This window comes from Taudactylus pleione, unplaced genomic scaffold, assembly GCF_031769625.1.
Source record: "Taudactylus pleione unplaced genomic scaffold, aTauple2 ptg000223l, whole genome shotgun sequence".
Lineage (NCBI taxonomy): Eukaryota > Metazoa > Chordata > Amphibia > Anura > Myobatrachidae > Taudactylus > Taudactylus pleione.
This window is the reverse complement of record NW_028284625.1, coordinates 1,277,729-1,349,817: the sequence shown is the minus strand read 5'-3', so window position 1 is coordinate 1,349,817 and position 72,089 is coordinate 1,277,729.

The following is a 72,089-nucleotide window of genomic DNA, read 5'->3' as shown; positions in this document are numbered from 1 at the left end:
CCAGCCCCAGGCTTTACACTGCCAGTCCTGGTTATACATATACAGGGGACAAACAACATAGGGGTCCCCTGTAATTAGTACAACCAGCTCTGAGCCCATCCTGGTTCATGAAATACAGGGGAAAAACTGAGTAGAGTTCCCCTGTAAATTTCAGAACCCAGCACTGGACCCTATCTAGTAGGTAGGTACCAAAGCTTCAATCATCTCAACCTGGTGTGTGCCAACCTATCAGGGATTCCATAGTCTTCTCCTGGTATATATAAGCCAGCCAAGAGGGCAGGGCAATGATGTAATGAGTCATGATTGGCTTGTGGTGGCCATCTTTGAATTCAATTGTGAGACCATTACTTGGCTGAAAGGCAGGAGACTCACCTCTCTGAGCCAATAAGTGCTCAGCAGCAGGATTTCTATAGTGAAATCCCACGGCTGAGCTATCATTTGGGTAGTACTATCCTTAGAGAACAGTACTAATTTTGCGGGTCTCGGTATATGCATCTTTTTGTTTTGTCAAGACTGTGGATGCATTCTTGGAATGAAGAGGACACAATCTATGAATAGGAGAAAGTGAGTATGGAATTTTTATGTACAGGTACTCTATGGATGCCTACATGGACAAAGGGACATTATTGCTTCAGGGATACATAGGTGAGTATGTGGGATAGTCTGTGTGCATGTTTGCTTTAATAAAGTTTTACTGTCATTGCTGTATGTGTCTTGTGTTTATTTTAGTATTTATTTTGCTGTGGATGTACAGGTACCAGTTGGCCCGTTATGCCCCACATGCTGGTACTTGTGGTTCTCCAAGCACCAGCATGCAGGGGAGGCTTGCTGGGACCTGTAGTTCCACAGCAAAAGACAATATATTTACTGTCATCAAATGCACCACACTATACACAATCAACCCGGCACCCACCGGACAGGGCCTGGGGTGCCATAGAGAGTGGGACCCCTTTATTGGGGGGTCCCGCAGTGATCCCTGACCTGGGCTGATTAGTGGTCAGGGGTGATGCTTTGGCTTGGGGACCCAGTGAAAGGGCTCCCCTGGCTGTGACATTACCCCCTCCCCACCAGAAAGGGTCCAGTGCTGGATATTGTAAATACAGAGGAACCCTATGCATTTTTGTCCCCTGTATTTCCAGAACCAGGACTGGCTCAGAGCCCAGTGCTGATTGTTCTAAATACAGGGGACCCCTACATCATTTGTCCACTGTGTCACGGCTTGGCGTGCACCTGGACCCGGAGTGGAGTCGGATGGTGAGTGAGGATCTCTTTGCTGATACTTGAAAGCAGCCGGTCTTAGGGGGGTATGACTGATAAAGGAATGGTACATATGAAGGGGTGAGACAAAACTTGGAGACGCTGGTGGTACTCAGAGAACCAGGGTAGGCTGGGCAAATAGCGGGTAGATGGTGTCAGGAGACAGGTAGTAACAGGAGCAGAACCGCACCAAGGTTGAGAGGTGAAACTGCAAGAACACACTGGAGCGGCACTTTAAGGAGCAAGGGAGCACAGAGAACTAGCTCACAGCATACTCTGTGGTAGACATTGCACTGGCAACTATGGAGCCTCTTGACAGCCCTTTAGTACCCTCAGGTAGTGCAGGATTGGCTGCTAGCCTCCATAGCCCAGGCTGTTACCTGATTGGCCCAAAATCAACATGTGACCCAAATCCAAGATGGCCACACCCAGTGGTCACTGCGCGGACGCGCTGTCAGTCTCAACCCCTCTCACCTGCCTCCAGATGGAAGCCCTTAGTGTGCGGAGGCTCACAGTACACAGCGCTGCTCTCCAGGACCCTGCACCCCTGCCACAGATGCTGCGCCAGAGCGCCTGGAGCAGTAAGGACTGCGATCTCGGCAGCCTGTCAGCCCTGATCGTGACACCCTTTGGATCTCCAAAGCCCGTGCTGGTTGTACTTTTGAAAGAAGGGGCCATGCCATTTTTTTTTTTTTAAAGAGGTTTTAATTTTTTGTAAACACAGAAGCACAGACGGATCTCACTGATCCTGTCCATGCTTCTATGTTTGTTTATTTATACACAGATGCAAACATCACAAATCTTCTGAGCCTGCATCTGTCTGCCACTAATGCTCTCTAAGCTTCAGTGGACACCATTTTAAATTTATTTAACTAAATTAATTCGTTTTTGATTTTTAAAAAATTGTTTTCGAAAATGTGTTAAAAAATATTGTTAAATTGAATATATCATGTTGTGTGATTATTACAGGTTAGCTTAGTATAGCTTAGAAGTAAGGATCTAGTAGCAATACACACAGCAAAAGAAATAAAACACATCTTAAACACACAACTAGTGTTTATGTGATTTAAAAAAATACAAATAATTTAAAAACTAAATGGAGATCGATCTATCTATCTATCTATCTATCTATCTATCTATCTATCTATCTGTCTATCTATCTATCTATCTATCTATCTATCTATCTATCTATCTATCTATCTATCTACAGTATCTATATATTTATTTTTTTCTAGTTGTACACATTGCACACAGATTGATAACAAAAATAAATGTGCCTTTGTACAACTAGTCTTTCCTTGTAGGACATTAGGAGTAAATTGGCCAGACAAAGGGACAATTTGCATTAATTATATGTGCACATAACAGCAAGAATATCAAATGTTGTGATAAAACTGGTTTAGGTCCTTAGCTATGCAGAATGTGCCATAAGTTGTAATCGCGCCGGGTTGCAATTGTATCTGCAATCCTGTTTGCAACTGCGTATTGGTGGGTGTGTTTAATTCCTTTCACAGTTATGCGATTGATCACAATTTTGTATGATCATTGTAGCATCTGCAATCCGTGCTGAATCGGGTCAAATAGAGGAGACTTGTCTTAATTTCTCCATTTTAATCAATGCATCATAAAACATTCCATAAAAGTTTGTGGGCTTGATGCTAAGTTGAATGCAATGTTTTTACACATGCTTGGAAAAAAATGAATCTATTCGCCCATACAGATACAGAGTTGTACACATCTTGCAATGTGCTTGCCCCTATCCATACACTTGATTTGGTACTAGTCATCATCTGTGAACACTTGCACCACCCTATACTAGGTGCAAAAGATATGCCTGAAAACATGTATTTATGCAAATGTACAGTTCACAGTTGATCAAACATGCCCTCACTGTACTTTGCTTACATTAGAACAGCCCATCACAGACAACTTATGCTTCTTCACTCACAAGTGTATGTGTCTCTGCATCACCATTATTTGCATATGCTTGGCTCTAGAGCAGGGATTGGGAACCTTAGGCACGGGAGCCGTATAAGGCCCCTGGAATCATTTGGTCTGGCCCTCTGAGCTTTTTTCTGCTAGCCTCATCTGGGTAACAGGGTGCCTAGAGTGGCACCCTGCAGCCAGAATCTATGCAGCAGTGCCACCTGGAGCATCCTTAGGATGCTTCATACAGTCACACCGCAAACATTACAGCTCCCTGAGGATGCTCCGGACATTGCTGTAATCACCAACAATTGTGGCCCCGCCCCCTGTAACATCACATGGAGGGGCCCGCGAATAAGGTTATATATATCAAAATGGCCTTTGGCAGAAATAAAGGTTCCCCACCCCTGCTCTAGAGCATGTGCAGTTGCTACATAATATGCTCTGACAAGAGATACACTTTCAACTTAACATTATAACCGGTGTGTTTAATATGCATATAATGATTCAATGAAAATGGTGAAAAAGAGTTTAGTACAGCTGGGATAATAGCATTAAGTATTGGTAACTGACCAAAAAAAACATTAAAGAGAGATCAAGTTCTAAAGGAAACTAGGTATGAGGACCACCTTAAACAGGTAAGCTTTCCTAGAAGCTGAAGGATATGTTTGGGACTTTGTGAAGAAAGTATAGTCTGACATTTTAATGACACTAACACAGTTACACTTTTCATTCTCAGTAACAGTATAAGATCATTTAATATATCAATACATATTTCAGGGGCCTTTTCTGTTTCATAATTTTATGTGCATGGGAAAGGGTGACATTTGGAGGGAGTTTGTTGGATATGTTTTCCTTAATAACTGGTGTATATTGCTTTGGCCTAAAAAAATAAAATAAAAATAATTACAAATTTCAATTGTTGTAACTTTTTATAATTCATACATTGGAAGACTTGAAAATAGCCATGATTGTGTGTCACTTAATGTATTACATTATGCATGATGACTTTCAAGCTGTGAAATATCACACACATGCATGTTACTTAAAATTGAAAATATTTTTTAAACAAAACATTTTGTACTTACAATATATAAGGCTGATCATTTCCCCAATATGTTCTCCTATAACTCAATGTGCACTTTGCAATATTCCTCTATTTTTATAAGGTTACCACTGCGAAGTGTCTCTATCCTTGGGCTGTATTCTGGGATATTTGTTCACAATAATTAATCATTCCTGTTCCTAAATTAATGTTTAACTATTAACATGTTCTAAACATTAATTAGCATCACAGCATAATAATTATAAAGCATACTCTCTTTATAATGCCATATATACCTCCACCATATTTGTATTGTGGAGATTTTTATACTACAGAATACAGATCCATTACTCTGTGCTTTTGAAAACAGAGTCTAATTAGTAAGAGTGTCACACCAGTGTATGGTAAAGCGGCCTCTGGCATCACTAATAATTTAACTAGCTGCCAAGTTTCAAAGTCTTAAGGTGCATACACACACAACGATTTTTTTAACGATTATCGTTAACGATATCGTTTAACGATAATCGTTTGTAAAAATCGTTCACATTATGATGTTCGTTCTTGCGCGTTCATGTTTGTAGTTTGTAGTTTGCAGTTCAGTCAGACTTGTCAACTCAACGATTTTCAGTAAGGGAATATGCAAAAATCGTTTGTAGTTCTAAAAAATCGTTCATTACATTTAAATGAACATAGTAAATGAACAACTTTAGTAAATGATTTTAGTTCATTTTTTCAAGGGAGAAAATCGTTTACTAAAATCGTTCATTAACTCAATCGTTGTGTGTGTATGCAGCTTTAGCTTCAATACTTATCAGATTGTAATGTAATTGCATTGGTTACCTGTTGCAGTGCGATGATGTTGCAAGGAATGGGGCCACAACCCTCTCACTATTGTCAGAACAGAATAAAAAAGTACCCAACAGAAACCAGTACTTTTTTTGTAGTAAGTCTATTAGTAGAAAACAAATCTCTGACTGGCTATAATGATTTACAGCAAATTTCTTCTCTGCACCTGTTTTCTTAAATGTCTCCTATTACTTATTCATTCACAATATTCTGATATTATTTCTAAAAATTATATTTTTTTTCATTAAAATCTAATAGTACATCAATTAATTTAAACAAAAACTTGTCCTGGATTCTACTCTTTTGAAAGTAACACTAGTACAGTTCATATGTATTTTATTTTTCATATGACCAGTCTTAAAGCTTTTGAAAGTATGATTCATAAGATGGCATTGAACAAATAAAAAATAAGATTGCTTCGCTCTGCACACCACTGATATCCTCATAAACCAATTTCCCTAGACTATATACTTCAAGAGGCTAGATTTATACCATCAGGAAATCCTACAATCCATACATTATTGATCTGCAATTTATTTTTCCGGCCATCTGCCCAGTGTTCAGAGTTTTGATTAAAAACCTGTAGATATGATCATGGTCAACTGTCAGAACATATAAATCAGTGCCATAAAAATAAAACACATGTGGTGTCTTGTGCTCATCCACTTTCTATAACTATAATGTGCTTTATATATACTGTAAAGATTCCATTACTGGAGCACAATATGAACTTGCGTATGCTATAAAATACTTATAAGAAATTATGTTTGATTTAAACACACAAAAATGGTAACTCCACTCCCATCCACAATATAAAACTATAAAACTGATGCAGCTTGTTACTTTAATTTTTTTAGCTCATTCATCAATTAAACACATTTTGTAATTAACAAAATCTAATTAAAAATGTTTAAATAAAATTCTTTATTTTCCTATGTGCACCAATTTACACACCTAGCACATTTTATTCTGCATGTCCACTTTCTTGTCTATCGAAACACCCCTGTAAAATTATTACCACATTAGTTTTAAGCAAGTAGTTCTAAAAATGTATAAAGTATAAAAACAGAAAATGCCCCCTTTATATATTGTGTATATAATACAATACTGTATATAAAGTGTAAATCTAACTATGTGACACCTATTTACTATTAATAAAAAGCTTAAAAGATTACAAGAATGTTCAGTAGTCTTCAGTTAGATCAAATAATAATTATTCTTTATTATAGTATATTGCACATATATGATGTCACACATTTAGGTTTTAGCCCCAGTTACTGGGTCCAGCATTGTGACATCACTGCCCTCCATGACATCCCTGAGACCAGCTTTCAGGCTCGGACTGGGCTTCCGGGGATTCAGGGGAATTCCTGGTGGGCCCAGATGGTTACTAGCCATGCCCTCTATTGCGGGGGGCATGGCCTTGCACATGTTACCGATGCCTATTTTCAGCATGTAGCAGCTGCTTGCCGGACATTCACTGACCTGGCAGCAACTGTGTGTGACAGGCAGCAGATGGCAGGGTCCATCTGCACCACTGACAGAGGAGGATGGAGTCCAGGGTCATGCTCCTGCAGTACAGAGGGGAAGTCATGGAGGCCAATGTGTGTGTTTTTTTTTCCAATAGTGGCATTGTATGTGTTTTTTTGCCATGGGTGACTAATGGTGTACCTTGGCAATTTTAAAATCGTGTTCGGTGTGCCACAAGTTGGAAAAGGTTGAAAATCACTGGTGTATGTAAATACATTTCTCTGTTCATTTGACCACAGATTCTAATAACAAGTGAGTCCCTAACCCTCAATCTCCACCTGTCAGAGACATTATCCCACTTTAAAAGCTGCCAATATGTAGACATGATGCTGTAAAAAGTATTTGTGTAAACCAAAACTTTCTAATTTGTTTTCCATGGAAAAAAATGACATCTCTGAGAAGACACGGTCTGATTTAGAAGTTGAGGCAGAAACACACACAGTGGCTAATGCTGGTACATACTGTGCAACTTTATGCAAATGTAGCTAAATACTCTGACTTTATGCAATGCTGCTACATACTCTTTCCCACTATCAGCATCCATGCAAGTAGTAATTCTGATTGGTGTGTCCTTAGACACTAGTACAATATGCAATATTTGTATGCTTATTGCAGGACCATCCACTAGGGCAGTGATAATAACCATATACATATTTGGGGCCACCTTGGGAGGCCCTCTTACCTTTATGACACACATGGGGATACTGTGATAAAGATGGTGCTACATCCTGCTAGTTTGATGGGGATCAATGATAATTGTGAAACTGGCCTTATTTGAAAGAAACACATACTTTATTTATAAACTATATGTTGGCACTCCTTTATTGACTGACCTCTCTTCTCTGGTCAGATGATGATATACCCCTTCCAGCAACTGGCCACACCCCTTAGTGGGCCTCTATGATTGCATTCCCTGGTAGGCCCTTCATGCCCCAGTCTGACACTGCCTGCATTGGCTCTACTGCCACATGCCTATCATTTACCCTCCTGTCAGGGGGTTGAGTTTGGGTATGGACACATTGAATTAGTCCACATGACAACAATCTGCCAACTGGACCCCAGCAGCTGTCCTCACTAACACTGGATAATTCAGTGTAGGAGTGTCTACTCACTCTCCATAAAAAGACCATGTCACTAATGTTACCTTGAAGCACCCTCAAGGCTCTGTATAGCTTTCAGTTCTATCTGATTCATTAGCTGCGGGAAAATTTATGAAAGCTGAGTTGGCTAAAGAATTGTCCAATCCATTAATAGCTCCTTCCAATTCCCATCTACCCCCCAGCAATCAATGGTAGTCATATCTCAGAGGGTACTATAGTGAACAGACTCTTCTTGTGACATTCATGGTGGGTGTCCTCAATTCTAAGACTTTGTCCTTTTAAATATTCCTAAAGCCTCAAATCTAATTAGTCTTTGGTTTACATGGATCTAAAATCACATCCCACATACCAACTGAATAATCTATCCATTGGGATCAACCTGTTTGGGAGAGTGCCTTCACTGCATCCTTCCACATTGTTCCATCATGGCTTCTGAGGCCTTAGTCAATCCTCCTCTTCCTTACAGAGCGTTCCAGAATGTGTCCAATAAATATGTTGCAGAAACGTTACCACCTCATAGGGACTGGAATTGTCCCATAGACATTATTCCAGGGAAAAAAATACCCAAAGAAATGTTTATCCTCTCTCAGTACCTGATACACAATCAATTACTGAGCATATTAAGGATAACCTGAAAAGAGATTTCATCTGCCCATCTTCACCTGCTAATGCAGGGTTCTGTTTTGTGAAAAAAAGAGGATATTGCATCTTTGTATTGACTATTGGAGTCTCAGTGACATTACGATCAAAAATAGATCTTATACATCGTATACTGTATCTGAACTATTCAACAGCATAAAGGGAGCTACCATATTCACCAAGTTAGATTTCAGAGGGGCCTACAATCTGATCAGTATTCATGAAGGTGATGTGTGGAAAATGGCTTTCAATGCCTGTGATGAGCATTATGAATATTTAGTGATGCCACTTGTTCTTAGCAATGTCCAAACTGCATTGCAGAACTTTATCAAGATTTTTGAACACCTGCATCAATGTCATAGTCTATTTGGATGACATACTCATCTTCTCTGCTGATATCCAGACTCACCATCATCATGTCAAGTAGGTTCTTCAATGGCTCATAAGGGAACAAACTGGAAGTGTGTGTCTTTTAGGTGGATTACATCCCTTTTCTTAGGAACAAAGGCAATCCAACAAAACTTAAGCTTCTCCAATTATTATCATAAATCTACCTGGATGTATTCTATGGAAGCTACAACAATCATTGCCCTTACAAGGTAAGGGGCCAATCCAGTAAAATGGTCAAAAGAAGCCCAAAGCACCTTCCAGTATCTGAAACATGATTTTATTTCAACCACTATTCTCAATCAGCCAGACATTACCATTCTGTTCTTTCCATAGACACCTCCTCATTCAGTGTAGGAGCAGTACTCTCTTAAAAAGCACCAGATGGGCAGTTAATCCATGTGGATTCAAAGAATTGCTAACTATGAAACTGGCACTTGAAGAGTAGAGGCATTTGCTGGAAGTGGCACATTTTCCAGTGACCATTTACACATCTATACACATTTTTCTATCTTAAATCAGCAGAATGCATAAACCTGCACTAAGCTCAATAGTAATTATTCTTCTCATGATTTGACAACCAACTTACATTCTGTCTTCTAAGGATCAAAAAGTTGATGCTGTATCTCATTCTATGATGAAACAAGAGAATTTCACATAATTTAAGAATCATCCCATCACCAATACTTTATGTATTGCTTCTACCTTCCTGGTCAACACCCCACCTCAAGGGAAAGCATTAATTCCTGGGAATATGCACAAAAGTTACTTCAGTGAGCTAACTGTTCTAGATTTGCTGGGCACGCAAAAGTTCAGAAGACACAAGTATTTATTCTCCAGAATTAATGGTGGCCCATGCTACTTCAAGATATAAAACACATTATTCCAGCCTGATCTAATTTTGCTCAGCACAAAAGCTAAAGACAAGCTCCAGCAGGTCCACTTCTGCCTATGCCTGATGCTGCTGGCAATGTAGTGAATGCTGGTACCCTGGCAGGTATGGTCTCCAGGGTTCCAGCATTAACTCCATTGCCAGCAACATCAATTCCAGCTTCTGAGTCAGCTTTCAGAGCCTTTGCATAAAAATTTGCAACAAGTACGAGCTTCACTTGTCAAAGAATCTCAAAACCATAGGATAAACTACAGGCAGATAGAAATATGATGAGCCATTCCTACTCTGCGACTAGGAGACAAATTTTAGCTGTCTACTCATAACCTATGACTCAGTATACTATCTATAAAGTTATCACCTTGCTTCATTGAGCCATTCAGTATCATTAAAGTCATAAAAAATGTATACAGTTGCCTTCATATATCCTGGTACCCAAATCAACCCATGGTTCTAAACTGTTTTTTTTCTCCAATTAAAGATTCTACAAAGGTCCAGACCCAACACAGAAAGAAATATGAAGTCAAGGACATCTTAGACTCTTGTTTTAGACATGGTCTTCTCCAGTATCTGGTCGATTATAAGGGATACAGTCCAGAAAAGTGACCTTGGATTAATGCCTCCAATGTTCAAGCTGCAGGGATAGTTCAAAAATTCCACTGAAAGTTTCCAACTAAACCTCACCCTAAGTGTTTGGTAACCACCCATAAGAGGGTGTTGCTGTCACATATCAGGGTTTTAGTCCTAGTTACTGGGTCCAGAAATGTCACATCACTGCCCTCTGTGCCAACCCTGGTGCTTATGGCATGCTTGAGAACTGCACTTGTGCCAGTACCACTGAATATCTGGTGGCTATCCTCCTGTAGCTTCCCGCTGTGGTGGAGCATGGGCATGTTCATCTTGGATTTGTCCATACAACTACAATCTGCCAACCAGATTAAAGGAGCTGCACTCACCTGACTTGCTTAGCCAATAGACTCTTGGAATGCCATATTTAAACCATCTATTTTGTCCAGCTTATTTCAAGAACAACTTTATTCTTCCTGATAAGTATTCTGGCTCCTGGTTGCAGTAGCTTTCAGCTATGTTCCAGTTTCTGCATTTGTCTCAGCTTACAGTGTCCTGTGCTTACAAAGTGCATATGCATCTTATTTAGTTTCCAGTTTCCTGTGCTGACAAAGTGCATTGGCATCTGACAACTACCAGTATAGTATTTTGTGCTTACAAAGTACATCTTCATATTACTTTATTTCCAGTGTCTCCCATTTAAAAAGTGCATCTGCATCTATCTCAGCTTCAAGTGTCCTGCATTCTAGTGCCTGCTGTCTCTAACACCAGATACATGTGTTTAAGTGCTTCCTGCATCTATTTAGTCTGCATTAATCCCAAACATCGACCAACAGGCAGTTCACTGCGGTCATCTAATGCCTGTTTCTGCTTCCTACAGTTCTGAGTACAGCAGAGACTATAACTGCTGTGCTTCTGGGAGTCTATAAAGTATTTTCCTAAAGACTATTTTAGATCTCTTCATTCATAAGGTCCCATACATAGTCTTCTCATAGTGGACTGATGAGTAGGAGCTTTCTCAAGGCTTCAAGCTTCCTCTACACTCTCACAAATAATGCTAATCACAAGGATCCAGATCCGAATCTACAAAACCCTCATGATGTGACATATGATAGTCTTGTAAAATTTCTATTGTGGACTAAATAACAGTACAGGTTGAGTCTCCCATATCTAAAATGCTTGGGACCAGGGGTATTTTGGATATTGGAACATTCCGTATTTTGGAATATTTGCATAATATAATGAAATATCTTTGGAAAGGGACCCAAATCTAAGCACAGAATGCTTTTATGTTCTATATACACCTTATACACAATGCCTGAAGGTAATTGTATACAATATTTTTTATAATTTGTGCTTTAAATGAGGTTTATGTACATTGAAACATCAAAAAGCAAAGGTTTCACTATCTTAGTCATACTAAAAAAAATCTGGAATTCGGAATATTCGATATTTCGGAATATTTGGATATGGGAGACTCAACCTGTATAACAATATTTAATGTGTTGGTATATGTTCTAGAGTACATGATCCCTATTTTGCAGACATACAAATCCATTACTTTAGAATCAGTATCAGAAGATGAAATTACACAGTAACTTTTCATAAAAGGCAATATAATGGCAGATAATAACATGCACAATAAGAGTAAAACAACTTGATTTTTTTCTGTTATCTGAAATTATAATTAATTATTTTTACATTTTAAGACTGGTGAACATTATTATAACTTAAACTCATATGTGTTCCCTAGTTAGTATTATACTTTATATATTGTATAGAGGAAATGCTGGTGACATTTTGTATTTTTAAAATTTTTGGTTTACACAGAGCAAGTTGGTAGCTCTTTCCATTGTCCTCATAGTCTATAACAGCAGCATCTCCTACCCTTTTAAATGAGAGGTGTTGCCACTGCCAGAGCTCTGACCTGCAGTGCAGGTTGGAAGAAACACTGTAGTACTGGGGCGTGCAGCTGGGTCCTGAGACATGTGCAATGGATCTGACAGGCATTGGGACCAGCGCATGTGCACAATCGGTAGTGGCACCACGCATGCAAAAATCACTGGCTTCTAGGGATTGGATCAGCTGCAGCCTCTAGAAGCCGGGTAGGGCTGTCCGATAGACAGAGGAGTAGCTTCCTGCCAGGAGCAAACACTCTGCTCACAGTACTGTATGTCTAAAATGTCCTATTTTTGAAAAAGTCTCATGCAATTCAGCTGCATCAGTGGCTTGATGGGATGATTGGAATAACACATAGATCACCACCTGTATTCAGAGTTGCTTGCAAGTGTATATCCTTACTGCTTGTGAAAGTAGCTATAACAACTATAAACATATCATTGCATGAAGTTTGATAATTTACATAATCAAAAAGCGTCAATCTTGCTTTAACTTTAAAAAAAATATTGTGGATCCAATATACCTAGTGAATTCAGGCCCATGCTGAATGGCCTAATGCTGACACAATGCCATAGGTTTGCATGCTATAGTACCATAAGTCCTGTTATGCATAGCATTATACTGGTTTTAGCATTGTCAGAAAAACTCATGCTTTTTTCCCAACAATTTTGCGGGGCTAGTGCTGAAGCTGTTGTACACAATTTGTGATCAGTGATTTATTGGACAGATGTTGGCCGGATCTCTCCTTGTGTGAAATTAGTATTTTTAGGTGGTAAATGACTGGTATAGTTGTGGTCTATAGCAAGAAATCTATCTCATGGGAGTGTCATGTAGCCAGAGTTCTTTGCTATTCCGACGTATATATATAGCCTATTTTTAATGTATCTCTTGTACCCAGCATGACAGATTTTATGCAGGTAGGGTGTTCAAATATGACTGCTTGATACAGATATCTGTAAAGTGCATACTACTGTAAGATATTTAATATATTTGAATCAGTTGTTTTTACATCATCATTATTTTGTATGGATATCCAATATTTAATAAAAATATTATTTATATAAATTAGGTACACTGCAGGTCTGTATAAACAGGTTAAATGCAGTTATGTATTAATATAGAAAAAAAATATAGATAAGTGTCTAAATAAATTTCCCATAAACACTTTTATCTCACTGCATTGGTATTGTGTTTGTATACAGTCTGAGGCATACATATTGTGACATTGACAGAATTTTTATATTTTGGCCTCTATTCACCACCACAATGGCTTTGAAATTAAACAAACAAGATGTGCTTTAACTGCAGACTTTCAGATTTAATTTGAGGGTAATTACATCCAAATCAGGTGAATGGTGTAGGAATTATAATGGTTTCTATATGTGCCTCCCACTTTTTAAGGGGCCAAAAGTAATGGGACAAACTAAACAATCCTAAATCTAACTTTCACTTTTTAATGCTTTGTTGAAAATCCTTTGCAGGCAATTACAGCCTGAAGTCTGGAACGCATAGACATCACCAGACACTGGGTTTCATCCCTGGTGATGCTCTGCCAGGCCTCTATTGCAAATGTCTTCAGTTCCTGCTTGTTCTTGGGGCATTTTCCCTTCAGTTTTGTCTTCATCAAGTGAAATGCATGCTCAGTCGGATTCAGGTCAGGGGATTGACTTGGCCATTGCATAACATTCCACTTTTTAGCCTTAAAAAACTCTTTGGTTGCTTTTGCAGTATGCTTCGGGTCATTGTCCATCTGCACTGTGAAGCGCCGTCCAATGAGTTCTGAAGCATTTGGCTGAATATGAGCATATAATATTGCCTGAAACACTTCAGAATTCATGCTGCTGCTTTTGTCAGCAGTCACATCATCAATAAATACAAGGGAACCAGTTCCATCAGCAGCCATACATGCCCAAGCCATGACACTACCACCACCATGCTTCACTGATGAGGTGGTATGTTTTGGATCATGAGCAGTTCCTTTCCTTCTCCATACTCTTCTCTTCCCATCACTCAAGTTGGTCTTTGTCTCATCTGTCCATAGGATGCTGTTCTAGAACTGTAATGGCTTTTTTAGATGTTGTTTGGCAAACTCTAATCTGGTCTTCCTGTTTTTGAGGCTCACCAATGCTTTACATCTTGTGGTGAACCCCCTATATTCACTCTTGTGAAGTCTCCTCTTGATTGTTGACTTTGACACATATACACCTACCTCCTGGAGAGTGTTCTTGATTTGGCCAACAGTTGTGAAGGGGTTTTTCTTAACCAGGGAAATAATTCTTCTGTCATCCGCCACAGTTGTTTTCCGTGGTCTTCCGGGTCTTTTGGTGTTGCTGAGCTCTCCGGTGCGTTCTTTCTTTTTAAGAATGTTCCAAACAGTTGATTCGGCCACACCTAATGTTTTTGCTATCTCTCTAATGGGTTTTTTTTTATTTTTCAGCCTAATGATGGCTTGCTTCACTGATAGTGACAGCTCTTTTGATCTCATATTGAGAGTCGACAGCAACTGATTCCAAATGCAAATGTCACACCTAGAATCAACTTCAGACCTTTTACCTGCTTAATTGATAATGAAATAATGAGGGAATAGCCCACACCTGTCCATGAAATAGCATTTGAGTTGATAGTCCCATTACTTTTGGCCCCGTAAAAAGTGGGAGGCACATATAGAAACCGTTGTAATTCCTACGCCGTTCACCTGATTTGGAAGTAATTACTCTCAAATTAAATCTGAAAGTTTGCAGTTAAAGCACATCTTGTTTGTTTCATTTCAAAGCCATTGTGGTGGTGAATAGAGGCCAAAATATGAAAATTCTGTCAGTGTCCCAATATTTATGCACCTGACTGTATATGTACTCTATGTATCTACTTTTTAATAATGCAAATAAATGATTGAAATAGAAAGTCACAATACTTTACTAACTATATTTAACACATTAAAAATCAATTCTGAATAGCACACCCATTTTTTATACTTAAGGCATTAAGATATCAATGTATTCATATGCACATAAATAGCTTTCAAATATTAAAATGTTAATATCAATCTTAATGCATGCAAAAGCAGCCCACTATGATCATTTAATTGATGATTTATTTATTATTTGCTAGGATGGGTAAGATTTAGGACTTGAATTTGTTAATTCTCTGAAAAACACCATTTATAATTTCAAATTCACTTACCCTTTTGATTTGAACACTATTGATTTTTTGGATATCACCTTTTGAATCCTGTGTGATAAAATCAATTCATCAAGTAATGTGAAAAATGTTAATGTGAATAATTAACTTAATTTCAAAGGTAGACATTATCATCCATGGCAACTGTGGTAATGATGAATATTTTCAAAAACAATTATGTAATTTTAGAGCTAGGGGAAATTCACAATCAATACTGAAATATGCAGAGTTCCTTTTGTGGGGACAGATCTTTTGGAAAAAGAAGAACAATTCAAATAAGAAAACTATAAAGGCTCTCATTTCTATGGTTCTCTTTATGTAAACCTTCATTAACATATCACACTGAAAGAGATTAGTCATAGACAATTTTTGTATTTTAAAACAGGATTCTGTATAATCTCAAGTGATTGGTACAAAAACATCACTTGGTTGCCATCTAAACCTGTAGGTTATTATAATTGTAATCATCCTATTTGTTTATTAGATAAATGTCTTCAAAATAAAATCAGAAATAAAATCTAACAACATAAGAATAACTTTTAAGATAATTTTATACAGTCTATGTTCTTGAATGTCATTATTCTTAGCACTACTCAGTCAGAAGTAATATTCTCAATAAATTTCAAAAGCATGGTGTATTAAATCATTTTTTTTAGATTCATGGTGAAAACCATGAAGGTCTTTTAATTATATGATTAGAAATTAATCTGAAAAATATAGAGGAGAAAACAGATACAAAATACTTTTCCTGAAAGAATCTGCTTGGATATTTAAACTAGAAACCAAGGGCTACAACTTAAAAAAGGTTGGTTTTGTGCATTTGTGCAATTTTCAGTTAGTTTTGCAAACCTACCATTTACTAAAGGCAAAAGCAATTGAAAACTGACCAAAAGACTGACTATAGAGTACTTAGAACATCACACCAAATATCAGTTATTTCACATAGACAAGTATACAAACTGCAGACTATGCATCAGTTTTTAAACCAACCAAAAACCAATGGCCACCCAAATAATAGACTACACCTTATCATTATGCCTATAAAAAGGTACAGAACCATGTGATGCACTATGACTGAAGGAATTATGGCCTTTCAAGGTTACCCTATACTCACCTCACCTGATATGCAATTCATCACCACCTGACGGAGAATAGTCAGGAGGCAGAAACAAAGGACCAACAGCAGCTTCATAAAGTACCACAGAGCCTACGCAGGCCTAGTTTCATTCATGGGTGGTTAAATCTTAATGCAGCGTCTGATGGTAATGTCATTCAGATTTCCACCTCAACTGTCCCAGCTTAATGAACCTGTATTTTTCTAGTAAAACTATGTAGTATACCTAAGTATGACAGGAAAGGCTCTGCCTCACCTGCCTCACCTGACAACACATCACTGCTTTCTATAGACTTGCAGGCATAAGAGCTATAGAATGCACACACCTAGGGCTGAGACCACCTAAAGATAGGCACCATGCCTTTTTTATGAATGTGCAGTCAGTTTGTGATGCAAAACAAAAATTATGAGTGTTGTAACTGGCTTTCCTGGTTTGTGCCACAATGTTTATATCCTCAGAAATCCATCCCTCTATGCAGAGGTTGAGGTGGAACAAATGGAATGGCTGCTGGGTAAGTGAAGCCTATTTTTTTTTGTTAACTTGTAATGTCTAAGCAATATATGGTTATTATTTTTTTATTTTTTTTTACACAAGTGATTCTGGCTATGGCTGTTGCTCTTGGATTCTGACAATGTTGTTGCTTCCACAAACCCTTGCTGATTGCAAGAATAATGAGACACAAACAGTCTATCCACTAAAACAGTGATAGATCACACATTTAGGCTATTATAAACTAGGTTCAGTTTTCTGGATAGATTTAGTGGAATTTTGTTATATAGTCCAAATAAAGTGTCTGATATTGTGCTCTGCTGCTTTGAATTGCATAATCTGGCATTGCATCAACCTCCACCACCAGATTTTGCAATAAACAGTGAGCAGGTGGTGGTCTTGTTACCATCAAGTGACTTTGTGACCATAGACACTGAAATCTAAATGTAATACAGTGCAAGCCAATGCCATTGTGGGAATACAATTTAAAAAAAAACCCAGCAAGCATGTTCAAGGCAAAACTAAGCTGTTTTGCCTTTAAAATTCATGCTGTTTTAAAAAAAATGGGAATACTCAAATGTATTCTAACAGAGGCCCCGGTTTGCACTCTATTATGTTTTGCCCTGTTTAGGCAAACAATTATTACCAACTTTTTCAAATGTAAGCATACCTTTCTTTTGTTGTCTATAATAACAAAGTTAACTGCAAAGTAATGTTACCTAATATTTGGTAAGTGTTTGCTGGGTGTCTGTACGGGCAATTGCCTTTGACATTTTTCAATAAATATAAACCTTGGTCAAAATAGGATTTACTTTACCTGTACAATCCAACTGTGTGACACAAATCCCAAAATCTGTATACCACAATTGTTGCACCTTTACAACATACATATTTTGTTTATTGTATTAACAATTTTATAATATAACCAAGAAAGAAAGATAAAATCTTGTGAAGTGTAATTATGCTGAAATATTCATTACAAATCAACAAATAATTGCCTGTTATCTTTTTCTTTTAAGAACTGTGGTGAGGAAGGGTCATCTGGGGTTGTGCCCGTTGGACCACCACATGGATGCAAGCTCTGCATGAGTGGAGTTGATGGTGTTGGCCTGTGTAGTAGGGTGGTACTTAATGAAAGATACTCTCCTTTCAGATAACTGGGCCAAAAATTGTGCTCCTAAGAAGGCAATACAAATAGCATTTGCATGGGTCTCCTGCAATGTGTGCATGTCACCTATTTGGACTTATTGCATTCTTCTATATTGTGCCATTTGATATTATTCTAATCTAATTAGGGCAGCTGTTTGTGCCTCTATGGCGGCTGTCAGGATCTGGTAGTTTGAACTCAAATTTGCAAACAGCTGATTTATTCAACATAATTGTCTGCTCAGCTGTGTATTTTGCTTTGGATTGAACCTGTGTTCTTTCAAATGCTGCACTGCCCTCCTGGATCCCCCACAAGAGCAGCTCTAGCAGGTGTTGATGGTGCGGTTGGGGTGACATCTTCAGATTGGTCTTTAATATCTTGCTGTGGTGGGGAGGCAGCCACTACATAGAGTGTCACCATCTCTTGTCCATTGGCTGCATCATCTGAAGTAGCAGCATGTACAGTATGGGACCATCTTCCAACATTGTCAATACATAGGTATTCATTTGTGTGAATGCAATGTGTTGGGATGCAAAGTCTAAGGCATTCCTGAGTACTGAAAAAAATAACTTTCAAGTTACATGTCAGATTAGGAGCATGATTTTTGAACCAAAAACGACTGATATATTATTTATAAAGTGGGCAAAAGTAGATCTTACTGATGATGCAATGCATGTGGCTTGTTACAGTACATTGTGTATGGGGTTATTTGAGTATTAAGTAAATACAAACAAAATATATTTTATTAATATTATCTTTTTTAAAGCTATCTTGATACTTTCCTGAGGACTGAGATGGACCAGAACACCTTGCTTTAACTCTGCCTCTTACTGTACTGTTGCTGGTGGAGTTGGCCTAGAGGCCAAAATAAACCCCCTGATGGACCTTGAACAAAACCACAATATTTTTGAAATGCAGAATATGGATTGTTTTTCTTTTTGAAGCATATTCTAATATATATATATATATATATATATATATATATATATATATATATTGTGACACAGTTAGGTTAGGGGGTCCCTCTCCTGGGTAGAGGACTCCTTCCTTACACACACACACAGCAGCAGGGAAGCAGCACACCAGTCTGGATGCAAGTACAAGCTGGTCGGTGCCAGTCTTTATTGTACAATGTCAGAAACATAAAGAAAACATAAATATAAATCCTAGCCCTGTCGGGCAATAACTTCACAGGTAGTTCCCTCACTACCAGAACCTGGCAGGGCCTAATGCCCTCGCCAGCAACAAAAGCACAGCACAACACTCACAGTTAGGTATCCAAGTGTCTCTGAGCAAACTCCCTGCCTGCTCACCCAGGTGAGACAATCAGCCCTAAATACACTAGGCTTATATTGGCCACTCTCAGGTGGAAAACTAACAAGCCTGTTACCAGGCTGCGAGAACCAAAACCTGGAGTGGCCATGGGTGGAGCCCTCCCTCTCCTCTCACCCACAACCCCCAGGTCCCAAACCAGCTTTTCAAAAAAACGAAACTCAAGCCTGCTACACTGCAGACTTTCTACTGGGGGTTTAAAACACAAAATACAGGAATCTGGGACAAATGTACCTGCCACAGACCACTTTACCAGTGATCCTATCACATATCCCCCCCTTTGTTTCGACCTGCGGGGCGGAACAACTGAAGCCCCCAAACAATGAACGCGTGACAACGCGTCAGCATTGGCCAGCTGGCTTCCTGGCGTGTGTTCCACTGAAAATTTAAAAGTTTGTAATGCCAAGAACCATCTTGTAATTATCGCATTACTGTCCTTATTTTCAGACATCCACTTCAGAGGGGCATGGTCAGTGATCAATTTGAACTTTCTTCCGACCAAGTAGTAGCTGAGAGCCTCTAATGCCCACTTTATGGCCAACGCCTCCTTCTCCACTGTGGCATAGTTTCTTTCATGTACATTCAACTTTCTGCTAAGATAGAAAATAGGGTGTTCCACACCCTCCTTGTTCTGGGACAGGACCGCTCCTATACCTACTTCTGATGCATCGGTTTGTACTATGAATTCCCTTTCAAAATTAGGAGTCATCAGGACTGGTTGGGAACACAACGCTACTTTCAACTCCTGAAAAGCTTTCTCTGCCTCAGGACTCCATTCTACCATGACTTTTTGTTTGCATTTGGTCAGGTCAGTCAGTGGGACTGCCATGGTGGCAAAGTTGGGTATAAATCTCCTGTAGTACCCCGTAATTCCCAAGAAGGCTCTCACCTGCTTCTTATTCAGAGGCCGTGGCCGGTTTTGTATGACATCAACTTTATTGAGCTGAGGCTTTATCAGGCCTCTGCTAATGGTGTATCTCAGATATTTTACTTCCTCCATGCCTAGACAACACTTTTTTGGGTTGGCTGTCAAACCTGCCTTATAGATGGAGTCCAACACTGCTTGTACCCTGGGTAAGTCAGACTGGCAATCAGGACTATGAACAACCACGTCATCCAGATAAGCAGCTGCATACCATCTATGGTGCCTTAGAATCCTGTCCATCATTCTTTGGAAGGTAGCAGTTGCCCCATGTAACCCGAAGGGCAACATCTTGTACTGAAACAAGCCCTCTGGCGCTGAAAAGGCTGTCTTTTGTTTGGCGCTCTCGGTTAACGGTACTTGCCAATACCCTTTGGTTAGGTCAAGAGTGGTTAAATACCTTGCCGTCCCTAGTCTCTCAATCAGTTCATCCACTCTTAGCATCGGGTAGGCATCGAATTTTGAAACACTGTTCAACTTTCGGAAGTCATTGCAGAAACGCACACTCCCGTCGGGCTTTGGAATCAACACAATGGGACTTGACCATTCACTATGTGATTCTTCAATAACCCCTAATTCTAGCATATTTTTAATTTCTTTCGACACCGATTCTCTTTGTGCTTCTGGTAACCTATAGGGCTTTAGATTAACTTTAACCCCTGGGTCAGTGATGATGTCATGTTTAATGACCGAGGTTTTCCCAGGTACATCAGAGAACAGCACCCTATTTCTAATCAGAAACTCCTTGACCTCTTGTTGTTGAATTGCCGACAGGGTTTTTGCCACTGTTACTTTGGGAACTAAGGGCCCTGGACTTACTGGAGGGTCTCGGACGGCCGACAGTACCGTTCTATCTTTCCAGGGCTTTAACAGATTTATATGGTATATCTGTTCCGGCTTTCTTTTCCCCGGCTGGTAAACTTTGTAATTGACCTGCCCCACTCTTTCTAAGATTTCAAAGGGCCCTTGCCATTTAGCCAAAAGTTTATTTTCCACAGTGGGAACCAATACTAACACTCTGTCCCCAGGAGCAAAGCTGCATAACCGAGCATTGCAGTTGTATACCCTCTGATGTGCCTGTTGAGCCTGTTCCAGGTGCTCTCTCACTATCGGCACTACTGCAGCAATTCTCTCCTGCATTTGGGAAACATACTCAATCACCGTTTTGTAAGGACTAGACTCCCCTCCCATGTCTCTTTGGCAATGTCTAGTCGTTTACAGGGCAAGAACCTTCCCTGCCTTACAGGCCTGTCTCCAGGTTCTACACCCTCAGTCTTAGGTACATTCCACCGCCCAGCACCCTTCTCCCCTGGAACAGTCTTAGCAGTGTCTCTGTGAGTTCGCCGGTGTGCCATCGGGGCTTGGTGGGGCATACTCATCAGCTCCTCAGCCGCCACGTACCTCTCCACCATCTCGACCAACTGGTCTGCGGACTTAGGGTCTGCATGGCTCACCCTCTTGCGCAGAGTCACAGGTAATGATCGCAGGTACCGGTCCATCATGACCCTTTCCATGATCTGTGGTCCCATCAGCGTCTCGGGCTGTAGCCATTTTGAGGACAGATGGACGAGGTCATGCATCTGTGAACATGGAGGCTTGTCCATATGGAACTCCCAGTGGTGGACCCGTTGGGCACGAACAAAGGTGGTGACTCCCAAGCGAGTTAGGATCTCCTGTTTTAGTTTTTTATAGTCCTTGGCATCAGCCAGGCATAAGTCGAAATATGCTTTTTGTGGCTCCCCAGACAAAAAAGGTGCCACCAGACTTGCCCACTGCTCCTTGGGCCAACTCTCCCTTTCAGCCGTTCTTTAAAATGCGGCGAGATAGGCCTCCACATCATCGCCCGAAGTCATCTTTTGGAGGAAGTGACTGGCGCGTACGGAGTGAGTGGTGGTGGGAGGACCAGTAGTAACAACTCTGGGCTGGGCGACCAGGTGCTGTACCACCTCTCTTATGGCCTGGATGTTTTCCGCTAAGGCCTGGCGGGTTTCCTCGATGGCGACCTGTTGTTGCCTCTGGGCTGTCTCCAAGGCCAACAGTTGCACCCTGGTGGATTTCTGCTGAGCCCTGGTAGATTCCTGCTGAGCTGCTGTAGCTTCCTGCTGAGCCCTGGTAGATTCGTAGCTTGTAGCAAGGCCTTCACAATTTCCTCCATTTTGTCCTGGGGTGTAGGTTGGAAGCTGAACCTTGCCTCTCTGAGCATTGGCTGATGCCTCCTCTATGGGACTCCAAGGACACAGTGTTATTTCCACACTCACAAATTGGGTGTCTGTCCCTTTAATTTTTAAATGGAAATTTTTCCTCTTGCTGCAACTTCAGTGTGTGTGGGTGCCCGCATTCTCCACCATATTGTGACACAGTTAGGTTAGGGGGTCCCTCTCCTGGGTAGAGGACTCCTTCCTTACACACACACACAGCAGCAGGGAAGCAGCACACCAGTTTGGATGCAAGTTCAAGCTGGTCGGCGCCAGTCTTTATAGTACAATGTCAGAAACATAAAGAAAACATAAATATAAATCCTAACCCTGTCGGGACACCAACTTCACAGGTAGTTCCCTCACTACCAGAACCTGGCAGGGCCTAATGCCCTCGCCAGCAACAAAAGCACAGCACAACACTCACAGTTAGGTATCCAAGTGTCTCTGAGCAAACTCCCTGCCTGCTCTCCCAGGTGAGACAATCAGCCCTAAACACACTAGGCTTATATTGGCCACTCTCAGGTGGAAAACTAACAAGCCTGTTACCAGGCTGTGAGAACCAAAACCTGGAGTGGTCATGGGTGGAGCCCTCCCTCTCCTCTCACCCACAACCCCCAGGTCCCAAACCGGCTTTTCAAAAAACCGAAACTCAAGCCTGCTACACTGCAGTCTTTCTCCTGGGGGTTTAAAACACAAAAGACAGGAATCTGGGACAAATGTACCTGCCACAGACCACTTTACCAGTGATCCTATCACAATATATATATATATATATATATATTTATCTACCACGTCATCATTGACTGCTAATGTAACCTTACCACTACTAATGCAAACTGAATGCAAACTGAATATTAAGATTAGAATGTTGGAAAATACTTAAAAAACAAAGGTGTGCAGATCAATACACATGTACTACGTAAGTAAAGAGTAAACTAATGACATTTAGGCATAACACATGTTTATAGCAAGGATGTGCTTGGGACCATTTTTGCTGGATTTGGATTTGGCTCTGATTTGTCGTCTGGCTTTGGATTTTGTTACAAAAATTGACAAAAAAAGCTAAAATTACATCATTTGGTCTTTTTTTGTTCCTAGAGTATTATTAACCTCAATAACATTAATATCCAGTCAATTGAGACCACCTCACAGTAGTGATCCATATACATTGCCCCCAGTAGTAGTCCCACCTATACAGTACCCCCAGTAGTAGGCCACCTATGCTGCATTTCCCACATAAGTAGTCCCCGTTATGCTGCATTGCCTCCAGTAGTAGTCCCCATTATGTTGCATTGCCCCCAGTAGTAGTCCTCCCTATGCTGCAATGGCTCTAGTAGTAGTCCCACTTATCCTGCATTGCCCCCTGTAGTAGTCCCCCCTATGCTGCATTGTCCACTTAGTAGTCCTTCTTATGCTGCATTGCCCCCTTAGTAGTCCCCATTATGCTGCATTACCCCCAGTAGCTGCCCCCTACACACACACTCAAAGAAAAAAAACTTAGCAGAATCCCTGCTCCTGCCGCGACCACTGCCAACCGCTCCTGACATCTGCAGTGGGGGGAGCCAGAAAGGCGGAGCTCATGCGAGGATCCGACATCAGGAGGATGATGTTAGGATCCTCGCGAGGATCTGAGTCAGACAATGAACACCCGAACTGCTTTTGGTTGGACTCGGATCCCCGATATTCTGAGCGGTTTGGATTCCACAGAATCCAAACCACTTATCCCTAAGTTATAGTGGTGTATCTTGACATTTAGCAAGAAACTCAACTGTCTGTGGTGGAGGTGGGGCCATTGGTGTTATGGAAATTCATGGTTAATATAATCTCTTCCAGAAGAATCCTACTCACAGGCTCCTCATAATCCATGTTTTCAACCTCCATGTAGATACCACATCCAGTTTGGAGTGTGGCCCTGTGCTCCTCTGCCATCTTTGTCTTCACTTTGCTCTTGATGTTGGAAAAACCCTTGCCACACTGACTCCTGTTCCTTTTAAAATGGCCAACCACATTAACTGCCTTTACTGCTGATGCTCGCAACTACTTCTTATGTCTGGTTGAGGTGTATGAGGCCTGCATGTCAAAAGTACATCAAAACTTGCTACTTTTGTGTTAACCAGGACAACATTTTCCTAATAACTAAATCTGACATTAATGCCAGACTTAGGCCCGTATTCAATTAGCCGCAAAATGTCGGAATCTGCAAAAAAGTATTGCATTCAAAATAAGTATGTTAGATAGACTAGCATTAATATGTTCAGGTATGGTAGATTACCAGTTTTTGCAGTATTGGTGTTGTCTGCATGTAGCAATTTTATATAAATGGAAATGGATCTTTCCATATTTTAGATATTTCTTTGTATGACCCCTCCTACCTTAAGTGGATAAGAGGTATAAATATGTGTACATTGAGAGTGTCCATACACACCCTGAGGAAGGACTGCTATAGTCTGAAACACGTTGGTGATACAAGGGACCCCCAACCACTGTGGACTTACCTTTTTTCCATCTACTTCCATCTGATGGCTGGACAAAGCCAAGCTTCATTTCGGGTGAGGTTGGAACTTTGTTGCTGGATATATAGGTGGTTGGTGGTATACCCATATGAGAAAAGAACTTTTCCTGTATTATTGTCTTGTTTGGAAATACACTTTTGACTTTTTTATCATTTTATGAATAAATCCTTTTTGGAAATCCATCTACTTCAGTGATAATTTCTCCTGGGCATTGGTTTTGGAATTATACTATATATATATATATATATATATATATATATATATATATATATATATATATATATATATATATATATATATAAATATATATATTTAGATATATATAGATATATATAGATATATATATATACGATTCTACATAAAAGAAAACTTTTGGGGAATGCTGACATCTGTTCCCAGGTGAGTTAAAACAAAGAAGGGGACGACAAATGTTTTATAATTACATAAAATAGATTTATGAAAGATACCTTTTTGTGTATGCATCTCACTGCTTTGGGGTGAGTTGCCCGTATTCTATGACCATCCACTGTTGAAGATATTCCATTTTTATTGTGTATAATACTCTCCACTGTATTTCTATTTTTTCCCTGTTGAGGATACCATATCTTCGAACACCGATGGAAGGGGGACACACATATCTTGGGTTGTGGACAGCGCTACTCTTGGACCGCCCATATTTTTGTTTGTAATATTTGGGGATTTGGTGCTCCTGGGTGTGTACTGAGCTGCAATCCTGAGGCACAGGTGGTTTGATTCATTGTTCTTTAATTTACTCAGTTACAGTATCTCTGTATTCAATTGCAAACACTGCGTACACGACAACAAAATGCAATGTAATAGGAGAAAAAGATTTGCCTCTGAATAGGTGGAGAAAAAAGTGCAATTGGCTATTTTGGGGTGCAAAGGTGGGGAAACCACTCACCACCCTTGGGACAGCACCCCAAAGATAACTGCATAAAAAAACTAAAAAAAAGTGAGGAACACCTCAAAAAACCACTTATAAAATGGGAGCAAAAAAGTGCAAAATGAGGGTACAAACATAAAAAATAGCAAAATAGACTTTTGGGGAGTCTGCAAGTATAGGTGAGGTGTTTTTTTGATTGCAGGTTCTTGCTTCAGGTGCGTTTTTTAAATTTTTTAAAACTTCACTTTAGCAACTTTAAATTATGCTAGCACCCATTTTCAAGTACCCCAAATTTGACAGGACTACTTATTTATGCCATTATTCACCACTTGTGCAAATATGCTAATTAGAGGCAATTGTGTAAACTTAAGTACCACAGTTTCATTAGGGCTAATTGGGCACTATTACATTGATACCCAATGTTTCCACATCGTTTTGGGGTGGTTCAGGCTGATATCCCAGATTCAGACACAACTTTTCACCTGTTCTGACTCTGCATGTCTCTATTTTCACGACTTTTGGAATTTAATAGGGGGATTTGCGGGTATGCGCACAAAAAGTGTCCGTAGCTAAACTATGTGATGTAGGCGAAAACTCCAGCAGGTAAAACTTTGTCACATATGCAAAATTAATGAATACGGGTCTTAGTTTTGCCTGACTCAATCTATTCCTCTAAGTCAGAATCCTGCTCTTCCTCCTGAGCTGGCTCCTCTACCTCACCCTTCCCATCCTCCACACTTCTCCAAGTGTAATTTTCTCCCCTCCATCTAAACAAATTACAAAGAACACAAACACAGGCAAGACAAACTATTACTGAAAATAAAACCTACACTAACAATGCACTTCTCACAAGCACACCACAGACACACACAAATAAGTGCTAACAAAACTGAAAAAATTATTAGTTCACCTGCAATTTTAATCCTATAAAAATTGGATGTGATTTTAATCATGTGTAAAGATAATATACATTTATCTTAGTTTCTCAGACTGAGGAGAAATTGTACCAACTTAGATAAATATGATGAACAATGCTCGGTTTAAATATATAGATTTTGGGAAAGAGGGTATCCTCTAAATATTATTGAGTCTTCTATGAAAAACGCTTGAGATATGAAAAGCACCAACTTAATCCAGTATAAAGTTATGCCGAAGAGGAAAGCTACTATATATAAGGATTGTCGATTTATTAAACAACATCATAGTTCTGATAAACAACTATCTAAGATCTTAAGGAATAACTGGCATATACTTAAGTTGTATCCAGTTTTAACTGAGCATTTGCCCAAACGTCTTCATATTGTTTATAAAAGAGAAAATAATATGAAATCGTTCCTGTCTAAAAGTCAACTGACAGCGATGCCCCCTGCTAGTTCTGTCTCTACCACTTTTTTAGAGATCAAATGGTGTTATCCTTGTGCAAGTTGCAAAGTGTGTCCATATGTAGAAAAAGGATTTCAATTCACTGACATTGCTTTAGGTCAGCAAGCTAGATACTGTATATAAAAGGTTTATTATTGCAACTCAACATTTGTGGTCTGTATGTTAATGTGTCCTTGTGGACTCAAATATACAGGAAAAACTAAAAAGAACTTGAAGAATAGAATTTTGGAATACCTACGAAATATAAAGATTGGTGTTTCCAATCATAGCATCCCTAAACACTTTAAACAGTTTCAGTAATCCAGCAAGACTCAAGTTTAAATGGATAAAAAGTGTCCCTCATAATAAGAGATGGAGTGATAGGGACAAAACTTTATTGAAGAGAGAAACCATTTGGATCATTACTCTCAATACTTTGGCTACTGTGGGGCTAAATGAGAGTTATGAGAGCACACCATTTATTGAATGATGTTATTTTAGGTAGTGGTTCTATAGATACTCTCACTTATATTGGTTTGCTACACATGATATTCTAGGTTTAATGGGTAGATCTTATGATTGTTTGGTTCTAGTATATTCTATGTATGTGCAAGTTGTGTTGAAGGATGCAATTTATGTGTATGCACTGGTGATTAGGTACCATATGTAACACTTGCGGATCCTTTTATGCTAAAAGATCTTTTAGACTCTATATTGTTGCATTATTTCATTTTATATGATATGCAATAAAAGCAGATCTAAGTTTCTGCTAATCTAAGGTGTCTAGGTAGATCTGTGTCTGTAAAAACTAGAGATGAGCAGGTCCGTACCCACCCGAACTTCCAGATCCGAGGTGATAACTGAGCTAGGCTCGAGTTTTCCGGCGTGACAGGGATCCAAAAATGAAGAAAAATGCGTCATCCTCCCACTATTGGATTCTCGCAGGTTTTGGATTATATAAAGGTCCCGGTGATTGGTGCCATTTTCACTCCGGCTGTGGAGAGAGAAGCTAGCAGACACATTCAGTCACTCTCAGTCACTCAGTGTGTATGTCCAGTCGGGATCTTGGCCTGAAGGTGGCTGCTGTGTTGTCCATAAAGGGGCTTAGGCTGCAGTATATAAAAGGGGGCTTCCTTCAGTGGGAGCTGCAGCTGCTGTGTCACTTCTCCTGTCAATTAACTGTGGCTGCTGCTGTGTTGTTGTCCTGTCCATCAAGCTAGGACTGCAGTCCATAAAGGGATGCTGTGTTGTCCATGTGGGGGGGGTGCTCTGTCAATTAGGGGAGCTCTTCCCCAGTGTAAAAAAAATAAAAGTATTTTTTTTTGGTGTGTGAACTATTATTGTTCGGTGACACTTCTGCAGTTTATCGTTCACGTATTCGTGACTCTGCAGGTGGTCTATCCACACTCAGCAGGGGTGCTTTATTGTCGATAAGGACTGCAGTATATAAACTTATAAAGGGGGGTTCCTTAAGTAGGTGCTGCAGCGGCTTTGTCACTTGTCCTGTCAATTAATTGTGGCTGCTGCTGTATTGTTGTCCTGTCCATCAGGCTAGGGCTGCAGTCCATAAAGGGGTGCTGTGTTGTCCAGGGGGGGTGCTTTGTCAATTAGTTTTTTTACCATTTTTTGTGTGTGAGAATTAGCAACTTAGCTGCGCTATTATTGTTTGGTGATACTTCTTCAGTTTATTATCCACATATTTGTGACTCTGCAGATGGTCTATCCGTACTTGGGAGGGGTGGTTTGTTGTCCATTAAAAAGGGGTGCTGTCTGTGTTGTTCATGAAGGGAATGCTGGTTCATTCAGGGGTGCTCTTTCCCAGTTTCCAAAAAAATATTGTTCGGTGACACTGCCGGTCATACCACAGTGTAAGTTTGTTGATATGGAGGACTATCATATGAGAGGAGAGCAGGAACCACGTACTAGTTTTGCAGCTGCTGCCAGCATCTTGATGACGATGCAAGGCCGTCAATGTCATCTATGAAGGCTGATGCCCAAGTGCTTAATTCAAAATCAAACAAGCAATGTTTTTCAGTGTTAAAAAAAATAAAAAATAAAAGCTAAGTTAGCTGCAGACAAACAAAAAATTTACAATATGCCTTTTAGTATACGAAGTGGCAAGGAAAGAATAAGTCCTTGGCCTTTAATTATGACTGGTGGTTCTGTATCTTCTTATGAGTTAAGCCCTTCTCCCTGTAGAAGTGTCAAAAAGTCAAAAATCGGTAAGGCACATGAGCCAACTGTGTGCTTAGAAAAGTCGCACATCCCCGAGGAGAGTCCAAGTGTGTCCATGGTTGTTGTGTGTGAGCCTGACCTTTCCAATTTAGTACTTGAAGAGGATCCTCCTTCCACCATTTGTGTGTCCTTTGCAAATGTGGGGATGAGCAGCACAAGTCAACATGCTGACGTAGAAATTGAGGATGCTTCTGTGGAATTACACCAGGGGGATGAGGAGGATATTTCTGTAGTTGGCGCTATCAAGGATGATGAGGATGTTGATAATAAGGATGTTGATGCCGAGGATGTTTGTGTAAATCAAGCAACAGTTGTTGCCCATGGTATGAAAAAGCCCATTGTTGTCATGCTGGGGCAAAAGACAAATAATAAAATCACTTCTCATGTGTGGAATTATTTCCACCCAAATTCAAAAGTATATTAAAATTCAGAAACTTTGGCTAAAAATGTAACAATCAGTCCAGTGTCACCTAGCTGCTCCCTTCACTCTGTTTGATCCAAGTGCCTGCAATCTCCAACACCTGCATCATCATCAACATCCTCAATCATGATCGGAAGTACTGTAGTCCTGCATCCAATTTGTTAAGAATGACTGGCTCCTCTCCTATCCGTGATTCCTCAGAAGGATCCTTGAGTGCTACACCTGTGTTATGATTCTCTGGTTTGACTTGGCGCAACATCACAGAAAGTATATAAAAATATAACAATTTATTTTTTGGTCCATAAGCAGACAAATGAATAAGCAATAGAGTAGTTAGCATGAGTCCCAAGCACAGTCAAGATGTCAATAATATACTGTTGCACTGTGATATAATGGCAGAAATTCAAAGAACAGTTCTCAACAACAAATAAGGAAATGGAAACCAAAGTCTTTTAGTCTTGCAGACCAATAACGAGATACCTGAATAATGGTGAATGATGCGGCATGTAGCCAATTATATGAAATTAAGAAATAAAGCCTTGCTCTCACTGGACTGACAGAACTGAAGCAGAGAGTTCCTTGATAAATGGTTTGGCTTTGGCCAATTTGCTGAAATGAGGCAATGATGTCTTGCTTTAGCTAGAAAGCCAGAATTGAAGCAGAGATATCCTTGATGAATGGTTTGGCTTTGCTGAAATGAAGCAATTATGTCTTGCTTTAGCTGGAAAGCCAGAATTGAAGCAGATATATCCTTGGTGAATGGTTTGGCTTTGGCCACTTTGCTGGAATAAGGTAATGATGTCTTACTTTAGCTGGACTGCCAGAGTTGAAGCAAATAAATCCTTGATGAATGGTTTGGCTTTGACCACTTTACTGAAATGAGGTAATGATGTCTTGCATTAGCTGTACTGTGTTCTCAGCTGAGACCCAGGAAACTGAAACACTGTAGGAGAATTGGACAACCATGGAGCAGGAAAAACAGACAAGTACATAGGAGTGAACTCATGGCTGGGATCCAGAAGGCTGACACACTGCAGGTGAACTGGAAGACCACAGACAATTGTGCTGGAGAGAGTTCACAACTGGGAACCCATGAAACTGATACACCACAGGAGCTCCGAAGAATCACAGAGCCGGTATGCACATAAGTATGCAACTGGTAACAGTGGCTGCAGACTGGCAGGATTCACAGCAGCAGAGAGTCTTGAATGGCTGGAGACCACGAAGCACACACTGGCCTCTGGATAGCTCACTGACAAGACACTATAACCAGCAATGTGGTAAAAGTTCAGCGCATACAAATAGCAGAGAAAGCCAATCCCCTAACACTAGGAAGGCACACGTGACTTTCCTCATTTGCTTGATTAACATGAGGTTAAACCTTAGTAACAGACAAGCTGTGAGTGCAGCTTGTAACAACCTGTTGTTGCTGCTGCTGTGAGTGGATCTTCATCCAAGAAGGGAACCAGGAAGAAGACTACTTTTAGTAGTTTAACAAAACAATTTATTGTCAAACAATCCTTTGCAATGGGGAAAAAGTATGACAGCAGTCAACCAGTTGCCCAGTTGATTATTGATGCCATAACAGCTATGCTGGTATTAGATGTGCATCCAGTATCTGCCATTAATGCAGTGGGTTTTAGACAGTTAATTGAGGTCCTGTGTCCCTGCTACATGTTCTTCTAGATTCCACTTCACTAGAACAGCAATTCCCAGTCTGTACACGGACATTAAAAAAATCTTATTAGTGTCCTCCGAAATGCCGTTGTGCCCACTGTCCACTTAACCACAGATATGTGGAGAAGTGGGACAGGGCAAACTAAAGATTACATGACTGTTACAGCCCACTGGGTAGGAGTATTGCCTCCAACAGTGCAAACAGCAGCAGCAGCAGCAACTAACAAATGCCAGCTCATTTAAAGGCAGGCTACTCTGTTTATCACCATTTTCACTAAGAGGCATACCACTGAGAGCCTCTTAGAAAACTCAGGGAAATCATTGCAAAATTGCTTACCCCGCTTGGACTCTCCTTGTGATTTGTGATTTCTGACAATGCCACCAATATTGTATGAGCATTACATCTGGAGAGATTCAAACATGTCCCATGTTTTGCTCGCACAATTAATTTGGTGGTGCTACATTTTTTAAAAAATCACAGGGGCATGCAGGAGATGTTCTTGGTGGCACAAAAGATTTCTTGACATTTTTGACATTCAGCAACTGCGTATCGAAGATTGCAGAACCAGCAAGAAATATTCAATTTGCCCTGCTGTCAGCTGAATCAAGATGTAGTCACTAGGTGGAATTCTACCCTCTATATGCTTAAGAGGATGGAGGAGCAGCAAAAGACCATCCAATGCTACACAATGGCCTATGACATAGGGAAAGGAGTGGAAATGCACATTGGCAAGGGCAGTGGAGAATAATTTCCATGTTGTGCAATGTTATCAAACCCTTTGAACTTGCCACATGTGAAGTTAGTTCAGACACTGCCAGCCTGAGTCAGATCATTCCCCTAATCAGACTTTTGCAAAAGTAGCTGGAGAAACTGAAGGAGGAATTGAAGCTGAGTTATTCCATTAAGTATGTTGGACTTGTAGATCAAGCCCTTAATTTGCTTCACCAGGATCCAAGGGTTGTCAATCTCTTGAAATCAGATCACTATATTTAAGAACTGCCTATGATTAGTGACATGTCTACTGTGACTTTATCTGATATGGCTACCATTTAGAGAATGGTGGATGATTATTTTAGTGATAGCATCCAAATAGGCATGTCTGTTTCACTACTGGCAGGAAAAAGAGGCAATTTGGAGTCCCATACACAAACTGGCTTTGGTTTACTTAAGTTGCCCACCCTCCAATGTGTACTCTGAAAGAGTTTTCAGTGCAGCCGGGAATCTTTTCAGTGATCAGCCTAGGAGGTTACTTCCCTAAAATGTGGAAAAAGATGATATTCATCAAAATGAATTACAAATTCCATGAGGAAGACCTTTACCAGCAATTAAGTAAAAAAAAATAATTGGCGCCTGAAATGATGGATTCCAGCAGGGACAAAGTAATATTGTGTGAAGAAGAGTATATTCACACTGATGTGGATGATGATGATAACAACATTTGATCTAACCTATGCAGCTTGTTTTGTGTGGGTCCAAACAAACCAATTTTTTCAGCCACAAGTGGCAGTCCCTGTAGCTGAGGTGACTGGTTTGTTAAACTGTGAATCAGTGGCATATCTATAATGGGTGCAGTGTGTGCGGGGCACACGGGCCCCCGGGTCCAGGGGGGGCCCGCACCGCACACACTGCACCCATATTTTTTTTAACTTACCTGTCTGAGGTCCCACGTTGGGCGTCACTGTTGCTCAGAACACTGGAAAAATGGCAGCTGTGGCCATTTTCTGGTGTTCTGCGTATGTGCAGTGGATTCTGGGCACTAGAGTGTGCCCGGAGTCTACTGAACATGCACAGAATGCCAGGAAATGGCAGCGGCGGCTATTTTTCCAGTATTCTGTGCATGCGCAGCAGACTCCGGGCACACTCCAGCCGCCTCAGTTGGCTCCAGCCAACAGGTAGAGAGGAGGGGGCCCCACACTAGGAGTGCACGCGGGCCCCCTCCTCTCTTAAAATGCTCCTGCTGTGAATGTCCTGTTTCATATATACAACATAAGGGTGGGTTGGAGGGCCCAAGGACAATTCCATTTTGCACCTCTTTTCTTTGAATTATGTGCTGGTTGGGGCATTACTGCCTGACATTTTTAATTTTATGGTTTATGAATGTACAGAAATTGTAATGGTCACAGACAGCATCTCCTGTATGCCCCTTTCATTTTAAAAAAAAATTCTGAATCACCAAGTTAATGGGGTGGGCAAATATGAGCAGCAGCACAGAGCATCTTCCTGCCAGGATGTGTGCAATAAAGTGCAAATACATTTAATACAAAATTTAGTTGTGTATATTGGTCACATACAAATATGTTTACATGGTACATACAGTGCGTAAAGCAGGCTGAAGCATGCTACCTATTGTTGACAAATAACTTCCACTAGGCACAGCAAACATCACATATACTGGAAGTTCTAGTTCAGCCAGAGAACTATAGGCTGCTTTCATCTGATGTAAACAGCAAGTCTTAGTCCCATTATTCCTAACAACCTCCCTGAGTACAAAGTAAACATCTGTTTACAGTATGTTCTAGCAGCACCTCAACAAGCAAGGCCACCTCATTTGTATTAGATGTATAAAAAGTTTTCTGAAAACCTCCTCTATCAAAGATGTCTTTTAGGACTGAAGAACTTGATTCTAGATTGATTTTCCCTCATAAATTTCTTTAAGAATCAAAACATTAAAATAAATAAATTAAAATGAATCAATCCTTCCGTTCTTTCCCTATCTTCAGTCCATAAACATATTCCCACTCCGACGGGCCTCTGACCTTGTTAAGGAAAACATTCATGGTTTTTAAAATTCCTAGGGGTCGTATAGTTTATTAAACTGCCATCCTGTCTACCACTGCAATGCCACTCTGTGCCATGTTTTAATTTTAACTGCCACATGTTAGTGCCTCCCACCGCTGTTGCTTAGCTTAGTCAGCCAGCTAGCTGGATGCAACCTTTTTAGTTAAGGGCCTTAACTAGATTCAAAAATCAATATTGTGAGCTGTGAAGTGTCAAAATTGACTGGAAATGAGTGGAAATAAATGTTATTGAGGTTAATAATACTGTAGGAATAACATTATGTGATTCTAGCTTTTTTTTAGGAATTGTTTAGACAAAATACAGATCTAAAACCAAAAACAAAAAACAAAACACGGAGGGGCAGTTTTGGATAAACCAATCCAGATCCATAACCAGAGGAGATACAGATCCAAAACCAAAACCAAAACAAGGGGGTCAGCGTACATCTCTAGTGTGCACCCACGCGTCAGTGACATCCTCCATTGGCCCTGCATGGGTTGGGGAGAAGAGGAGGAGGAGCAGTGATTTATACTTGTCATTTATACATATAACATCTATGTGAGTTTACCTAGTATTGAAAATAATACATGTTTAGGAGCACTGCACACTTACATTTCTTTGTATTGGGAGTTGTTTGTGAAAAACAGTTAGGAAAGTGATACTTACTGATCATGCCTACAAGTTCCTTTAATGCATGGCAACTCTTGTGGCCAATTATGGAAAGTGATTTGGGATGATTATAGGAGGAAGGAGACAGCATGAGTAGCTTAGCATTTCTCTCACCTAAAACACAGGGGAAACTATGGTGTCAGGATTTCTGTTTGCAACCTCAGTGCTATTTTTCAGCAGGTTCCTGAAATTCTCATTAGCTATGATGTAAATTCCTGGGCCAAAATGTATTTTCCATAAGATAAGTTTTATTTTAAAGTCCCTTTTCGGTGCCTACTTTACTAAATACTATATATATCTGGTAGTAATTTAAGTAGAAATTGCTCCAGTACAACTATGTCTATGATCTGCTGACACTGTGTGGCATTATAAGTCTTGGAACTTCCATCACTCTTTTTAACTTTGCAAACCTTCTGTTGGTATGAGTCTGTGGCAATTTGAAACTGGGCTAAAATTGCTCTCATCACCTACTCTTATTTTTATAGGCCTGGGCAGTAAATAACTTGTATGCTTTCAGGTCAATTCCTAGTAAGCTGGGCACCAAATACAAGCCATTCATCATCATCTATGTGGTGCACCTCCATCAACTTCTCATTAATGTCTCAGTGTCTTAGGGGGGTATCCAATTAGCCTTGATAACCCATTTTTCTCCGAGAAGTTGTCATTAGTGAAATTTTTCTCTAAAAATGGCAACTGGGCTGTCCTATTAATCATGGTAATTACATATGCGAAAAATGGTAAAGAAATGATTGGAAATTATTTTTCACACACCTCTAAGCTGGTGATAAGTTGTGCAAAACATCTATTTATGACTAAAAATGTCGGGACATGGTGCAAAACCATTGGGAATCCTCCTTAATTACTAATTAGGCAAAAAAAAAAATTTTATTTAACTCATTTTGGCCTAGAATGACATGTAATTTTTGGGGTGAAAAAGTAAAAAGTGCTGGAAAATGGGTTTAAAGTAGTGGGTCAGGTATATATGGGTGCTGTATGGATGGGACAGGTATTTCAAACATTGTAGGTGTAAGTGGTAGGTGTATTTTTGTTTTTGTTATTTAAATGCCATATAATGACACAGAACTATACTTACACCCATTTTAATGTACCCTTTATTTACCTACAGCATTTAATCTGGCCATAAAATATTGTTTTCTGTAATTTTTTCATTGTTATAGAAATATGCATGTAACTTCCATTTGACACAATTTAAGAACACTAAACCCTTAGATTATGGCCACTAGCACACTTCTATACCATTACCCTACCTTAAGTTTACCTATATGGGGGGGTACAGGCTGATATCCGCATTTCCACCTGTATTTATCACTTGTCATCCCTGCAAGAACTATTATGCAAATTGGATATCTCTGATTTTGCAATAGGATAGCACAATAAACAGGAGAGCACAAACATGCAATAAGTAGCAAATTTGGGAAAATGGTCCAAAAAATTTTCTCCGGAGAAAACTTACTGTTAAAATGGCTAATTGGATGCCCCATTTATTCTGCCTCCATAAACACCACACTACTGATACATCTTGTTCATTCTCTAAAGTTATCACCATTAGCATCAGTATTTTTTAATATGTTCAGCATTATAAAGTCCAATTCACACTTCAAACCAGGCTTTCAATTCTGCAGGAGTGGGAGCTGTTAATTGGGCTGGCACTGCACTGGGTTTTCTTTCCAGTTCATCTTCTGGGTCCACATGGTCCCGTGCCATGCCACAAGTGACTCTGTCAACACCCATCACACATCAGCTCATTCACATGATAGCCCCTTCCATCAACAGAGCCCCTGTAGGCTGTTTTTTTGTAGAAATGTGTATACATAGTCTTCCTGCTTGGTTGCATTATTTTGACTATTTGGAATTATCTTTTTTGAGAATTTGTCTTTATATTTAACAGAGCTGGAATCCAATCACGCAATGTTATAGTATAGTAAAAAAAAGGCAGGTAATATTTGGTAACAAGTAAAAGTCTCTTACCTGTTCGTATAAATTCAGCTTATATGTAGTTCCAAAAAACCACACAAAAGTGTAATACTCGCACAATCAGGGCATATATATATATATATATATATATATATACTGTATACAGAATATTAATAAAGAGAACTGGTACTCCAATAAAAGTACAAAACACCTAAGTGTTTATTAGCACATCAGTCCAAAACAAAAAAACAGCAGTGTTTCGTGCAGCCAAGTGCCCTTTCTCAAGCTACCATACCAATTGCCAAAATACACATAAATAGGCACCCACTACTGTAAAAGGCAAATTGGCACCAGCTGGCTAATTAGCATATAACATGAGAGTAAACATCATTCATTAAATCCATCATACATATAACATGTGAAAACACAGTTGTGAAAACATAATTAAAACAGGGTATGCTGCATTAAAGAACATAACTTAAGGCATGGCTGATAAATAATTGCATTAAAGGCACATATAAATATACATGAATGTTAATAGTTTACCTGAGACCGGATACTGTGGACATGCTGCTGGCTGAAAAGTAACACTTGATGTGACAAGCCTTTATACCTGTATACCCCACGTTGAAGGTATACGTGCAGTTGAAAAATGTCTGGGCACCAATTGTGAGTATACATGACCTATAATTATCCCTTCATAATTATGCTTTTGGATATCATCTTACACAAGAATTATTTTGCGTTTGAAGGGGAATACTATCTCCAGTTCAAAGGTACCGCGATTGGGGCAGCCATGGCACCAGGGTATACAAATATTTACATGCACTTTTTTGAGATGGAATTCATACTTCAACAACATTATGGATTGCATATAATTTTCTGCAAATGTTATATGGACAACATTTTTACCTCTTTATTGATGGGGGTCCCCATCTCCCCAGGGTTCCCAGGCCTAGGGCCTAGGCTGACTAGCAGTCAGGGGTGATGCTGCGGCTCTGGGGCCTGGTGAAAGGGTTCCTCTGGCTGTGGCATCACTCCCCTGCTAGAAAGAGTCCAGTGCTGGTTCTGCTAAATACAGGGGGACCTTATGCATTTATTAAATTTTTCTGTATTTCCAGAACCAGAGCCAAGTGCTGGTTGCGCTGAATACAGGGGACCCCTATGTCATTTATCCCCTGTATTTTGGCAACCAGGACTAGTTCCGAAAAGCCTGGTGCTGGTTGTGCTTAATACGGGGAGCCCCTACATCATTTGTCACCTGTATTTAGCACAATCAGTATGGGGTATTCAAAGCCCATAGCTGGTTGCTTTTGGGGGATGGGGAACATTTTTTTTCAGATTTACGGGTGCTCCATTGAACAGATTGGCTACAGGGAAGCATAGGTGAGTATGTGAGATAGTGTGTGCATGTGTGAGTACACGTGGGTGTGTGTGCATGTATGTTTTAATAAAATGTTACTTTTCTATGGTGTGTGTGTTCTGTGGTTTTTTAATATTGCTTTTGCTGTGGAACAACAGGTACCAGCAAGCATGTAATGCCCCACAAGCTGATACTTGTGGTTCTCCAAGTGCCAGCATCCAGGGGAGGCTTGCTGGGAACTGTAGTTCCACAGTAAAAGCCAATATTAAAACTTTACTTGCCCCACACTTTACATAATCAACCTGGCACTCACCACCCAGAGTGCCGGTGATAGCCCCAAGCTAACAGCCTAGGCCTGTGGTGCCCTGGAGAGGGGCACCACTTTCTTTTGGGGGGTCCTCAGCTCCTCAGGAATCCCTGGCCTGTGCTGACTAGTGGCAAGAGGTGCTGCTTTGGTTGGGTGCACAGTGAAAGGGCTCCCCTGGCTGTGGCATTACCCCCCTGCTAGAAAAGGTCTGGTGCTGTTTCTCATAAATATGTGGGGAACCAAACACATTTTTTCCCTACGTATTTCTAGAACCAGGGCCAGCTCAGAGCCCAGTGCTGGTTGCGCTGAATACGGGGGACCCCTACATCTTTTGTCCCCTGTATTTTGGGAACCAGGGCTGGTTCTGACTAGCCCGGTGCTGGTTGTGCTTAGGTACAGGGGACCCCTACATCATTTTTCCCCTGTATTTAAACACAACCAGGACTGGCTTTCCAAAGCCCAGTGCTGGTTGTATTATGGGGGGGAAACTTTTTTGTTTTACATATTCAATTTTTAACATAGATGCGTAGATGTATCTCACTGCTGTGTACGTGCATCTGTGACTTATTAATTTTATTTTCTTAGGTGCATGTGCACTACCAGTGAGCCCTCTGTTGCCCACTGATGCCCCCTTTGTACTTCACCCCTGATACTGCTCTGCACCACCACTGCTGCCACTACCCTGCATGCCTACAGCCGTCTCACACTCTGCTTCTCCCAAACTACCTCCTGTGTGCTGTCCCCTCTTCCACCTGTGCTAGTGTACCATATTGTTGCCCTTCTCCCCTGCAGGTGACCCAGTTTGTTCATCCAAACCCTGATAGTTAATAAATGGAAAAAAAAACCTCTGAAATTCCATGGACAAAAAACCTTACATAATACAGATATGGTACCATGTTGTTGACTGCAGATTCAGCACTCTCACAGAGTAAGATTGCTGTCACTCACAAAATGGTGGAGCTGCTAATTCACAGAATTATGTGCTCATTGGAATACACACATGCAACTGAGGTCTGAGCAGAACATACTGCTGTGCAGATGGGATAAGAGTATGGTGGATGGGGGAATAGGGGCTGAACTATGGGAGACAATGGAGGCATCTGCCGTCAGGTGCCAGCACTGAATGGGCACGTCCTTCATTGCCCATAATATATTTACCCCGCTTAAGACTATTTTATATTTGTGTTTTTGTGCATATGTAATACATAGAGAGATAGATAGATATGCACAATATATATTTTCTCTTTTTTAGGGGGGGCACCAAATTATAACTTGCGTCTGGGCATCTGGGATGAACTTACGCCACTGTGGTGGAAGGAGACATAGCGGTGTGGATGTGGCAGACAGAATGGCGGGTAGAAGGGAAGATTAGGCAGTACAGTTGGGGGGAAGCCAAAGTGATGCAGATTGGTGGAAAATGGTGTACATGGGGGGAGACAGAGTGGCACAGTTTGGGGGAACAGAGAGACATGATTGGGGGGTACAGCATGTCATGGATGCGGGAAGACAGAGCAGTGCAGATGGGTAAAGCCAGATTGGTGTGGATGAGGAATACAGACTAGCACAATGGGAGAACACACAACAGAATTGATTAGGAAGACAGATTGGTGCAAATGGGTGGGAAGACAGAGTGGTATTGGTGGGTGGGGAATGACACAGTGGCACGGTTGGGAGGGACAGAGTGGTGCAGGAATAAAGAGTGGCTGAGATAAAGGGAAGACAGTGATGTGGCTGGGGGCAAGGCAGTGGTGCAGATGGAAGGAAATACAGTGGCACGGTTGCACGAAGACAGGGTGGTGCACATGGGGAAAGACAAATTGGTGTGGATAAGGGCATGCAGACTAGCACAGTTGGGAGAAAACACAGCTGTAGGGATTGGGGAAGTTATAGCAGTATGGAGGAGAAGATTGTGCACAACTATAGACAGAGTATGATAGTTTTAGCAATTGGGAAGTTGAATGTGTATAATGAATGAGATAGATCTATGGAGTGAGAAGGATGTTGGAACTCAGTAAAAGTTTTGTGGAGACTGAATGGGAAGATTGTGGGCACTGAATGGGATGTGTGTGCCACAAAACTGCTCAGACATTATTTGCATAGACTGCAAGTGTATATTCCAATGAGCACATAATTCTGTGAATTAGCAGATCCACCATTTTGTGAGTGACAGCAATCTCAATCTGTGAGAGTGCTAAATCTGCAGTTAATCACATGGTGGCATTGCATACCATACCTGTATTACGCAAGGAAGACATCCATAAAGGTGTCAGTGGCAGAAATTCAATAGGTTTTGTATTTTCAGATCATGTCTAAGCAGCCTTAATGGAACATGTGAGACTGGAAGGTTTTTTGTCTATGGAATATATATTAATTGTATATATATATATATATATATATATATAATTAAAAATTTAGACAGACCTCCGGGACGCCCCATTCTATCAGCCAGGGGCTCCTTATTTAGCAATGTGTCAGAAAACCTAGATCATTACATCCAACCCTGTGTACAAGCCGTTCCAATTTATCTAAAGTACACAACTGTGTTACTTAATAAGTTGGAATAATTGGGTGATCTATCACCTCACATGTGGATGTGTACATTAGACATTACTTACACTAACATACCTCACAGGTAGGTGATGAGGGCGGTCCATGATTTGTTACACAATAATGATCTCTATGAGGGCCCCAAAGTGCAATTCTTTTTAACTCTGGGTTCAGAGCCGGACGCTATTTGCGCTCGCTCGTTTAGAAAAAGGGGCCGGATATTTAAATAGAGAGCTCACTCTTTGCAGTCTGTTGACGCCTCTATGTCTGAACGAGTGAACAAAACATGCGCTCGCTATTTTTAAAAAAACGCCCCCTGGCCGCTCGCATCCTACATCATCTCCGCTATTTATTAGATTAATCGAGTACATCGAAAGGCGTATGAACTGCTCGCAGTGCTTGTGGTAGGATTTTCCTACCGCAATCATGCGAGCAGTTCAGGCTAAAAGACAACCAAGTGACGTGGTCAATGACGCTACTTTGTTAATTATGCACACCCTTAAAACGCCCGTTTTGACCGTTTGGCACGCCTGCGTTCAGATCTCCACTCCCCGTTTTCAAGCACCTTCCCCTGTTACCACCCACAAACGCCTCATTCTGTCACTCAAATTATCAGGCATTCGCTATTTTGCGAGCACACAATTTCCGACCGCAATGACTGGTTCGCGCATGCGTATTATGACCCATACGCATGCGCAGTTGTGCGAACATCGCTCGGAGCGAACGAGCGGCCGCTTACGAGCGACTCTGAATCAGGCCCTCTGTTAGAACAAGTATTATATAAAAAATATTTTTGTTTTAATGGCCAGTTCTTTTTGCAAAGCACAGGATGTGCTAGGGGCTGTCATGTTGCACCGGTCTATGTGAACAGTTACATGTTCGTTATAGAGAAAGAATTCTTCTTCAATAGGGAAGTGAGAGATAAAATAATATTCTATACCCGGTACATAGATGATGTACTCCTTTTCTGATGTGGCGACTATAATGAATTTAACATCTTAATGGAAGAAATCAACAATAAGAAGTTTCCAATTAAATTCACATTTAATTTAAGCCTTGAACAAATAACATTCTTAAAAGACTATTAAAAGAGAAGGTAGTAAATTAACTACATACATCTATTCTAAACCCACAGATCGCAACACTCTTTTAGCAGCATCCAGCCACCACTCGGCAGCTACAAAAAAGAATTTGCCCTATTCACAACTACTGAGGGTGAAAAGGTTTATGAACGATGTTACTCAACTAAAGGAAGATCTCTCTAAAATGTGTGACAAATTCAAAGAGAGAGGTTACTCCCCTAAGTCCCTACAGATGACTAGACAGAGGGCAGACAAAATTGAGAGATGTGAATTATTAAGAAAAACAAAGAAAGATAACATCAGAAACAAAGTACACTGGGTACGGAGACACAATACCTCCAATGACATTATCAATGGTGCATCCAGATCATTATGGCCAATTATCCAACAAGATAAGGATCTCAGATGTTTTAAACAATCGGAGATTCACTCTTTTCTTAAAAGAGGTAGAAACTTGAGAGATTTTATTGTTAAATCAGATATAACTGAACTTGTGGCCTCAACCTCTAATGTACAAAATAAAGGTGGAGGTAATTATAAATGTACGAGCTGCATCACTTGCAGTCACATGATTGTGGGGAAATTCTTTACACATCCACTTACTGGGCACAGATATTCCATCAGGAATGCAGTCACAAGCTCTAGTTCATATGTCATCTATTAGATCAAATGTCCATGCGGCCCTTGATATGTAGATAAGACCATCCACTCATTCAATGATCGGATGGCTCTACACAGATCTGCCAAAAGAATGGCACTTAATGGCAAATCTTCAGAACAACCAGTTGCCAGACACTACTTTGAAAAGAGACACAATATGGCTAGTTTTAGACATATGATAATAGACCATATACCAGAAAGCCCACACAGTGGTGATCGACACAAATCATTACTACAATTAGAAATAAAATGGATCTATATGTTAGATACAGTAAAACTTGAATGACCATTTGAGTTTTTCAGCATTTTTATAAGTACCACCAGTACAGTATATCTTTTTACAGTAACTTGTTTAAAATACTTGTCTACTATGTCACGATATGTATGCACATGTGTGGCAGTGACTAGTCACTCTGAGCTGCATAGATAATAGATGCTTTTTCTTTGTTTAACATGACATATTGGGGATATAATATATATGCATGGTATCTATATGATGCCTATGCACACTATATACTATTTTAGATAAATTATGGATATTATCCTATTGTTTATAAGCTATCTATGTATATTGATGCTTGTTCTATTTGCCACACTAGCTACAATTGAGATCATGTATATATCAGTACTAATATGTTACAATTATACCTTTGTGCAACTTTATCAGAGATGGTTACTAAAACAACTAGACCAGAACCTGGTTTAGGAAATTTATTTATATGTGTTTATAGTTTCACGTGTGCAGGCATCTGGTTGTCATTGTGATGTGATGACTCCATTCCCCTGACGTCATTGGCAGTTGCTGGGTGCCGGGCAGGTGCCAGAAACATAGTTGACGAACAGCAGACGCCTGGGGCTGATTTGATTTATATAAGGTAAGAATTTGATACTTCACTTGTATGCCTTGATGATGAGTTTATAATAAACTCAAAACGTTGTTTGCTTGACCAACTTTTGTCTCTGAGTTACTAAGTCCGGAGAGTGACACCTGCCTGCTTTGCTGTATACCCCAAGAGGTGCAATCCACGGCAATTAATAACATCATTTTTGAGTCCCTGCACTATGGAACCTGTATATGTGGCTGTACAGTAACCCATACTCAAGGTAAGATCAGGAATACACACCAAGCACTACAGCTGCCAGACATTACACTGACCCATACTTCCCTACTCTCTCCGAATGTCTGTGAGAGTCCCAAATCTCGAGTGGCATTCCTGGATGTCTGGAAGAATAGTCAATTCTCCCAGAGACTCCCTGTGGTCACCCAAGGCTGCCAACTTCCCAATTGAAGTGGGCAATCTGGGCAGCCAATGACACTATACACAGTGAATTTTGTCCTTGTGGCCCCATCCCACATTATAATGTTGGTAAATGCCAAAATCATGTCCACACACCACTCACTTTTGCTGTGCTATGCCCCCCGCCTTGACGTCCTTGCATCTCTACCCCAGTAGTTGTCAAGTTTACACTGACCTGTGGAAGACTCTTTAGTTATGGATATATAGTACACTTCACTCCCCCTTCTGCTACAAGCATCTCAGCCTATGTGGCTCCATAGTAAGTGTTCTCACTTGTCTCAAAATTTCAGTTGCCAGTTAATGAGGTAGGGGAAGAATAGGTGTGACTTTGAGTCGCTGTGAGAGTGGCTTCAGTCAGCCAGGGCTTTGGATGGGGCTTTGAGTGGCTGGGAGTGGGGCTTCAAGCATCCATTGGGGTCGGAGTAGCTACAGGTGTAGGGTGAAAGGGCAGGGCTTCAGGAGGCCAGAGGGATAAGTAAGGCTTTGCGTGGCAAGAGGCAGGGCTTTGGTAGATGGGGCATAGCTTCTTACAGCCACAGGTGAGTCTTGCAGTGGATCCTGTGGCCTATTTTCATTGAGGGACTTTAGCTGCAGCTCCACCTGCCCCATTGTTAATCCATCACTGGTCCTATCAGGGGAGGCCCATGCCTTCATATATAGAGTGCTAGTATCATATTTGCTATTGGAGCCTGGGTCACCGACCTAACCACATGAAGTGGGATATCCATTGCTAAACAATGATGAGAACAGGAAGGGACCTGCACAGGAAGTGTTTGGAATAGGTAGAGTAGTTAACCTTTTTGCTTAGATTCATATGAGCAGTTTTGTAACTGTTAAAAGCACATAATTGGTATTTTATGCCAAATGATGCTCCTGATATCCATATATGACTCCTGACGCATTCAGTTTAATTCAGAATCTAGCAGACTTCAAAGTCAAGACAAAGAGGAGTGGTGAAAGGAACATACCTACCTTGTACCATTTTGAATTTGGAAGGAAGAGAAAGCACACCTGCTCTCCAAAGTCATAGAATTATAGTATAGTAGGACTAGGCCTTTTAGAAAGTGTCCTTTATTATGACTCAACATGTAAAAGACCCTGAAAATAACTCAAATATCTTTCCCATATCAATGGATCACCAGAGTGGGTTTTCTTGTCTTGTTGGCTGCATGTGTGAGATTGATGCCTTCTCTTCTTATCTGCCACCTTGCAGTCAGTATGAAACCTATGAAATGTAAATTTATTAATGTTGTAATGACAAAGACATGACTATTTAATTTCCATGTTCAGTAAGGAAATGGGTATATAGCCAGCACTTATCTAAGCTGGGGTTCTTAGAGTGTATTTTCCTGTGGTCTGCGCAACCTCCACTCCTCTCTGAGGGTCTAATAGTTACATAAACTATTCTCTTCATCAATAGCGATGATTATAATTAATTATAGGAATATGACACAATATTTTCCTCTTTAATCTATTTTCTCTGTCTAATATTGCTACATCTTTGACCCCCTAGATTACTTTATTAACCTTCCATACAGTCTTCTTACGTATTCCGTCTTTTACCATAAAAAACCCAGATAGAGGGTTGTCGTTATTACGGCATGCATAACAACCAGAGCTCCATGTGAACTAAACATGCAAGCTTTTACTGGGCTGAAACCGGCCAAATATCCCTTGACAAAATCCATCAAGTCACCTGATTATTTTACACATAATGTATTATTGCATATTAACTAAACCTTGAAATCATACTCAGTTCTGAAGACCATGTACATGATGTAAAAAGTATTTTACTCCATAAACGGGAATTGCAAGATAATAGATAGTTTACATGTGAATAATACAAACAGATAATACACTATACCGTAAATAATCTCAGAAGTGAATTTCTAACTTTAATCCTAGTAATAAATTACCCCATGCAGTTGCTAAATAAACTTAAATGCAGATTCTAATCCTCAACATGCAGATATTTATATATATGTGTGTGTGTGTGTATGTAAGAAAGGTGTATGCAAGTGTTATATAATTTTGCTCTTTTCTGTGTATGTGTGTATAAAAATGTGAGATAAATAAAACACATGGCTGAAAGTAGTGTGAGAAGTATACATGCATGTGGGAGATATACAGTATGAATTAAGGAATAGATGTTCTCTTGCACTTTTGATGAGATTAATAATCTATAGATTAATTGTGGATGGCAATCTATCAGAGAAAACAATTGTGTATGGATGTGTATATGTGAAAATATAAATATTAGTCTCTTTGTGTTGCTAATTCTGTGGGGGTGGGGTGAAGCCTCATGGCAAGGCAGCCATGAAGGTGTCCTTGTGTCTTTGTGTTGCTATGTGTGTGGGGGTGGGGTGAAACCTCATGGCAAGGCAGCCATGATGGTGTAGCATGCCTGTGAGCATGTAGATGAGACAAAGAGAGAGAGGACTTCAGATTCATTTTCCTATCTAGTGTGAGTGTTACTGTAGCTTTTACAGATATAGGCAGTGAATGAAAGTTCAGGCAATGCAGGCAGAGAAGAAAAGTACAGACACAGGCAGAGAAGGAGACAGGCAATAAAGTACAGGCACCGTCAGAGAAGGAGTACAGGCAAGTTATTTTAGAAAGTACAGGCAAGTTATTACAGAGGAGAGAAAGTACAGGCAAGTTAGTTTTTATAGAGCAGATGAAGGAAAGTACAGGAGTACAGGCAAGATATTATAGAAAGTACAGGCAAGTTATTACAGAGGAGAGTTATTATAGAAAGTACAAGCAAGTTAGTTATTATAGAGCAGAAGGAAAGTACAGGAGTACAGGCAAGTTATTATAGAGAAGAGTTATAATAGAAAGTATAGGCAAGGTATTGCAGAGGAGAGTTATTATAAAAAGTACTGTCAAGTTATTATAGAAATAGATTGTCATTTGGTAATTATACAGTAAATGCAGGCCGAGGAGCAGAGTTATTAGAGAATGTTATCTGGTAATTACAAAGTAAATATGGGCCAAGGAGGAGAGTTAATACAGAGTACCTTGAATAGCCTGGGAAATCCAGTGAGCCAGGTGTGTGTCTGTGTGTAGTTTCAGAGAGAGAGCCCAGTCTATTCACTGGGGTCTATTATATAGTACTCCCCCACTCCCTTCTCACCTTACAGCATGTGGGTGTCAATGTTTTACACCCTCATGCTGTAATACCTGAATCTTCCTCACTAAAAATCCAGCAAACCTCATAAACATTGTGTGCCTCCATTCACCATCCAAGTCGCTAAAATGTGCCTTATGGAATGCACAATCTGTCTGCAAGAACCTAACATCCATCTATGACCTCTTTATTTCAACTAACCTCAACCTTCTGGCAATAACAGAAACATGGCTTACACAATCAGACACTGTCTCCCCTGCTGCACTTTCACATGGTAACCTACACTTCTCACACACCTCCAGGCCTGGTAATTGTAAAGGAGGTGGTGTAGGAATATTACTCTCCCAATCTTTCACATATACAGTACTCCCACAGGTGCCTTCACTCACAGTTACATCATTTGAAGTACATTCTATCAGGACTTTCACCCCTTTTTCTCTGCAAGTTGCTGTTATCTATCGCCCACCTGGGCCACCTCAACAATTTGTGGAACATTTTTCTGCCTGGCTCCCTCACTTTCTATCCTCAGACATCTCCACCATCATTATGGGTGATTTCAATATCCCCATTGACAGTCCACAATCTCCTCATGCCTCCAAACTACTCTCTTTAACCTCCTCTTGTGGCCTCTCCCAATGGGCTGACTCCTCTACCCATCAGGAGGGCCACTGCCTTGATCTTGTATTCACCAGACTATGCTCAGTTTCTGATTTCACTAATGCTCATTTCCCTCTCTCAGATCACAACCTTATCACCTGCACACTCTCCTCCATTACATCAACATCATTGAAATCATCCAAATCTAAACCTAAAACCCGCAATGGGCTGACTCCTCTACTCATCAGAAGGGCCACTGCCTTGATCTTGTATTCACCAGACTATGCTCAGTTTCTGATTTCACTAATGCTCCTTTCCCTCTCTCAGATAACAACCTTATCACCTGCACACTCTCCTCCAATACATCAATGTCATTGAAATCAACCAAACCTAAACCTAAAACCCACAGAAATATTAATACTGTTAACCTTCAACAACTATCTACCTCTCTACAACAACAACTTTCACCAATTTCTACATTCACTTCTCCTGAGACTGCTGCATCACACCTAAACCAGATTCTAGAAAAAGCCCTCAATTGAAGTAGCTCCAGCTACCCACCACACACCATGTAGATTTAGACATCAACCGTGGCATTCTAACTTAATAAGGCATCTACAAAAACTCTCACATAAAGTTGAATGTCAGTGGCGAAAGTCTCATACTCCAAGTGACTTCCTCACATATAATACTATATACAACTCTTATCATACTGCTCAGGACATTGCCAAACAAACATATTCCCAATCTCTAATCTTTGCTCAAGCCTCTAACCCCACGCAAGTTTTTAATACATTTAAACTGCTTCTTACCCCTCCATCACCCAAACCACCTGCTACTATCTGTGTGCAAGCTCTTGCTTCCTATTTTAGGAACAAGATTGATAAGATCTGAAATGAAAAGGTAGGCTCTTCCTCAGCTAGTGACCTGCTCAATTCCCTACCTGAACCCTCTTGCACATTCTCTTCATTTGATCTCACAAATGAAGATGAAATATATACACTCTTCTCATCCTCCTACTCTATTACCTCTCCTCTAGATCCTATACCCTCACAAAATAGTAAAGCTCTGTCTCCTGTGTTCATCCCAACCCTAACTAAAATCTGTAATCTCTCTCTTTCTACTGGCAACTTTCCATCAATGTTTAAGCAGGCAGTGATTAGTCCCATTCTGAAAAAACTAAATTCAGACCCTAACACTCTCTCAAATTACCATCCTATATCACAGCTCCCATACCCCTCCAAGCTACTTGAGAGACTTGCCTACACCCACCTCACACACTTTTTTAACTTACACAACTTATTGGACCCACTTCAGTACATCTTTTGTTCCAAAATCTCCACAGAGACAGCACTGACTAAGGTAGTAAATGATCTTGTCACTGCCAAGGCTAAGGGGCATTACTCAATCCTAATTCTTCAAGATCTCTCTGCTGCTTTTGACACTGTTGACCACTCTTTTCTCATACTAATACTGCAATCTCTAGGTCTTAAGGACACATCTCTTTCATGGTTCTCTTCCTACCTATCTGATCTCTCTTTTACTGTTCATTTTTCTGATTCTGCCTCCTCTTCACTACCTCTATCAGTTGGAGTACCGCAAGGCTCTGTCTTAGGTCCTCTGCTATTCTCAATCTATGCCACCTCTATTGGCAAACTAATCCGCTTTTTTGGATTTCAGTACCATCTGTATGTGGATGATACTCAAATCTACTTATCTTCCCCAGATTTATCACCATCTGTATTGGTCTGTGTCACTAAATGTCTTTCTGCCATTTTATCTTTGATGTCATCTCACCACCTGAAACTTAATATTTCTAAAACAGAATTAATTATATTTCCACCAGACAATAACAGTTACCAACCTGATCTCACTGTTGATGACTCGACCATCCACCCTGCCCTACAAGCTCGCTGCCTTGGTGTCATCCTTGACTCTGAATTGTCCTTTGTTCCCCACATTCAATCTGTCTCAAAATCATGTTACATACATTTAAAAAACATATGCAAAATTCCACCATATCTCACACAAGACACTGCAAAGACTCTAATCCATGCACTTATTATTTCCCACACTGACTATTGCAATAGCCTCCTTACTGGTCTTCCCAAAAACAGGCTATCACCATTACAATCCATTATGAATGCAGCAGTGAGGCTTATCTTCCTAGCAAAATGTTCATAATCTGCTGCCCTGCTCTGTCAGTCCCTCCATTGGTTGCCGGTTTTCTACCGTATTCAATACAAAATACTTTCACTTACACATAAGGCTATTAACCAAACCACAGCAACATACATCTCTTCCCTCATCTCAAAATATCTCCTAACATGAACTCTCTGCTCAGCACAAGATCTGCGTCTCTCATCCCCATGCATTCCTTGCTCCCATTCACGGTTACAGGACTTTCTTTGGGCTGCACCCACTCTATGGAATGCCCTACCATGCACTATAAGACTTTCCTCTAGTCTCCAATCATTCAAGCGTTCCCTGAAAACTCACCTCTTCAGACAAGCTTATCAGATTCCAGAACCTCCCACATAACCTTCATAGCTTGCATATTCTGGCTGGACCAAAATGCAATATATAGCACCTATCCTTGTGCATCAATGCCTATTTCCCTATAGATTGTAAGCTTGCGAGCAGGGCCTTCCTACCTATATATCTATCTGTTATTACCCAGTTTTGTTCTATTAATGTTTACAATTGTAAAGAGCAGCAGAATATGCTGCGCTATATAAGAAACTGTTAATAAATACATATAAATACTAGGAATGCTTGTGTGCACTTCCTGTTCTTAGCACATGTTACTCAGTCTGCCCTACTCAGGGGCCCTAGATTGCACATCCTAAGCACAGTATGAGGTGCTACCTGCTGAGACTTTTAGTGCTGCAAGGAGAAAATCAGAAACAAATGCAAGTGCACACTCTAACTATGCTGAACTTAAAAATAAATACTGCTAAATTGCATCCAAGAGGTTCTTAGCATAATGATGGCATTAATTATGGGCCTGCCCACCATATCCAGGTGACCTCCATCAGGCAGGTCCCTAATACTCCTATGGAACAAATACAGGGCACGGGACCCCCCAGGCCAACCCAGCAGAACCGCCCCATGGCATCACACTAGTGTGAGATTAAAGTGAAGGTTAGAGAATAATAAAGAAATGCCTATGTGTTAAGTCCTGCATAAGTAGGTTATAATTAGGAGTATTAGGGACCTGCCTGATGGAGGTCACCTGGATATGGTGGGCAGGCCCATAATTATGGCCATTATTATGCTAAGAACCTCTTGGATGCAATTTAGCAGTATTATTATTAGGTTCAGCATAGTTAAAGTGTGCACTTGCATTGTTTCTGTTTGTTTCTTTGTTTGAGTTTTGAGCTATTTAAAATCAAAATCTTCTGGCTCCCTGCATACCTATTCGAATAAAATATTATTGGAGCGCCTTCACATGTTCATAGTGGTAAATTGTACTATGAATGGGACAAAATTTAGCTAGTGCATGAGCAGAGAAAATCCCACCTGAATTGTGAACCCCATCTAGATCAATGCCAGAGGAGAGATAAGTAAATGCAGGGTAGATATATTGACTTGGCTTCTCTTAGGTATTGTCTTCAGAAGAACAATATTGTATTTAGCACCACTACTGTTTGGCAAGGGGTGTCTTTCAGGTAATTGTAGTGCTGCAATGGGAACAAGTGGCTCTATGATTCACCTAAGTCCAGAACATCAGGAGTGTGTGGAGTCTGAAATAGTTCAGAAGTACATAACAGAATAACATGGGTCACTAAACTCTATTATTAGTACTTACAGTAGTAGTAGAATCAGAAAACAGACCCCACTAGGAAGACAATCAGTTCCTTGCATTTCTACAAAGTTGGATACATACTCCAAGTAGCATTGTCCAAAGGGATTCATAGATGATAGTGGGCCACATGGCACAAATGTTCAGGTCCTAGGGTGGGGAACGACCATGAGATATAAGCTATCATGTAAAGATGTTATATGAAAGCAACTCTGGGTCTCACACTGAGATTGGGTGTCTTAGTTAATGATGGGCAACAGAGCACAAAAAGTACTTTATGCAACCAGAGCAAAGGAGTCCAAGGGACAAGGAAACAGTAGGAACACCTAAATGGGGCTGTCCATGCACATATCGGTGTTTCATACACACAGGTAGTGGGACTAATCAGCTTAAGTTCTAGGCTGTGATGTTGTGTAGGCCCAGTTAAAGGTTGAATATTCCAGAGATATGTGGATCAAACCCTGCCTATAAAATCTCTGGAATCCAAAATATTGGATTTGGTAGGCTTGAAGGTGGGAGGGATCTGCCATGCAGGTACAGTTTATAATAATCTCAGCTTCTGGAAAGACATCCTTTCACTTTTGCTGCCAAGCCACTCCCTTCATGAATGGTTTGAGTCACATCACTGATGCAGCCATTGGCGGAACTCCCAGAGACAATGGAGTCATTTGCCGCCGGGCGTCAACCCTGAAGGAGGCACCTGGCTCCATTGTCACCCGGAGCTGCATGGAGAAGTAGTACCACTGATCGGCGCTCCACCTCCAGTGGCGTAACTACGGAGGGTGCAGGGTGTGCGGTCGCACCACCTGAACCCTCCATTTGCCGGGCACCCGCTGAGCATGTTACCAGTGGGTGCCTGGCTCCATCTCTCCCCCCGGGGGTAGCCGGAGGATGAAGCTCACTCCTAAGCTCTGGCTTCTGGGTCCCACAGTGCACTTTGGGAGTGATGTCATGACATCACTACCATAGTTCTGAGGAGCGGGCGCCGGGGATGGATGGCAGCAGGCACTGGAGTGGGGTTTAAGGTAAGAATTTTTTTATTTTTTTGTATATGTGTGTGTGTGTGTGTGTGCATGCAGGGGGGGGACTACAGGTGGCTTACTACAGGGGACATTACAGTGGGATTACTACTGGGGGCATTACAAGGGGCTTACTACTCGGGGCACTACAGGGGAGTTATTACATAGGGCTTACTACTGTGGGCACTACAGGGGGCATCACAGGGGGCTCACTACTGGGGGCCTTACTACTGGGGTCACTACAGGGGGAATTACAGGGGCCTTACTACTGGGGGCATCATATGGGGGTACTACAGCAGCATTACTACTGGGGGCTTCATATGGGGGCACTACAGGGGCCTTACTATTGGGGGCACTAGAGGGGCCTTACTACTGGGGGCACTGCATAGGGGGCCCACTACTGGAGGTATTGCATAGGGGGACCACTACTGGAGGCACTGCATAGGGGGACCATTACTGGGGGGGCACTACATAGGCAGGCACTGCATAGGGGGATCTCTACTGAGGGTACTGCATAGGGGGACCACTACTGGGGGCATTGTATAAAAGGAACTGCACAGGGGGGGCGGCGGCAGCTGGGGCTGGCATAGGTGCTGGGGGGTGGTATATTTTAATTTGGGGGGTGTGGGGGGGGCACCAACATTTATCTTGACTCCGGCCACCTGGGATCAAGTTACACCACTGGATGCAGCACCTAAAATGGAAAATTTACATTTTAGTGAATAAGTGCATAAATGAATCAATACATAAATTATGCATTTTTTTGTATTGCAAACAATTTACATGTAAAACGGCTCTTTTACTTGCTGTTGTGTTCATAAAATAATATTGTGCATCTGGAAATTCACAGTGGGTTCTCTGTTACTGAGACAAATATCCGTAAACAGTTGAACTTTCTCACATTTAAACTTCAGGGGAATATTCCATATGTTGCTGTGCCAGGAATTGACAATTAGAAGAAGCGTGGTCTGAATAATTGTTTGGAAAACAATGAAAACAAAGCTATTTTGAGATGCATTTGAGATTGGAAATTTAACACCTTACAATAAGTTGTAATTTTGGGTTAAACATAGGAAAATTAAACTCAAAGTATGTGAATTATAGAAGTATAATGTACATTACATATTGTTTTGAAAAAAATATGATTTGTAAAAGATACTGTAGTGAATTGGCATTTTTGGCAAAGGTAATTGTAATGCAATGGAGAAAAGAATATGCTAAGGATACAATTACTGTATTAACCTTTTTACCAATCAGTTAAATAATAAGTAAAAGTAAGGTAATGATGTTTCTGCACTGGTACTTAACATATATATATATATATATATATATTAGTTTAATTCTATAATTGTATACACACAATTTAGTGAAATGTAATATTTTTAAAATGATTCCTCAATATTTAAGCAATAAACTTCCAGGGCCCCTATTTTTAAAAGAAATGTGGACAAATGTAACAATCATAGTTTCGTAATTATTAGCCAGTTGAAGGTGATATTATTGAAGTCAAATAAAAAGAAACCTATGAAAAAAAATGTATCAAGTAAGTTTGACAGTCAAATATACACTTCTTACATTACAGAAGCTATTATGACGAGAAAATGTTGCACCCAGAATTTTCATTGGTCAATCACTCCCATGTGACAGAGAATCAGCATTCCACGCTCACTTGAATGGTTCTGCAAGGAGTGATTTTTTTGTGCACAAAAATATTAAAAACTCCCTTTTTGACACCATTTTAAGAAGTATGTCTATAGTGTGTTAGTCTAGCTATGCTTATTCATAGTAATCTGGTTGATTTAGATTAAAAATGAAGTCACTGCAAAAGTAGTATACAGTACTTCCAACAATAAAAAATATAAAATACATTATTTTGTCCATATTATCATGCTGTTTTACCTAGCCAGTTGGTGGTTATGGAAATATTTGTCAGCTTATGCCGAAGCAAGTGTAAAGAATATGGCATCTTCTTATACTGTAGCCAGGGCCGGAATTCCCACTAGGCATCCTAGGCGCTCACATAGGGCCCGGGGGGACCCAAGGTTTCCGTGAACGGGCCCCTTTGCCCAAAGAAATTAGTTGATTACAGTGCTCCCAGAGGAGCACTGCACGAGTACCACGTGACATCATGACGTCATGTGGTCCCGCCTCCACTCCCAGAGAGCCTCCGGGCAGACTGCATCACTGTGATACAGCTGCCTGCGTAGGTGCACCGCAGCGCTCAGGAGGGTTCCCGGCGCCGACATCACTGCGAGACCTGTCCCCCGCCGCCAGTCTTCTGCTGCCACTGTTGGAGCCACCAGTACCAGGTAAGTCTAAGTGGGGGGCTCTAATGGAGGGGGCTATGAAGAGGGGCTGTGATTGAGGGGACTATGAGGAGAGGCTGTGATGGAGGGGGCTATGAGGAGAGGCTGTGATGGAGGGGGCTATGAGGAGAGGCTGTTATGGAGGGGGCTATGAGGAGAGGCTTTGATGGAGGGGGCTGTGATGGAGGGGGCTATGAGGAGAGGCTGCGATGGAGGAGGCTATGGGGAGAGGCTGTGGTGGAGGGGGCTATGGGGAGGGGCTGTGATGGAGGGTGCTATGGGGAGGGGCTGTGAAGGAGGGTGCTATGGGGAGAGGCTGTGGTGGAGGGGGCTACGGGGAGGGCTGTGATGGAGGGGCTCTGAAGAGGGGATATGAGAAGCTGTGATGGAGGGGGCTGTGATGGAGGGGCTGTGAGGAGGGGCTGTGATGGAGGAGGTTGTGATGAGGGGGCTGTGATGAGGGGGCTGTGATGAGGGGGACTGAGATGTGATGGAGGGCTGTGATGGAGGGGTTGTGATGAGAGGGATATGGGGGCTGTGATAAGGGGAGTGAGGGAGGCTGTGATGACTGGGGCTGTGGTGAGGGGTGCTGTGAGGGGCTGTGATGAGTGGTGCTGGGCTGTGAGGGGTCCATGGGGGGGAAGGAATGAGTGAGCTAAGATGGAGGTCCACTGTCAAGAGGGGATATGAGGAGCTGTGATGGAGGTGACTGTTATGAGTGGGATTGAGAGGGGCTGTGATGGAGAGCATATGAGGTAGTTTGAGGGAGTGGGGCCCCAAACTGGTATCCTGCCTAGGGCCCCATGAGGTCTAAATCTGGCTCTGACTGTAGCTGCACTATGCAATTTCAACAACTCTCAGCAGAGACATTTTAATGCCTGGAGTGGCTTGCGTTCATGCACACCCTGCTCCACACATGGGCACTCTCCGCATTCTTTTGGCAATGGCACCATCTTCAATATGATAGTCAGGAAGATGTTGAATGCGGAGATGACAATAAAGGCTCTGGAACTGTGAATTAGAATTTACTAATATCTGTGTTGGTTCTGAAGATACTGTATCACCTGAAGATCATGCCACCAATAGATTCAAATGGGTTCCCACTGTAGAACATATTAATGTCTATTCTGGGTGCAAGGTGTGCAGTGCAGTGCCCCACTTAACCCAGGGGTCAATGGACACTGCACCTTTCACCAGAGCAGGCCCTGGGCATAGGCATTCTATGCAAATGCCTAGGGTGACAGGAATGCCCAGGGGCGTTCAGCTCTGCAGCTTCCCCCCACCCCTGGAGCTCAGCTGTTCATCACGTCAACTGCCGGCATCCTTTGCAGCCAAAGAATGTTCCGCAGGGGCTGCTGGAAAATGTAGTCCCTTCCACCTTTGTTACCTGTGTTATAGTGATGGAAGGGACTTCGTTTCCCAGCAGCCCCTGCAGAACATCCTGTGGCTGATGCATAGAATGCTGGGTGGCTGGTGTTTTAGGGGCATGAATACCTGCCCTGGGGGATCTGACTCTGTACGGTACAGCCACTGTCACAGCTCCATGCTCTAAGTCCAGCAGTGCGTCGGGACTATCAACATACTGACTCCTCCCCAGCCGGTCACATGGTTGTGACATCATCAAGGTTCTTTGCCCACTTGGTTCTAGCTGCTCATCTACCCTGATGGTAAATAGTACTAACTACAGAAACTCCCCATCACTGCTGCTGTTTGCCCCTGTTGATAAATTGTGTGTATAAGCTTGTGCTCAGGCCACAAGTATGTGTGTGTTTGTATATATGTGAACTGAGCCTACATACTGGGACTGTATGTTGTGTGCATGTGTGCTGAGACTGCATGGTGTGTGCTGAGTGTGCATGTTTGCTGAGACTGCATGATGTGTGCATGTGTGCTGAGACTGCATGGTGTGTGCTGAGACTGCATTGTGTGTGCTGAATGTGCATGTGTGCTGAGACTGCATGGTGTGTGAATGTGTGCTGAGACTGCATGATGTGTGCATGTGTGTTGAGACTGCATGGTGTGTGCTGAGACTGCATGGCGTGTGCTGAATGTGCATGTGTGCTGAGACTGCATGGTGTGTGCATGTGTGTTGAGACTGCATGGCGTGTGAATGTGTGCTGAGACTGCATGGTGTATGCATGTGTGCTGAGACTGCATGGTGTGAGCATGTGTGCTGAGACTGCATGTTGTGTGCATGTGTGCTGAGGCTGGATGGTGTGTGCTGAGACTGGATGGTGTGTGCATGTGTGCTGAGGCTGGATGGTGTGTGCTGAGACTGCATGGTGTGTGCATGTGTGCTGAGACTGCATGGCGTGTGAATGTGTGCTGAGACTGCATGGTGTATGCATGTGTGCTGAGACTGCATGGTGTGAGCATGTGTGCTGAGACTGCATGTTGTGTGCATGTGTGCTGAGGCTGGATGGTGTGTGCTGAGACTGGATGGTGTGTGCATGTGTGCTGAGGCTGGATGGTGTGTGCTGAGACTGGATGGTGTGTGCATGTGTGCTGAGACTGCATGTTGTGTGCATGTGTGCTGAGGCTGGATGGTGTGTGCTGAGACTGGATGGTGTGTGCATGTGTGCTGAGGCTGGATGGTGTGTGCTGAGACTGGATGGTGTGTGCATGTGTGCTGAGACTGCATGTTGTGTGCTGGGACTACATGGGTGTGTGTATGCATATGTGCTGAGGTTACATGTGTGTATGTGAAAACTCTCAGTCCATAAGTCTGTGCCCTCTGGCTGGAGCAAACCCAACATAGCAGATATTGGAAAAGTAAATATAATGTCCCATATACATGCATTTATACATTTTTGGGTATTATAACAATTTTATTGTAAAGAGGAAAAGCTCTCACCATTCATATCTATTATTACATTGATTCTTAGACTGTATAAGGGGGAGCTGTGTCACTTTGGGGTTATAAGCTCCCTGTTTTTAGTGTGTTGTGATTACCTCTGCAGTGTTCTTGTATAAGTGCGGGCATGGGGTTATCTGTGCCCCTTTCTGTACGGACATGGGCTTACCTGTTCCCCTGTCTGTGTGTGCATGGTGTCACCTGTGTGTGTACTGTCTGTATGGACATGTGCCTGTGCCACTGTCCATGAGGGTATAGGCATACCCATGTCCTTGTCTTAGAGGGCATGTGGTTACCTGCATGTGCACCTGTCTGTGGCTGTTTTGTTAATCCTTTGTATTGTATTTTGGGGACATATTCATTGATTTATATTAGGGATGTGTAGGCTCGGATAGGTTCGAGTTTGCACGCCGAGTTCGGATATTTCCCTCCAAAAAAACGGAACTTAGAAAGAGGCTAAACTTCATCTTGCATGGACAAACATCATCATTCCTGGATGTTTATCCATGCAAGATGACGTTTAGCCTCTTTCTGAGTTCCGTTTTTTTGGAGGGAAAAATCCGAACTCGGCGTGCAAACTTGAACCTATCCGAGCCTGCACATCCCTAATTTATATTAGGGATTCCAGTAAGAGAACATTGTTTAATATACACCAGACATGTCAAACTCGTGGGCCGCATGCTGCTCCAATTACATATTTTTGTGGCCCACTTTAGCTATACGAGTGAAAGTGCAATGAGTTTCGGCTGCTGTACCGGCAGCCAGAGGATTAGAGAATGGGACCATACAGTGATATATAAGGGGGAGTAACACAGCTTTTTTTTTCTTGCTGCATGCACACTCTTAGACCTTGAATATTTGTCTGGATGGGATTTTGAGTTTGACATGCCTGATCTACACCTTTCTGTTCACTACTACCCCCTTCTAACCAAGCCGTTCTCCACTAGCCTATACCTTAATCCATTCCGGTACCCCATTTCATATGATCCATGTGTCCCTAATTGTCCCTCCCCGGATCCGCCACTGCTCCTACTGATCCTGTTTCTTCTCCTAGTTGACAGCAATCCTGCCACAACCCCCCAATTCCAGTTTCCTCTTTCTTGTGCAATTTTTGGAATGTTAGATCGGACTTTTAAGTATCTGGCCTCCATTTATAATTTTTTATCTTTAATTTCCTAAAGTTATTTTGTCACACCTCTCCAGATAATGACCACTTAATGGCTCATCACACTCCTTCAGTGGGCCTCTTTTGTTGCATTTTCCTGGTGGGCACTTCACGCCCCAGTCTGAGACTATATATATATATCTCTATATATGTTTACGTGTGTGTATGGTGGGGTGCTGGCACCGACAAGTGCATACACATTTGCCCAATCCAGCAGAGGGGGCCATTCGGCAGTATAGCCCTCAATAGCGATGCCACCCGGACCTGCATGTAGGTCCTACCCTGGATGTTGCACGGGAGTGCACATCATCAGCGACATAGCGGGTACACTCTAGACTGTGCCCAATATGTTGTCCGATCCAGCCCGGATTGGATGTCATATTGTCTAGTATGTACCCGGCATAAGATTGGTGGTGGGATTATCTGCTAGGGGGCACCAGCCAAAATTTTGCCTAGGGCACCAAATTGGCTAGGGCCGGCTCTGCCTTTCACCAATGAAATATACACCACTGGCTGTCAAGAAATTTAGCTAGCTCCTGATAAAATCAATAGAAACAATCCTGTCTCCAAAAGAGTTGCAGTGATATAAGCAACCATCAAGCTTGTCAACAGAAATTACTTCAGGAAGGTTTATGTAAACCTGTTAGCACATCACAAAACTTAGTGGGTGCGTCCAGATCTTCCACCCATGTGTGTCTATGTGTATCCAGGTGGTACTGTATATCCAGCAATTCAATACTAATAAATACCAACTTAAAGCACTCTGTTTTGACATAAGTACATACATACAAACACTTAATAATTACCAATCAGTGCCCAACTATCATGTTTTAGGCTGTGTTTTAAAAATGACAGGAGTTGATTGATTGGTACGCTATCTCTCTCACTCCAAGGCTTAGTACATTTACCACTCAGAGTTTTAAATAAGATGCATGAATTACCAAAATGAAACTAATCATCCTCTTAGCAATACAAAATAGTAAATAACTAAATACAGTTTGAAAGTCAATTAAAATCAGGTGTTATTATTATTATTATTATTATTATTATTATTATTATTATTATCATCATTTATTTATATGGCACCACAAGTTATCCACAGTGCCTTACAAATTATATAAACAAATAAGTGAACAAGAAACCAGTGACTTACAGTCCAATACAATACAGGCCAAGGACATAGTTTACATACTGTACATTGCTACATTAGCAATCATAAAACTCAAATAAGCAATAAGGCATAAGCAACCAAGTGTAAGGTGCCCAAGTGGGGAGTAAGGAGTAGATGAAAGTATAAGTAAGGAGAAGCACAAGAGGTTAGATGGCTCTGCTCTCAAGAGTTTACATTCTAAAGGGGAAGGGCAGACAAACAGGCGTGACACAGATTGTGTATAAAGGGAGGAAGGAGCATGTAGCCATAATTTAGCCAGTAATGCTGTGACAATGTAGAGCACAACTAGTGATGAACGAGTCACAGGTACTGTAGAAGTTGTCAAAACCAGAAGTACTGTATTTGGAAAAGCTGTGCTATGAGGGTATCGGTGAAAGCCGGACCGGACAAGATTCTGGAATGCCGGACTGGGACAGCTCCCTGCAGCAACCTCTGCTGTTGAGGAGCTGTCAGCTGTATAATGCGGGGGCGGGGGGGGGTGTTAGTGACAGGCAGGGAGCGTTCATTATAGTGGCTCCCTGCCGGACCAGATGCTGGGACGCCGGAACGGACCAGCTCTGCTGCTAAGAAGCTGCGTCTGGGGGTTGTGTAGTGCCGTGTAGTGACAGCCTGTCACCAGGAGGGAGGGAGAGATTACAGCCGGCACCCTTGGACAGACAGCACATTCCGGCATCCCAGCATCTGGTCCGGCAGGGAGCCACTGTAATGAACGCTCCCTGCCTGTCACTGACACCCCCCCCCCCACATTATACAGCTGACAGCTCCTCAGCAGCAGAGGTCACTGCAGGGAGCTGTCCCAGTCCGGCATTGCCGGAATCTTGTCTGGTCTGGCTTTCACCTAATCCCGTACTATGAGTAATGCCTTGTGCTACAATACAGGAGTGAGCTATTTGGCCAAATAACAAGTCAGAGGAATTTTTGTAGAGAATGGAAGTACAGCAATGAAAAAGTCACAGGCATAATTCAACCTAGGTAGTTAAAGGGTAAGGGAGGAAGGAGAATGTAGCCATCATTTGGCCAGTAATGCTGTGGCAATGTAGAGCACTACTAGTGATGAATGAGTCAGAGGTAGAAGTTGTCAAAACCAGAAGTACTGTATTTGGAAAAGCTGTACTATGAGTAATGTCATGCACAACAATACAGGAGTGAGCTATTTGGCCGAATATCAAGTCAGATGAATAGCAAGCACATAGATATGTCATTTTTGTAGAGAGTGGAACAAACGGAAGTACAGCAATGAAAGGGTCACAGACATAAGTCAACCAAGGCAGTTAAGGTACTGTAGCTGGCACTAATAATCAATGGGCCAGTCCCCATGACATTATAACATGTAACTACAAGGTAGCACAATAGAAATGTCTGCAAAACTGCACCAGGGTGAGTGCTAAAAATGTATTCAACTTTAAAAAAGTTTGTCCAGACACACAAAGGGCCTAATTCAGCAAGGATCGCAAATGTGATTACGCTCACAATTGGCCGATCATTGCATTGTGCGCATGCATTTTGGTGCGCTTGCGTGATCTGCGATCACAGTGACTATGAAGACAGCATGATTGACAGGGAGTACCTTTTGGAGGTGGTGGTCGGTGAAACACAGGCGTGCCAGTGCATTTGAACACTGTTGCAGGGGTGTGCATAAATTAGGCACTGCAATGCCATACGCATATGGGCTTTCACTATGTGCAATGAGGTTAGCAATTCCTGAGTAAGGTTAGGCTGCAATTGTACTTGATGTTACTGATGGTTTCACAGTCTTGCTAAGTAATACTGATGTGTGTAAGGTAAGGTGGGCGTCCTTATGTTGTGCTGCGATGGCATAGCAATCACAGAGGATTAGCATGTCTTTGCAGTGAGACTGCGTGCGTAATTGTTATTGCATTTGCAGTTGCGATCCGTACTGAATCAGGCCCAAAATGCATTAGCAGGGGTATTACAAAGAAGCAGAAGTGAGAAACTATGTAAATATTCTGGTGCACACTGAAATTTGTTTTATTCTTATGTTCTGAAGGGCATACTCATTAAGCCATGAGTATGATATTTCTGGATGAAGAATTGTGGATAACAACCTCTATTACTATACCGAGAGCTAATTATCAGTGCTCTCATTGAAACAATTAATGTTCCAGAGACACTTTATTACTGTAAAGTTTTAGTTCAAGAGTTACATGTTGTGGATTTAAGCTGTTCTTTGTTGATTTATGTGATTGATCTTGGGATGCCTACTCTTATATTTTGGAAATTTAGATATCCTATTTACAGAGCTGAAGTGCTTATTAGACGATTTCCTCATTACCACATTGCCACTGCCAAAGGCTTACTTATTCAGATCTTCACATTGAATACATTAAAGCACAGCACTATATTGTTGTTCTCACCTGCTTTTATATGTATTTTTGTATATTATCTAAATTTTCATAATGTTTACATTGTTTTTTTTCTATGTGCCATTAAATATTATTTATATTAATTAATACTTAAACAGTCCTTTGTATTTTTACACTTGGTTATTAATATTATATCCAGTTGTTTACAGGGCTATGGCTTAGTATAGATAAGGGTGAGACCTGCAAATCCATATAGTTGGCTTTTATTGACACAACTTAAGGCGGTTCCTACAGTTTTTAGAGTTTTTTTCCATTTAACACCTGATCATTTTGTCAAACATCAGTAAACTATAATACTAACTTTTACCTTTTCATTAAAATTATTACTAAGATTTAAGATTTATTTGTGAAATATTCTGTATATAGCTTACCAATGTTTTATAGTCTCTTTCTTCCTTGGGAAATGGAAAGTAATAATTTTATTCAGTAAGACCAACCACTAAAGGACTTGTTCTTGTAGTATTAGCTGAATCAATTACCACTACTGGAACTAGTACAATTATTATTATTATTATTATTATTATTATTATTATATATTCTGGGGATTATGCCTATTAGGGCATAATTATGTAATTGTAAATAGATGCAGAATAGCAGAGAGACATAAAGACACCTGTCCAAGCTGTATTATATATGGGTGGCCAGGGGTAGATGCAAATACAGTACATGATGACAATGACGGTTACCAGCATTAGCAAACCACTTGTTATTGGTTGATTGTAAATGAACTGCTTACGCCAGTGGTTCCCAAACTTGGTACTCAAGGCACCCTGACAGACCAGGTTTTAAGGTTATCCATGGCTGAGCACAGATGGTTAAATCAAATTGACTGAGGTACTAATTAAGTCACCTGTGTCCAATCATGATTATCCCTAAAACCTGGACCATTAGAGTGCCTTGAGAACTGAGTTTGGGAACCTCCTGCTTACACTGTAATTGCTTTCTTCTTTTATTTTTCATATCTTATGTTTTGTGTACATTTTTTAGCTACATTTGCTTTGCTACAAGTAATTGTGTATTTTTGTTGAAGGCATTTTACAATGTGGGGTGCATTAAAAGTTTGCATCAAGCCATTCTGTGTCTAGAAAAATGTTGTCCATTTTATGAGCTACAGTAGCACTGCTGAAGTTTTAAACCCACACACTGCTTTGTACATTTTCAGTTAATAAAGATTTCCTGATGGGAAAGCATATCTTGACTAAAGAGAGAAAATATGCTGGCAAAGATTTTTGAGTAATTTGAGTATGAATGTATAATGTAATTATCTGTTACCCCAAGAAACCATAGAATAAAGAATGATTGCTCACATTTGTAGATCATTTTTTAATGTGCTCCACTCTCTGCAGTCTATGTAATAAAAAATAAAGTACTTGACCAGATAATTGCAAACACTCCAACTTATCAGTCAGGTCTTGCTGTGAGAAATCACAGGACTTACGATACCCTGGTTCAACATACAGTATCTAAATATAATCTAGAAATCAAGTTTTTACAAATAATTAACATATTTATAGTTTAAAATTGCATGCAAATGTATTTCTGTATAAAAACAAACTAATAATATAATTTAATTGTTGCATAGTGTTTTGCTCATAGAGCTATGTATAATGTTCCATTTATCTCTTTGTTTCTGCTTTAACTAGGCATAATACAATTATATACTTTTCATAAATTTTAAATGCTCAGTGGATTTTTAAATACATGGGGATATAGGGTAAGTTTCTGCTATTATTTGATGTACTGTACTTGAACAAAAATCTATTTCATTTTTTTGGCCATCCAATTTTTACTTAATACCTATAGTCTATTTAAATTTGAGATGACAGGTTTGGTTTTGCTAAAAACTGAACACACCCGAACTTGGGGGTACCGTGCTGAACAGTGGCATGTCTCATTTCCCCCAGCCAAATCCGGGTTTCAAACTGAGGCAAAACATCATAATCCCAGAAACGTCGGAGCTCACATGTTTTGGACTGCATATAAATCCCTCCCTGTCTACTTCCTAGTTCATATTCCTCCATAAAGCAGTTCCGCCTTTGTGGACAGCCAGAAAGCACTGCACAGATCAGTATGATCTGTGCAGGCAAATGTGTGTACAGATGGTGGTTTGGCAGAATTAATGTACACACCAGCCGAATGTGTGATTGACGGATTGATGGATAAGTCCAGTGTAGCTTGTACTGGCAGGGTGTTTTTTTGCGCAAATGATAGTACAGCCATACTCACTATTACACTGGTTGAAGAGCATGAAGTGGAGCTTCAGATGGGTGTGGTGTTCCGATAGCTCACCAGCTGGTGACTGTCAAGTGGAATTTTACATAGATGCCTAAATAATAATAATAATAATAATAATAATAATAATAATATTGTTATAGTAATAATAACAGTCACATAAGCATCTAACCTAATCCTAGATATATTTTTAAGCTCCAAACCCTTAAACCTCAAGGGCTTAATGAGAATATTGACCTGGAATTTATTTGATCAAGATTTTGTGCAATAGTATAATAGACTATATACATAAGAACTTTACATAGATGCCTAATAATAATAATAATAATAATAATAATTATTATTATTATTATTATTATTATTATTATTATTATTATTATTATTATTATGTCAAAGTAATAATAACAACGAGCACTATAGAACAGCCTTTTCAATGAAGAATGGTAACTACAAAAATACAAAAATGCTAAACATCTGTCTCCAATAAAGAGGAGTGCATAAATAGAGATTACTAGCCCTTCTATACGGATGCACCTGCTTCTTGAGAAAGCCGTATAATACAGAGAAACGCGTTGAAGGTAGAGGTGCTGGTTTCTGCTGCACTGTGCAAGTGTGTCCCCTACTGCCTTTTGGATTGAAGTCCCACTTGGGATTCACCAGGATGGACCTACTATCTTCCTGGATGTCCTGCCTTATTTTGGCCTGATCCATTTATTTGCAGCTGCCAATTAGCTGGAACACTGTGCTTTTGCTCCATTCTATCAGCTGCTATGTGATCGGTCGGCCCCGGGTGAGATTCCCCTTTATAGTGTGACCACTGCTGGAGTTTCCACCTGCCACCCGGTAGCAAGTAATTCAAGCATACAAGAGTCCAGAGACTTACTAGATTATAACAACACATGCAATATTGTGTCTTTCACATGTGTTCAGCATCTATGGAACAATAAGAAAAGGCAGACCTTTTTGATATATGTTTCTGGACTGACAACAAGTTATTTGCCACTTTGTTCATTTTGAGCTCTCCCACATAGTGGACCTCATTCAGAGTTGCTGCCAAGCGGCCGCTCGCTCGTACGCCGGGCGAGCACCAAAAGCAAAATGGATGCACTCGCATGGGCGGTTTCCCGCAACTAATGTGACGCCCACTCCTGAACAATGGCCCTCCTCTAGCTAGCAAGTGAGAGCAGCTAGCGACCAAGTCACTTGTTGTTTGTTTGTGATGGTTGCGCTCGCATGTGTTTAGTCGCAGCCGACATGTCATGTATCGATTACCTTAATACCAGCATTTGTTAATTGCTTGTTGTCAATTATGTAATTAATGTGTTTAAGTGTTGTTGATGTTGTTTTTTTTTTTTTTTCAATTTGTCAATAAACTTTATTTTTCATATGTCATTTCCCTATGTCGAGTTTAATAAATGTGAAACCCTTGTTTTTTTTTTTTGTTTTTTTTTTGTTAATGCTTTCTTTCTAGCGTCATAATGTTTGGATGTTGTTAAGTGTTTGGTCGTAAATATGTTTATTTTTTAAGTATGGGTATTTTGCTCTCTTTACTTTGCATTCGCAAATAAACGGCTTGAGCCAATCATATTTGACAATTTTAATTATTAATCATTTAACATTTTAGGCATGTAAATTTTGTGTTTACTGTTAAATATGCCATTGCCATCATGAGAGCCTCAGCCTTCACACGGTGTGAGCTCGCCATTCTGGTGGAGGGAATAGATAGGCACTTGTCCACCTTGGCCCCCCCATCTCGAATGCTATAAAGCGGCAGGCGTACGCAGAGGTGCTTTGTCGCCTCGCGCATGCTGGCTTCAGGCAGAGCGTTGCCCAGCTTGACTGGCGATGGTCGGACTTGCGCTGACGCACACCTGGCCTACTTGCCAAATTGCGGGCACAGATTCACCAGCGTAAGTTTGATTGATGTTCATTAATCTTTTTTTAAAATGTTAAGAAGCAGTCATATATGTTGGAGCTAGTGTCATGTATGTGTGTTTTTTTAACATGTGGTTCTTATGTTTTGTTTTTTTTTCACATTTCAAAACCATACTTACTTATTGTTGCTGTATCTCTTTTTCTTGGTGCCTTCATTTGAAATGTTGTAAGATACAATAAGTTAATGCATACTTTTACTTTATTTAGGAGTACAGTGCAGGAGGAGATTGTGATGAAGACCACGCCCCATTCCTGATTCTACAGCATCTCCAACAAACCCTTCCCCTTCACCCCCCTACCTATTTACCACACCCACCCCTGCCCACTCCTCCCAAATTAGCCCTCCCATCCCCTTCCCATCCTCCCAAATTACCCCACCTTATGGGGATTTTGTGTCTCTTTCCCCTCCCTCCCCTGCCCAGTACTCTCCAAGTACCCCTCCATCCCCTGCCCACTCCTCCCAAATTACCCCTCCTGACACCTCCCCATCCTCCCAAATTACCCCTCCCTATGGGTATTTGGTGTCTCTTTCCCCTCCCTCCCTTGCCCAGGACTTTCCAAGTTCCCCTCCCTCCCCTCATCTATTTGGGCCGGAATCATCACCATCCCCGGATTTTGCCCAAAATCCTGGTAAGGTTTTTTTTTTATAAAAAAAATAAATAAATAATTTTTTAAAACAATGAAACTAACATGTATTTTGGTCGGTGAACATGGTAGTGTTGTTAAGGGTGCCCATATAATTGTCTATTTACTGGCCCTTGTTTAGTTAATCTCAAGTGTGCTTTTTATGGGTAAATAATTGCCTCAAAAATATTAGCCATATGTATTGCTATTGTTATCAATTAAATGTGCTGTTGTTACAGGCTTGGATTTCACTGGCATAAATTACATATGCAAATACTCTTTAACAATGTTTTATAATTAAATTACAAACATAAGGCAACCTTGGCTTTGGTGCATGTTGAAGCATATGTTTTTGTAAACTTAAGCTTCTTATACCAGCCAAACCAACAATATTACCAATATCTCCATAGTCAACCTATCATCGTTGCAACCATAAACCCTTTACCCCAAGCATTTTTAGTTATTTTGTTATCAATTTTTAAAAAATGCATCATCATATGCTCGCTACTAATCCCTGTTGTTTTGTCTACTTCATCATTTTCACTTTAGGGTCTTCATACATTTTTTGGGGATTCAACATGTGCGGCTTTCTCTAAATGTTTTGTTTTGGACTGAGTTTATGCCAACTTCAAATCAGCCTTCTTCATATTTGTGTGGTTTGTTGGCATGTGAATGTGTCTAGATGTGTTTTTTACCTGATAGGTTTAAGTTTTTTTAAACAACTTAAAAGTGTTATGGTTTTGAATTTTCATGGCCAAATTTTACAACCAAAATTGGAGCAACCTCGGACCCTGTTGAGTCCATCATAGATAATCCAAATAGTCCCAGGCATGTGTGTTAGTTTTGATTTGTTTATGCTAGGCCTCACCTTCCTTATTCACCCCTTTTTGTGTCTTTTAGTATATAGTCAATTACAATGTGTTTTTCTGCATTAAACATTTTTAAACTTAGAAAACTATCATTTTTTTTCAACAGATGCCCAAATGGTAAATGCTGTTTCGATGAGAGAACTCCGTTTATCCTGCAAGTTTCTGGCACAATTGGATAGCAGCTATAGCAGAATGATGGATGTGTTGGAGCGTTCATGATTTTTATTTTTATTTGACTTTTGTTGTTGTTACCTTTTCTATAAATATATTTTATGGTTTGCTTTACTAGAAACTCATGTTTTTTTTTTAAAATGTATAATCATGGGTTCATCCAGTTTTTTTTGGGGGGGGTTCTTCACATACTTTAATTTTTTTACACATACCTTCAGACATCAATGAATTTGTGGCTAGCAAATTTGTTTGGAATAAGTTTGGCAAACAGGTGTCTCTAAAATTATATATATGGCCCCATTTTCTTAAAGGGACTTTGATAAAAGAATGGATGTCTTTAAGTAATTTTTTGAAAAAAGGGTTGTTTCTAATGCAAAACTACTATATGTTCCTTAAACTTGTTTTAATGTGGAACACTTAAGTTTAGTGTTCTTTAAACAAACAAAGCCCTATATATGCACTCAACACACTTTGGGGCCATACCAAAAACAATATCACCAAAATTAAAAAATTAAAAACTTGAAAAAAAATAGGTGTTCCTATTGTTTCCCTTTAAACTACAAAGAAACAAGGTATGGTGTTTTTTTGTTTTTTGTTTTTTTTTACAGTCAAAAAAATAGGACCAAACAAAATAGAAGCCACACATAAAGGCAAATGAGAATACAAAATAAATTCAAAAAAGGAGGACTACTCAACAATCAAGAGCTATTTGAAGATGTATTTTTTTATTTATTTATTACCAGATATTTATATAGTGCACACATATTCCGCAGCACTGTACAGAGAATATTTGTCCATTCACATCAGTCCCTGTCCCAGTGGAGCTTACACTCTATATTCCCTACCACATGCACACACACTAGAGGTAATTTTGTTAGGAGCCAATTAACCTACCAGTATATTTTTGGAGTGTGGGAGGAAACCGGAGCACCCAGAGGAAACCCACGCAAGCACAGGGAGAATACACAAACTGCACACAGTTAGGGCCATAGTGGGTATCGAACCAACGACCTCAGTGCTGTGAGGCAGTAATGCTAACCATTACACCATCTGTGCTGCCCTGTAGATTCACATGTTGGTACAATCCACCAAAATCACATTTTAAACAAAAAAAAACAATGGTATTGTCAATGTGTTGAACATGTTTTTAAGGCAGCAAAAATGTTGTAGGGAGAAAGAAAAAGGAAAAAAACATTAGTAACATACATAGCATCAATGCCAAAGTGAAACATAAATAAAAATAAATACAAAAAAACCCCATACCTAAAATATCGCGCCACAACATTATCATGTATGGCCCCCCCGGACCATTTCACACCACCTACCTCATGGGGGCCATACTCCGGCAAAGCATCCTTTGGCTGCATTGGTACTCATCTCCTTATGGCGATGTTATGAAATATCCCACACAGGACCACGATCTTCGATACCATATCCGGCAAATACATTAGTGCACCACCAGAGTGGTGAAGGCATATGAATTGGCCCTTCAAAAGGCCAATACAGTGCTCCACCACCTGCCTGGTGGCAGTAAATGTGGCATTAATTGTGTTTGTGTCCCTGGTGTGGGGGCCAAATAAGGAGTCAGCAGCCAGGGCATGCAAGGATATCCACTGTCTTGTGTAGCAAAAGACAGAACAATAAAATTAAAAACAAACTTTAAAATTAACAGTATTTGCATAACACATACACATATTTTACTTACCCAAAAGCCACGCATCACCAGCTTGCAGTGTTGATAATTTTCGCCAAATACCTGAATTCTGGATTACAAATGCATCATGTGCACTTCCAGGGAAATTTGGATTCAGGGACAGGATCTGGAGGGAGGCATCACATAACTCCATCGCATTTAAAGAATGAAAGTGTTTGCCATTTTGGTATATTTGCTCTTGAACAGCAGGAGGCTGAAGTGCTATGTGAGCACCATCCACTACCCCTATGATGTGTGGAAACCCAGCAATGTCCCTAAACTGCTGCTTTACCACACCAAGGGCTTCCATATCCAAAGGCATACTAATAAATTGCCCAATATGTTTGAAAAAAGCAACTATGACACGCCTCAGGATCCGCAAAAATGATGGCTGCAAAATGCCAGCCACCAGACCCACAGTGGTCTGGAAGGACCCTGAGGTGCAGAAATGTAACACCGACATCAACTGTGTTAGTGGTGGAATTGATGTTGGAATGTCAATTTGACTTTCAAGATCACTCTCTATTAATGAGAGAGTGATTAGGATAATGCTGGGTGGGAGGCAGTAGGTAGTTAAGAGAGCATTATTTGGCATTCAAAGAGGGTGATCCATGTTTGAAATATCTTGGGTCTTGCACGCCTATGATTCCTACGCCTAGGAGGATGATCAGGTAGGTAGGGGTGTGAGAGCACTGTCACAATCAACTGTCTAACGTGACTCTGAAATGTGTGTACAGAAATTACAATTTTGAATCATAATGACCAGAAACAAGATGAAAACAAAACTTAACTTAGGCAAAATGATGAATATTCTTACAGGATTGGGAAGGGACATCTTGGATTCGACCTACATGTTTATGTGTAGGAATGTTAAAAAAAGAGGGAAAATAAAACACATAAAACCATTAGCTAAGTTAAAAGCAAAAAAATAAGTAGGTCAGAAAAAAGAAAACCAAAAAAATATATATTTTTTAAATTTTTTTTAATAACAAAAAAAGCATGGCAGGTAAGAGATGAAACCAAAATACATATGCATGCAGGACTGTGAAGTACTTACCAGGGACCAAAGAAAAGGATATGTCACATCTGATGAAAATAATGATAAGTTAAATATATAAAGGAAATAAAAAAAAAACATTAAAATCTTTGGAATAGTTACAATAACACTTCATGGAAAACATGGCAGGTAAGGGAACAAACCAAAATACAGATGCATGCAGGACTGTGAAGTACTTACCAGGGACCAAAGAAAAGGATATGTCAAAACTGATAAAAATAAAGATATAAGCCAAATAAATAAAGGAAAATAAAAAAGAAAAACATTAAAATCTTTGGAAAAGTCACAATAACACTTCATGGAAAACATGGCAGGTAAGGGATCAAAACAAAATACAGATGCAAGCAGGACTGTGAAGTACTTACCAGCTTGTAAAGACGAGATATTGTGCCAACACTCCAAGAAACACCAGCCAACAACCATCAATAACGCACAAAGAATGGTCCAAACAGGTGCACCTTAAATAGGGAATCAATTCCCGCCTTTCATTTGTAATTACATATTTCAAAGGTGTGTTTAATGATGCGTACACAAACAGTAATGCGTCTGCATCTATAAATAGCTCACAAAACAACACTAGTACTCATGCTTAAATTCAAAACCAAAACATGGATGCGGAGGAGCATGAAACCCAGAGCACACCACTATTGAGTAAGTAACATTACCAATGTTTGCAGTTGACAGTACAACAAATTACACTCTCATCTACACATGCTTCACAAACTAAACACCACATTTACATTGTGTAGGTTTAGACCCTCAAGAGGGTGATCCAACTGAGGAGGAGGCTGGCACCAGCCAGCAAAGGGGGAGACAGAGGCAACCACCATTCACAAGGAAGGAGTTGGAGGTCTTGGTTA